Below are 60,948 nucleotides of genomic sequence, written 5' to 3'. Positions count from 1 at the left end.
CTCACTCTGTCACCCTGGCTAGAGTATGGTGGCACGATCTCCGCTCTCTGCAACCTCTGCCTCCCTGGCTCAAGCAACTCTTGTGCCTCAGCCTCCTCAGTAGCTGGGATTACAGACATGTGCCATCATGCCCAGCTAATTTTTTTGTGTTTTTGGTAGAGACGGGCTCTTACCATGTTGCCCAGGCTGGTCTTGAACTCCTGGCCACAAGTGATCCACCTATTTCAGCCTCCCAAAGTGCTGGCATCACAGGAGTGAGCCACCACGCCCAGCCCAATGCTTACTATTTTCAAAACAAAATACAATAGAAAAGGCCGAAAATGAAATAGAAAGGCCCTGCCCTTGGTTTAATGTAAAATATAACTCTGATATCGCAGGAAACAGGCAGACACACTGGAAGGAGACCACATGGCTGTTTTTTAACATTTTAATTTAAACGTGTCAGCATTTGTCCAAATGAGATGATACAGGCTAGAATGCATGGCAGAATTCCAGACTGCACTCACTCCATGAGCCAACTCATCACTGCCTGGGAACATGAATTCTGGTCCTCAGAGAAGCTGACATTTTTTCCCTGAACATTCCTGTGGTCTCCCTCTGAAAGCCAATGACCATCCAACCCTGACTCACCTGAGACTGTAGTCATATGGCTATTTTAAATGAACCCCTGAAATATCCTATGAACATCGCCCTCTGAGACTGAAGATTATTAACCAACCACAAGGAAAGAGAAACAGCCCCTCCATCACATCTTGCACAAAAAAAATGCCACCACTAATGCCATAAATTCAGGTAGGTTCCTCTATCCAAAGGCTAAACTGCTTCAGGTGACCTAAAAAGTGGCCACTCCTCTCCACGTAAACACATCCAGCTGACACAGGCTAGAATCGAGTTCTCCCACAACCTTCCTATCCCATCTCTAATTTACTCTCTGCTTTTCCCTGGGATGTGCATGATAAATAAACCTTCCAAACACTTCAAAATCGCACTTTCCTCTCTTTATTACAACGACGCCCATTTTTAAGGACACTCTCGGTGGCCCCCGACAGCCACCTGTTGAGATACACAGCATACTGTGCCCATTGAATGAAGATACTTCTGACAATGAGGCTTTCTCGTGGAATAAAGTGTCCCATCTCATAAAACTGAGAATTCTCTGGAAAGAGCTGAGTGGAAATGACTTTGAGGAGCGCAGTGATTCACTAAGTTATTAAGAACTGAGGTAGTGAGGGTAGAGACCAAGCCAAGAGCAGTCAAAGGTGGACTGACTGCACCCTGACTTTTGTCATCAAGCAGAGAGCATCTCTAGATCCTGTTATCCTGAGCAAGTTGTTGCTCTAAATCGTTTGGGGACAAGCCCTTGATTCTTCTCAACCAGCAAGTGAATCGGTTTAGATCCCCTAAGCCACCTGCATCCCCCAAGCCACCTACAACCTTTCTTCCCTAAGTCCACAAGTAGAATTTCTGTCAACGCTCTAGGAAGTCCTGTTAGGATTTAAAGCAGAGAGACCACATCCGGGGCGTTTCTCGGATACGCTTCGCCAAGTCCAAATGAGAGTCAAAGTCACCATGTCTGAATGTTTCCTTAGCCCTACAGAAACGGATCTCCTTGGCAAAGCCTCAGAGGTGCTAAATACGTATATTAGTGTTGTTAGCTTAGTAATGGGAGGAAATTTGCAGTGAGGTTTAATTCTAAATAGGGTGGGTCTCATGGCACCTGTACAACACAGCTCCAGCGTACTTCAGAGGTCTTTCGGGCAACAGCAGACACCACCATCAAGGGTCTACTAGAATTTTATTACTGCTCACTTTTGCCAACAGGTTCAAGGGTAGAAGTGACCTCTGAAGAAAGCCCAGAAGGCATTGGTGGAGGGGTTGGGGCGAGGGGCATTAAGGTGGATTTCTATACTCTACGTTTTTTGTGTGAGGCACTCAAATGGATTAAGCATAAATAGAGGCACAAGGTTCAACAGCGTTTTCCTTTGAAAGGACCAGAGGAGATCTCCACGCAAGAGGATCACCCAACAGGACATTGTCTAACTATACACAACGCCCACCAGCTGCCGGATTACTGCAGGAACCGGTCCAGCTTCTCCTGGATGCGGGCAAACGCGTCCTTCCCCATGTAGTCGATACGGCCTTCCTCCCACTTCCTCCTCTCTTCCTCTGGGCTCAATTCCTTCACCTTCTCTTCGATGGAGATCTGGGAAACAGAGACGGCCAGGTCGACCTAGGGAAGATAATCAGTGGGAGATGGTTTTTGCAGCTGTCCGTTATGGAGGGAAAGACTCTGCTAAAACCATCCAGTGTGGGTTCTGCAAAGACGCATCTCAGTTCTCTAAAAGAGACTGCGAATCACTAGCACTTTGTTTTTAACGAGACAGGGTCTCACTCTGTCGTCCAGGCTGGAGTGCAGTGGTGCAGTCATAGCTCACTGCAGCCTCGACCTCCTGGGCTCAAGAGATCCTCCCACCTCTGCCGCCTCAGTAGCTGGGACTACAGTACACATCACCATGCCCAGCTAATTTTTGTATTTTTTGCACAGATGGGGTCTCATTATGTTGCGCAGGGTGGTCTTGAATTCCTGGGCTCAAGCAATCCTCTTGCCTTGGCCTCCCAATGAGCTGGGATTGCAGGCGTGAGCCTGCACACCCAGCAGCACTTTTCTTTTGAGCTAAATACACACTAGCTTTAGTTTAATATGCTTAGAAGATAATTTTTTTGCTTAAGTTTTCTTGAAATTTTTTTTTTTTTTTTTTTTTTTTTTTTGAGACAGAGTCTCGCTCTGTCGCCCAGGCTGGAGTGCAGTGGCCGGATCTCAGCTCACTGCAAGCTCCGCCTCCCGGGTCTACGCCATTCTCCGGCCTCAGCCTCCCGAGTAGCTGGGACTACAGGCACCCGCCACCTCACCTGGCTAGTTTTTTGTATTTTTTTAGTAGAGACGGGGTTTCACCGTATTAGCCAGGCTGGTCTCGATCTCCTGACCTTGTGATCCGCCCGTCTCGGCCTCCCAAAGTGCTGGGATTACAGGCTTGAGCCACCGCGCCCGGCCGTTTTCTTGAAATTTTATAAAATGTAATTGTATGTGTTCTTTTTCCTGAATTGTTTTCATTTCTAGCCACTAAACCATTTTAAACACACACACTACTTAGTACTGTCACCCACCAAAACTTCTGTTTTGTATGACAGTGAATAACCAAACTACGTTAAATGAAAAAAAAAAAAACTCACCTCACGTAAGTAAAGCCTATAATAATTTGGACTGCTTGGCAAAGGAATTTAAATAATAATTCTGATAGTTTTTTCAATGCAGAGTTTCTCCCTTCTTAAGGGACATACGAAAAAATAGATGAATATGCAAGCATGTAACAACACACACACACACACACACACACACACACACACACACACACTTTTGTTTGGCTTTCAGATGAGTCAACAAAAAGAATAAATACGTTTGCTTTAGACACTTCTTACCAAGAACTAGAAAAAGACTTTTAAAAATTTAAAGATGGTAACAATAATAGACACACACATCTATCTATCTATCTATCATCTATCTCATCTACCAACCATTTATTATCTATCATCTGTCTCATCTATCTACCTATGTTCTATCTATCCACTCATCCATCCATCCATCTGTCCATCCATTCTATTTATCAATAAATCATATCATCTATCACTCCATCGTCTATCTACCTATTTATCTATCTGTGATCTCTACCTATGTACTTTCTATCACTCTATCTATCCATCTATGCATCCATCCATCCATCTATCCATTCTATCTATCATCTATCACTCTATCATTTATCTGTTTATCTAAAATCTCTCTCTCTCTCTCTATCACTCTATCATTCATTTATCTATCATCTCTATTTATCTACTACCTATCATTTATCTCTTCTATATCTATGTATCTATTATCTAGATGTGAGGATGAATGGATATATAGATGAGATAGATGACAAATAGAAAACATATAGATAGCTGGGTGTGGTGGTTCACGTCTGTAATCCCAGCACTTTGGGAGGCCGAGGCGGGTGGATCAATTGAGGTCAGGAGTTCGAGACCAACCTGGCCAACATGGTGAAACCCCATCTCTACTAAAAATACAAAAATTAGCCAGGCTTGGTCATGGGCGACTGTAGTCCCCGCTACTCGGGAGGCTGAGTCAGGAGAATCACTTGAACCTGGGAAGCGGAGGTTGCAGTAAGCTGAGATCGCACCACTGCACTCCAGAATGGGCGACAGAGTGAGACTCCATCAAAAAAAAAGAAAAAGAAAAAAAAAGAAAACAGATAAGAGGTAGATAGATAGATACATGATATGTATAGAGATAGATATATAGAAAGATATATTTGAGTTTTTACACCATGAGTATATACTACTTTCTTCTCTAATTACTTGCCACAGTGTTTTTAAAAGGTTTTTACATATAAGATTCTGCCTTCCACACTCATTCCCATATATTTATTTTATTTAAAGACAGCTATCCTGTTGATTAAGGTGATAGCAAGAGTTAACAAATACATTTAAAAGTCCACTTCAGGATACTGCAGCATTTCTCCCCTCTAAGGCACTTGCATTATAGATCTATTCAGTTCCTGAGAATGAAATGTTTCTGGAATTAACAGGACCTACAGCACCCAACCCCATACTAGTTTTCAAGACAAAATAGCACAGTGATTGTGACATTTCTGCTAACAAGAGATGAGTATCCAAGAAAACAACAAGCTGCTCCAATGTGATGAATTAGGGTATTATACAAGATACTAAATAAAGGTCCCCTAGAGGACAGTGTGGACACACAGGAGAAGAAGGTCAAAGTGCCCCAGTTTAGCAAATCAATGACTGAAATTTTCCTCATCTTTATGAGCCAAGCACTAACTAGGGCTTTCCCTAGACCACTCTCCTTTTTAATACCCCTCCTTCCAATTCTGTGAGGCGGGCAGCCCAGCCTCCACCTCATGAGCACTGAAGCAAAGTAGTGAACTCAGGCTGGGCGCGGTGGCTCATGCCTGTAATCCCAGCACTTTGAGAGGCCAAAAAAGGAGGATCACGTGAGGCCAGCTGTTTGAGACCAGCCTGGATAGCATAGTGAAACCCCAACTCTACAAAAAATAAAAATAAAAAATTAGCTGGTTGCAGTGGCCCATGCCTATAGTCCCATTTCCTTGGAAGGCTGAGGCAGGAGGATTGTTTAGCTATGATCATGCCACTGCACTCCAGCCTGGGCTACAGAGCAAGACCCTGTCTCTGAATAATAATAATAATAATTTATAAAAAGAAAAAGTAATGAACTCACCCAGGATCCCAAACCTATCACATGGCTGAGCTGTCCAACGTAGGTCTACCCAACCTCACACTGATGCCCTGTCACCCACTAATAACTACAGATTCAATTCATAGAGCCTCAAATGATGACCACAAGGGTGGAACATGCCGAAGGGATACATTCACATGTTTATAAGAAATCTTGACCTCAACCAATAGCTCTAGAAATTAAGTTCGAAATGCTGCATTTGAACATTAACCAAGTAAGAATGAGGAAAAAAACTTTCACATTTTCTCCAAGGGTGGCTGTCCAGGGAAGGCATTTAGCCAACAAAAACATTTATGATATAGTAGGTCACATTCTAAAGTATGCGTTCAATACCAACTTTCAGTCTAGACCTAAACCTAGCTCTAGAGCTGTATTGATTATTACTTAAAGACCAAATGGCATTATTAGATCATGCTTAAAGAGAAAGAGAAAACGTTAGCAACTGCTTTCATTAAATGCATTCATGGAGAGAATGTAGTTGAAGATGAGAACATCTCTAAGAGGAAGGAACAGAAAGCATGCATCTCTCATTTCACCCCGAAAGAAGAAATCATTTGCATGCCCCATTTGGATTCGAACATTTGCATGCCCCACTCCCTCCAATTTTCAGCTTTTAATCTCTTCATTTCAGAAAATGGATTGCTATGCATTAATTACCATAGTCCCTCAGCTTCCCTCCTGATCACTTTTGCAGAACAGTTTTTAAAGAGAGAAAAGGTGTGATGATCAGACTTGAAGATGGCAAAAGAGAGTCAGCCGATCACCCCAGGCAAACGCCAGAGAGAAGACAGAAGAATCAGAGGCAGGGGAAGAGGAAAGTCGATTCTTATCTTTTGTTAAATGAGGCTGAAAAATTAACAGCTGTTGTGTGCATGCAGTTGACCTCAGTGACGGTAGATGGCCCCCACCGGGAGCCTTGGGCAAGGGGAAGAATTTGGATACCACCTCCAGTGCATCCTGCAGACTGGGGTCCCTGATGGTCTCAGCAGGGAGTTCCTGGCTTGGTTCAAAGGTTTCCTCGGATGGGAGACTTTCGACTTTATTTGCTGGCTGCTAAAACATAACCATTCAATCATTAGTCTGCGGTGGGCTGCAGGGAACTGTAGCTCTAATCTAAATGACGAAGAACTCTTTATCCTGGGGTAAAATAAAATCAAATTATTGGGTTGAGGCCAGGCGTGGTGGCTCATGCCTGTAATCCCAGCATTTTAGAAGGCCAAGGCAGGAGGATTGCCTGAGCCCAGGAGTTCAAGACCAGCCTCAGCAAAATAGCAAGAACCCATCTTTATTATAATTAACTTTTTTTTTTTTTGGATACGGAGTCTCGCTCTGTTGCCCAGGCTGGAGTACAGTGGCGTGATCTCAGCTCACTGCAAGCTCCGCCTCCCGAGTTCATGCCATTCTCCTGCCTCGGCCTCCCGAGTAGCTGGGACTACAGGCGCCTGCCACCACGCTCAGCTAATTTTTTATATTTTTAGTAGAGACGGGGTTTCACTGTGTTAGCCAGGATGGTCTCGATCTCCTGACCTTATGATCCACCCACCTCGGCCTCCCAAAGTGCCGGAATTACAGGCGTGAGCCACCGCACCTGGCCCTATAATTAACTTTTTTAAAAAAATTAATGGGCTGCGCTCGATCTTTTTTTCTGGGAATGCTAAAAATAGCTCACCTTCTCTCCCCTCACTTTTTCTGAGCCATCCACTACGTCTCAGACAAGAGGAGATGCTACAAGTTCTTATGCAATTCCTGAAAGTTAAATTTTCAGAGAGAGATTTGACTTGTTTATACCAAATGCCTACAGAAGCATTTTACTAAGATAGTCTCTCTGAGAGTTTTAAAAAAAAGGGGGGTGTCCATAAAGCCACTTTTCTGATGATATATGGCAATAAAAGCCCAGATTCATAAGGGTAAATTTAGGGACAAAAAGAATTAAAATAAAATCCATAGTCACGGAATACTGGTTTTAGACATGGTGCAAGTCCTATCAAAAGTTTAAAAAAATTAATGGAGACATAGATGACATCTTGATGCTATATCTTTTTCTTACTAATTTTTTTTAAGCAAAGTGGAAGAGAATAACAAAATGACCAAAAAGAAACGCCCACAGTAAGTTCGAAAAGACAGCCAGATTCCTTATCCAGCTGCATAATAGAGAAATAGACTAATTACAACACAACTTATTCCAGGTGGGAGAACCCATTCAAAAAAGAAAATGGGAGGAATTTTTAAAAGCATATGGCCCCCACTGGTATGTAATGGTGATAGACACTGTGAGAAAATAACAAGCAACAAGAGAGCTGGCCATGTGTAGGTCATATAGATGAGGAATACCAAGGTGGTTTCAGTCTCTGTGAAGTCTGCAAGCTGAGGGGAAGGCTGGGACAGTGGGTCACAGGTTATCACGGCAGGAGTCTCAATTTCAGGACAATCTATCATCTGTTATAAAGAAAGAGCAAAGGCAAGTTAAGTCAAACCTTCGTGCAAATAAATGCAACTTAATTGAAAACACCCACTCTATTTTTTTCTGCCTCCATGGTGCAAATACAACTTGATACGGGATAGGTCTGGGGCAAGGTGACACGCTCACCAATACCTGTCTTCGTTTCTTCTTCTTCTTCTCGGGCTAATGTCCAAGTGCATTTTGTGATCTCCTTGCACCTGGACAGGACCATGGAAGTGATTCTCACAAGCAGATTGAGTGAATGCGAGGAGGTGATGTGAGTCACCTCTGGGCTGGGCAATGACAGGAATAAGATATCCCTATCCTCTCTTCTTCCACCAGCCAGGTGAAAAACAAGATCCCTCCACCCTCTCTGAACTGGGCCTCCATAAGAAAATAAAACCAAACACAGAACAAATCAGGTGACTCTTCTCTCAACTCTCCCAAGGATGGTCCATATCTAACACCATTCTAGATGTGGAGGAGATAACTTAATGCATTATGTACAATGGCTGCCATCAGCAACAGTGCCTAATCCTCCCAAGGAGTCTCACTTGAGAAGAGCTGCCCTAGAAGGTGGTGCACAATAGGAGCATCCTGGATCCCTGAAAGACTGCATGGAGTAGAGGATACCTTGGCCACCCCAACTGGCTGTGATACAAATGAGAAATAAACTTTTACATATTTGGGGGCTGTTTGTTATAGCAGCTAGCCTACCTTGACAAATACAGGGTCAAGAAGCAAACCTGTGTCCAAACACTGGGGCCTCCATCAGGTCAGGTCACAAAGCAGTTAGCTTAATGAGTGTGAGCAACAGAGATCACAGAATACTGACATCCTCATTGAAAACACACTGTGGAATTCTTGGGGGTGGATAGGGTTGAGCCTCAACATGAGCCCCTGTTGGCTGCACCAGGCCAACTTAAGAGAATTGTAATCCTTCAAATGCAGACTCCCAGGCCATGGTCCCAGAGATTTTGAGTGATGTCAGCTGGGGTGGAGATCAGTCACTTGGATACTCAGCTCCCAAATTTCTGATCCTAGCATTCCCTTTTAGGAGAATGTCCAGTTCATTCTCCTAATTGAGGCATGAATGTATGCATTTCACAGGTGTTTATGGAGCGGTAGGTAGTGAAGATTAAACAGTGGCCTATACAGATACGATCTGCACCTTCATGAAGCTTACTGTCAAAGAAGACAGAAAATCAACAAATAACAAATATAAAATGGTAAGCCATGAGAAATTCTAGGAAAGAAAATGGTTATCAATTCTAGGAAAGAAAATGTTATCAAGAAACCTCACCTGGTCTAAAGGGGGAGACACTCCTGGAGGAGTAATACCTAAAATGAAGCCTGAAGGACGAGTAGAAGCCAATGATGTAGAATGACTGGAAATGCAGTAAGAAGAAGAACATGCTGAAAAATGCATGTGAAAGCAGATCAGCATGTGCAATGCCCTAAGGCAAAGGAACAGAAGCACAGAAATAGAAAAAAGGTATAAAAACTGGACACCCCCCAAAGTCATTATTAGTGGGATTTAGTGAAACTTTAAGATGTAAAAGAGAACACTGTAATCATGAACGTTTTAAAAAATTTGACCATTTTAACTCATAATCACGAAAGTGCAATTTATTTTATTTATTTATTTATTTATTTATTTATTTATTTATTTATTTACTTTTGAGACAGAGTCACCCAGGCTGGAGTGCAGTGGTGCAATCTCGGCTCACTGCAACCTCTGCCTCCCGGGTTCAAGTGATTATCCTGCCTCAGCCTCCCGAGTAGCTGAGATTACAGGCACGCATCACCAAACCCAGCTAATTTTTTTGTGTATTTTTCATAGAGACGGGGTTTCACCATGTTGGCCAGTCTGGTCTTGAACTCCTGACCTCAAGTGATCTGCCTGCCTCGGCCTCCCAAAGTACTGGGATTACAAGTGAGAGTCACCATGCCCAACCTATGAAAGCGCAATTTAAATAACTCACAGAGGAATAGAGTGGAACAGTAGTTGCCAGGGGCCGGTGTGGGGAGCTTAGAATGAAGATAAGTTAGTGAAGGAATGAATATGAAGTTTTAGTTATACAAGATAAGTAAGTTTTGGGGATCTAACGTACAGCATGGTGACCACAGATCACAATATAGGATTGTATACTTAAAATTTGCTATGAGAGTAGATCTTACATGTTCTCATTACCAAGAACGGCAGCAGGGAGAGGAGGGGGAGGAGGAGGAGGAGGAGGAGGAGGGGGAGGAGGCGGAGGAGGAGAAAACAGCATTTATGTGAGGTGATGAAAATGTTAATTAGCTTGATGCAGTGATTGTTTCACAATGTACACATACAACAAAGCATCAAATTCTACTCCTTAAATACATACCAATTTTCATTTGTCAGTGGTACCTCAATACAGCTGGAGAGAAATTTTTAAAAATTGACATTAAATAAAATATGGGCTTCTTCTTTCAGATCTCAGCTATGTATGTAAAATCCAAACATAAAATTAAGTTCTAAGAATTATGGTGTAATACAAAATTCTAAGTTGTCAAAGACATCAGAAAACCATGATAACAGGACTCCTTTTTTAGTAGATGCTCATGGCTGGGTGCTGAATGACACTCATAAGCTTCTCAGCCATGATTCCTTTTAATCCCCACAGCCCTATGAGGCAGACAGGTTGAGCCTTCCCTCTTACTGCTGCAAAGTTTAATCTGTAGACAGAGATACTGTCCAACATACGAGAGCACACGAGAACACACGAGAGCTAGCAAGTGAGAGAGCGGGATTTGGGTATGTGCCTCTGTGTCTGCCAAGCCTTGCCCTTCGGCTGTATGCAATGTACATGATTTTCCAGGGTCTGCAAAACACCAAAATGGGTCTTGGGAAAAAATGATGAATGCAATAACTGCATTATCATAAACCATATGAATCCCATAAAAATGAATAATTTCTTTCTTCAACCAGGGCTGGTAGAGGGATGTCCTGGATTTGAATACTGACACATCAAGGAAAAGGACCTGGAGAAATGACTCGCTGAGTCATGGGGCTTTCAGTGAGATGTCGCACAGACACTTATTGTGATGGATAAATGAAGCAGCCAGACAGGCAAAGAAGAAGTGCTCAAAACACAACTCCTTAAATTGGATTAGGGAAAATGTCAATCTGTTTCTGTAATCTAATTTCTCCCAACAATAAACATATAAATAAATTCCACGGGGCCGATCATGAAGTATAATCCTTCCTTGGAAGGGATTTAACTCCGGGTTATATGTTTGATTACAAAGGATGAAATAATGATGGACGTTCTCAGCTTGCCTTCTGCAGATGTGTTAATCTTATGAATTCAAACGAGGAAGAGAAGCAGCTCAGCCAGCCCTTGCTAATGTTTCTAATCAAGACCCACGGGCTTACTTAACAATTAATATTAACGACTGAAACATAAACCAACATTTATGAATAAATATGGCCATTATTTTTACTAGTAAAAAGTAGAAACTTCCTCCTTGCGTATCATGCAGAGAGAAATTTTAAGATGAGAATGCAGCAATCTCAAAGTCTGCTCTTAAGAACATTTTTGGCAAGCTTGTGAACGCATGAATATAAAATGTGACTTTTACAAACTGCATTTCTTTTTATCCTTAGGTAATAACTGTTCTACTGATTTAATCCCCTAAAAGCCTGACTGAAGATGGGGTCACCTTGAAAGAAGAGACTCTGAAACTGGAGGCAGGCCAGAGAAGAATTCTCAGCTCATTGGAGAGAGAGGCTGAGATATGCAGAGATGCTTAAAACGAAATGCTCTGTCTGGGAAGATGAAAGCTGAGAGAGGACATCGTAAAGGCAGAGGAGGCAGGGAATAGATAGACAACAGATACACAACGTTCCAGTACACGATCCAAGGAGATAATATTCACAGCAAAAAATGAAGCACTCCTTTGCATTATGGGCTATACATTTGTGAAGGTTATTACTGCCGGAGGTGGTAAATGCTAAAAATACAAATATATATGCATCAGTTCAGGAACTGAAATGAGATTTTTTCCACTTTCAGCAATTGGTGAAGCTGTTGTTTCACAGTAAGTCTTCTGCCAAAAATACCTAAAAAGGCTGCACAAATAATGTATATAGAATTTTTTTTTTTTTTTTTTTTTTTTTTTTTTTTGAGACATAGTCTTGCTCTGTTGCCCAGGCTGGAGTGCAGTGGCGCCACCTCGGCTCACTGCCACATGTCCCTCCTGGGTTCAAGCGATTCTCCTGCCTCGGCTTCCCGAGTAGCTGGGATTACAGGCACATGCCACCACGCCTGGCCAGTTTTCGTATTTTTAGTAGAGATGGGGTCTCACCATGTTGGCCAGGCTGGTCTCGAACTCCTGACCTCAGGTGATCTGCCTGCCTTGGCCTCACAAATTGCTGGCATTACAGGTGTGAGCCACCACACCTGGTCTAGAATTTTGTTTTTTAAGTACATCAGAGAGCTACTAAAGCAGCACAAAATTAAGAGTGAAGATGTCAGAGACAAACAGAAGAGGTAAACATTACATTTGGTACCTTACTTCCACTCAGGGCAAATAAGAGGCTGGGAAGCTGAGAAACTAAGCAGAGTTGCCAGCAGTGCTAGGAGGCTGAGGGGCCCATAACTATCAATAATCAGGACAGACGAGGGACCCCGGTACACACCACAAGCTTTTATTTGTGGCGTCGTTGAGAGGAGAACCAGAAATAGACTGGTCCTCACAAACACTGAAGCCCGATTTCCCTCCAGCTCAGCCCCAGATAGGGTCTGGGCAAACTACGTGAGGGTATGAACAAATCACATCAAATCACATGAATTAAAACAAATCCTCTTTGGGTTATGATAATATGATTCAGAGCTACACATTGTCCTTGCAATTTTTTTTCATTTACCCTGTCTGGTTGTCAATTAAAAAATTAACTATCACACAACAAGAAAAGACCAAATGAGTGAAAATCAAGAGCAAACAAAAGTAAACAACAAAACCAAACCCACCTGAAACCACCCAGATATGTAATTTATCAGACATGGACTATAATTAAATGTGAGAAATACCTTAAATAAAGTGGGGAAAAAGATAAAAATATTCAAGGTAGTATTGAAACTACGTTGATGTTAATTTGATGTTAATTTGAACTAAAAATCTGATGTTAATTTGAACTAAAAACATAATAACTGAAACTAGAATGTGGGTTTAACAACAGATTAGACATAGCCAAAGAGATCAGTTAACTAGAAAATAAGTCAGTAGACTGAAGTATGGGGAGAAAGATTGACAGAAAATGCAGATAACTGTGTCATAGATATACGGGACACAGTCAACAGTTCTACACATGCCAGTAGAGGCAGGGCGTGGTTGCTCATGCCTGTAATGCCAGGACTTTGGGAGGCTGAGGCAGGTGGATCACCTGAGGTCAGGAGTTCGAGACCAGCCTGGCCAACATGCTGAAAACCCGGCTCTATTATAAATACAAAAAATTACCCAGGTGTACTGGCGGGTGCCTGTAGTCCCAGCTACTTGGGAGGCTGAGGCAGGAGAATTGCTTGAACCCAGGAGGTGGAGGCTTCAGTGAGCCGAGATCGCACCAGTGCACTCTAGCCTGGATGACAGAGCGAGTCTCTGTCTCAAAAAATAAATTAATTTAAAAAAAAAAGTAGGGCATACTTCAACAAAAAAGTATATTATAAATAAAATAAGATGTGCTACAAACAAGAGTAAAAAAACTTGATAGCTTAAAAAAAAACTGAAGGACATCTGTGATCTTTTAATTGACTACATTTCCCTACCCCAAATACTGGAAGACAAAACACTGGAGAAGATACTAATTGCAACTTTTTCCTTAATACATTAATGTATGTGGAAAAAATTAATATTCAGCTTTACTTTTAAAAACACAGATCTGGGGCAGGCACGGTGGCTGACGCCTGTAATTTCAACACTTTGGGAGGCCGAGATGAGCAGATCACTAGAGCCCAGGAGTTTAAGACTAGCCTGGGCAACATGGTGAAACCCGTCTCTACAAAAAATACAAACTATCAGCCAGGCGTGGTGGCACCTCTTGTAGTCCCGGCTACCTGGGAGGAGGTGGGAGGATCAGTTGAGTCCAGGAGGTCAAGGCTGCAGTGAGCCCAGATCGTGCCGCTGCACTCCAGCCTGGGCAACAGAGCGAGACCCTGTCTCAAAAACAACAACAACAACAAAACCAAAACACGTCAACCTTGCCATCATTATATATACCAAAGGAGCTACTGGACTAAAGAGCTCCAGACGTACACTCAGCTTTTATGACGTTACTGCGATTTATGAAAATCACCTTTTATTTTTAAATCTGTGTTTCAGCTCCCCTAAATAAAATACCCAGAGTAACTCAGTAAACGGACAGCAGGTGACAGTGATGTTGCACAACTCATTTCAAAGACCACCTGGGGTGCGAATTAATGAAATGGAATTTCTCCTGATATCCACGGAGGATTGGTTCCAGGACCTCCTGGGGATACCAAAATCCACGGATGCTGAAGTGTCTGATACAAGATGGAATTGTGTTTGCACATAACCAATGCACATCCTCCCACAGACTTTAAATCATCTCTAGGTTAATTGCCATACCTATTACAATGCACATGCTGTGTTAATACTTGCTATGTCGTATTGTTTAGGGAATAATAACAAGAGAAAAAAGTCTGTGCATGTTCAGCGCAGATGCAATTTTGTTTTCCCCAATATTTTCGATCCAAGCTTGGTTGAATCCACAGATACGGAACCCATAGATGCGGAGGGTGAGCTATATATCAGATACCGTATAGACAGCATCCCTCCCTTTTTTTTTTAAGATGTTCAGAAATATTTATTGATTTATCCAAAGTCACAAAACTAGTATACAAAACAGCTCAAATTTTCAACTCCTTGTTCAGTGTTATTAAATATTATCTTGGAAAATGTGACAGTAATATAATAATCTCCAATCAATCAACATACCTTTTGTTAAATAGAGTTTTGTTTTGTTTTGTTTTTACTTTAGGTTCCGGGATACATGTGCAGGACGTGCAGGTGTGTTACACAGGTGTACGTGTGCCATGGTGGTTTGCTGCACCCGTCAACCCGTCATCTAGCTTTCAAGCCCCGCATGCATTAGCTATTTGTCCGGACTCTCTCCCTCCCCTCTCTCCCCAGTCCCTTCCCTTTAAAAGCCTGAAGACTTCATTGTTTTTAGAAAAATACCCTCATCAGAAAATATATAGACCATAACAAATGTTTTTAGGTCAATTTCCCCAACCCACTATTCACCTACATTAGGATGGAGAGGTGGGGAGAATGGGGAATGAGATCGAAGGATGAAATTATGTGGACACAGGAACTCCAAAATACCTTTTTTTTTTTTTTTTTTTTTTTTTTTGAGACAGAGTCTCACTCTGTTGCCCAGGCTGGAGCGCACTGGCACGATCTCAGCTCACTGCAACCTCCACCTCTCGGGTTCAAGCAATTTCCGGCTAATTTTTGTATTTTTAATAGAGACGGGGTTTCACCGTATCAGCCAGGCTGGTCTCAAACTCCTGAGCTCAAGTGAACTGCCTGCGTCAGCCTACCAACATGCTAGGATTACAGGTGTGAGCCACCGTGCCCTGCCCAAAATACCTTTTTTGTTAGTATTCTTTTTATTCTGTCAGGGTTTTTTGTATCTGTGTTGCAGTCAGCCAACATAACACTCCCCAGTTATTTAAGGTTATGCTTATATTTCTTTTTCTTTTTTTGAGACTGAGTTTTGCTCTGTTGCCCAGGCTGGAGTGCAGTGGTGTGATCTCAGCTCACTGCAACCTCCGCCTCCCAAGTTGAAGCCATTTTCCTGCTTCGGCCTCCCAAGTAGCTGGGATTACAGGTACACGCCATCACACCCGGCTAATTTTTGTATTTTTAGTAGAGACGGAGTTTCACCGTGTTGGCCAGGCTGGTCTTGAACTCCTGAGCTCAAGTGATCTGCCCGCCTTGGCCTCCCAAAGTGTTGGGATTACAGACGTGAGCCACTGCACCTGGTCTAAATGCATTTTTGACTTAAGATATTTTCAGTTTACGATGGGTTTGTTGGGATGTAAACCAACTGTAAATCGAAGATCATGTGTATTTAAACAGCTTTGGTTTCACCTCCACCTTTTCCTCCCACTCCTGAATCTATTTGAATTTCTCTTCCTTTCTGCTAAACATTTGAGCGGGTCTCGCAGTCTTCTACACACTGGGTCTCCAATGCCTGGGTGTCCCCTCCTTTCCCTAGGACCTACGCAGGCGTCCCTGCTCCTGCTGTAACTAAACATTTCAGTGTCCAAGTCTGAGGCCAGTGTGACCTCTCCCTGCCTCCCCTTCACGCCGTGCCTGGGGCCGCTTGCAGGGCGGACAGATCCCTCCTTCACTTCATCACTTTCCTACGGATCAAATTCCATCTGAGCTGGATCTGTCTGTTTCCGTCTCCCTTGCTGCCCCCTCTGCGATGTGCAAGTGCAGTTTATTCATTTAAGGGCCTGTAGTTGGGTACTGCACTATCATCTTCCATTGATGCTTTTGAAGCCCAAGGGTGGGCATGACGGTGGGCTGGAGGGAGGGTGAGGCTGGGCATAGCCTCTGAGATGGGAGATACAGGCTCTGCAATCACTTTTGAGAACTGCTTAAATACCCTAAACAAAGTACGCTCAGCCCAGCTGAGGGTCATCTCCGCTCACCTTACCCTTGGCCTTGAGCTCATGCTCAGACAGACAGCAGAAGGGCCACCTACTGTCCCCAGCACTACCCGGACAGGGACAGCTTCCACCTGCAAGGGTGATCTTCATCTCCTCCTGGGTCTTGTTCCGGGCCCTGGAAACTGGCGATTCTCCAATTCTTGAGAAATGTTTTCCCGCCCTCCTCCTTTCTGCACTATTGCCCCTTGAGGATGGGGTGGGGATTTGGAGCCATGCCAAAAACGTCCAACGGGCACTGCAATCTCTTGCTGCGGATGAGACCAGCTGATGGTCTTCTCGTGGCTGCTGGCTGTTGAACATACTTTTTTTTTTTATAATTACTTTTTAAAAATTGACACATAATGATTGTACATATTTATGGGGTACACAGGGATGGTTCAATACCTACAAGGTTCAGTGATCCTGTCAGGGTAATTAGCATATCCACCATGTCAAATATGTATCATTTCTTTCTTTTGGGAACATACGACATCCTCCTTCCAGCTATTTGAAACTATAGATTACTGTTGGCTACAGTCATCCTACAGGGCTATAGAATATGACAACATATTCCTCTTGTCTAGCTGTAATTTTGTATCCTTTAACAAATCTCTCCCTATCTTCTCCTTCCCCCACCTTTCCTAGTCTCTAGTACATTCTATTCTACTTTTTACTTCTATTTTTTTTTTTTGAGACAGAGTCTCGTTCTGCTGCCCAGGCTGGAGTGCAGCAGCATGATCTCGGCTCACTGCAGCCTCAACCTCCCAGGTTCAAGCGATCCTCCCACCTCAGCCTTGCGAGTAGCTGGGACCACCGGCAAGTACCACACACTCAGCTAATTTTTGTATTTTTTTGTAGAGACAGGGTTTTGCTATGTTGCTCAGGCTGGTCTCAAACTCCTGATCTCAAGCAATCATCCTGCCTCAGCCTCCCAAAGTGCAGGGATTACAGGAGTGAGCCACTATGCCTGGTCTTACTTTTTACTTCTGTGAGATTAAATGTTTTTAGCTTCCACAGATGAGTGAGAACATGTGGTGTTTAACTCTCTGTTTCTGGCTTATTTCACCTATCATAATGTCCTCTATTTCCATCCATGTTGCCGCAAATGATGAATTTCCTTCTTTTTTATGGCTGAATAGTATTCCATGGTATATCTATACACAGCATTTTCTTTATCCATTCATCCTTTGACAAACAATTGGGTTGAATCTGTATCTTGCCTGTTGTGAATAAACTGCAAAAACATGGACGGGGGGCAGATGTCCCTTCATATACTAATTTCCTTTCCTTTAGATAAATGCCCAGTAGTGTGATGGCCGGATCATGTGGTAGTTCTATTTGTAGTTTTCTGAGGAACCTTCATACTCTTGTCCATCCTGGCTGTGCTTATTTTTAATCCCCATCTACAGTGGAGAAGAGTTTCCCTTTCTCCACATCTTCACCAGCATTGGTTATTTTTTGTCTTTTTGATAATAGACACCACCTAACTGGGGTGAAATGAATGTGCTTTTGTGTCTTTGCTCATCTCCTTGGACATCACGGCAGGATAATCCTCAATTCTGTCATCATGAAGCCCCAATCCCTCCTCAGAAGCCCCCATCCCTCCACGGGAAAGGCTCTCCTTGGTTTGGCTTGACTGGCTCTGATTGAAATGTGGCTCACGGACGGACAAACACGAAGCTACATATCTATTCTTTAAGTTGCCACCTCATTGACAATTACGAATCCCTAGCAAAAGTAGAAGTGACTTATGTCAAGAAAAATCCACGGCAACAATTCCATTGAGATTAATATGAATTGAGCATGATGGGCACTGTTTTAGAGAAAGCAAAGTGCTAAGTGCTCTCACTCTGGAAATGGTCCTGTTTTTGCAGAGACTGGCATGGCTACAACTTGGGCTGGAGCTGGGACTGGAGCGTCCTGACTGTTTTCACTTTTGGAGTCTCTGGAAAACCACTGTTTGCCCTGGGAAGCTTGTTTTCAGGGGCTGTGACAATCCATGGAAATCCCTCAAGGGGCTGAGGGGTAGAGAATACACACTTGCTTCTGAAAGAGGGTGGCTGCCCTTACGAATGAGGCAGTGCCCACCGTGGTTCAGAATAAACTTTTAAGAACGCTTGTAATGGCCAGGTGTGGTAGCTCACCCCTGTAATCCCAGAACTTTGGGAGGCTGAGGCAGGTGGATCACTTGAAGCCAGGAGTTCAAGAACAGCCTGGCCAACATGGTGAAACCTGGTCTTTACTAAAAATACAAAAACTAGCTGGATGTGGTGGCCCATGCTTATCCATCTACTAAGGAAGCTGAGGCAGAAGAATTGCTTGGACTCGGGAGGTGGAGGTTGCAGTGAGCTGCTGAGATCGCGCCATTGCACTTCAGCCTGGGCGATGGAGTGAGACTCCGTCTCAAAACAAACAAAAAGAAAAAAGAAAAAAAGAAGAATGCTTTTAAGATCATTTGCAAAAACACAGTCCTTTAAAATGATCCTTATTCAGAGAAACCTCAGGCCACAGTTTGCAAAACCACTAATGTACAAGATTCAGTGACAGAATAAGATTAAAATTACATAACCGGAAATCAGAAAGATGGTTTGACAACCGTTTTCTGAGGACTCAATAGAGTCTTGTGAAGAAAATAAATCTTGGAACCCCAATATCACTAACCAGGGAAAAGTCCAGCGGGGAGCTGCTTAGGGCCTCTGCCTCCCATTCCTTTCAGTCACCCCTCTGCTCACAGAGATGAATGCATATCTGATTGCCTCCTTTGGAAAGGCCAATCAGAAGCTAAAAAAAAAAAAAAAGCAACCATTTGCCTCTATCTTATGACCTGGAAGCCCCCTCCCCACTTTGAGTTGTCCCACCTTTCCGGACTGAACCAATGTACTTCTTAAACATATCTCATGACTCTCTAAAAGGTATAAAAGCAAGCTGTGCCCCGAGCACCTTGGGCACATGTCGTCAGGACCTCCTGAGGCTGTGTCACGGGTGTGTCCTTAACCTTGGCAAAATACACTTCCTAAATCTTTTTTACGAAGCATTCAATAATATTTCTTTTTTAGGCGAGGAGTTTGAGCATTCAATTGTTTTCAACACACATCAACAGGGGATCAGAGTTCCCCTTTATTGGCATTAAGGTGCTGTAATGCACATAAAAGCAAGAGCCTTGAATGCCACAGCATTCTCGGATACTCTTTGGTTTAGTCTAAACTTGGTTGCCTACTAAACATTTAATGTAAATGCGATTTTTCCTTAGACATTCTGATACGAGCACGGCTCAGCACGATTGCAGCCGTTTTGCACATCATGTAAGAGCTCAACCGATGGAATTCTTCACATTCCAGCAGGAACAAGCAGAGGCCCTTGACTTTACTCACATGAGGGACGTCCTGCGGCCAGACCCAGGCTATGGCGTGCTCAGGGCACACCGCAAGGAATGAAAAACCAGAAAAGCGAATTTTACACCTCCTCAGCCTTCACCATCTGAACCTAAACATCTTTTCAACGTGTTTGGGTCAATGTGAAATCAGCACTCCGACATTATTAATGCATAAAGTTGCCAGAGCATCATTTACGCCATAGTACAGTGAAGCGTGTGGTGTCTTCCGCAGCAATGTGTGCAAAACGCAAAGGTCACTGGTTTATAAGCAACAAGAAACAGCTCTCCCGGAGCTATCTGAAATCCACAGACAAGAATCGCTTTCCTTCAGCCCAGTCCCCAGACCCTTCCCTAAGTATGATCTCAAAATAATTCCGTTGAGAAACTTGTTAGGATGAGTGGTAAAGATTTAAAACAAGAATTTTTTTTTTTTTTTTTTTTAAATTTGAGACAGTGTCTACTCTGTCACCCAGGCTGGAGTGAACCGGTGAGATTATAGCTCACTACAGCCTCAACCTCCAAGGCTCAAGTGTTCCTCCTGCCTCAGCCCCCCAAGTAGCTGGGACTACAGGTGCACACATCCACGCCCAGCTAATTGTTTTACTTTTTTTGTAGAGATGAGGTCTCAGTGTGTTGCCAGCTGGTCTCATACTCCTGGGCTCAAGCAGTCCTCCCACCTCAGCCTTCCAAAGTGTTAGGATTACAGGTGTGAGTCACCATGCCTGGCCCCAAGAAATCTTTAAACACAAGATATTATTCCAAAGTATTCGCCTAGAAATTGGAGCTGGAGAAATGACGGCCTCCATTATTTGTTTTGCAAGGTGTATTTTCATCTTTCTTTGATGGGGACAAAGTGCTGCAGACTCAGCCTCAATAGACACCACTGTGCAGGTCAACATTCATTTGAACACTGAACCCCAGCAGGAATCCATCTTCATTTGAACCACTGTTCAAGTCAGGGGTTCGGCTGAAACCGCTCAGGATGCACGGCCAGGCAGTTGGGTTGAAGGGGCACTGATGGAAGCCTCACTTTTTGAACCTGAACGAGCTCTGGCTCCCCCAGGATCTGTAAACTGCATGAGAGTGAGCATCTGTCTCCATGTGGCATCAGTTTTTTGAAGCTGCTACATAAGAAATGGCCACAAACTGGGTGGTTTATACCAAGGCAGACTGACCATCTGATAGTTCTGGGGGCCAGAAGTCCAGTGGATTAAAATCAAGGTGTCGGCAGGGTTGGTTCCTTCTTGGAGACCTGGAGGAGAATCCATTTCCTGCCTTCTCTGGCTTCTGGAAGCCACCATATTCCCTGGCTCGTGGCCTCCTCTTCCATCTTCAAAGCCAGCAGCCCAGCCTCTTCCAGTCCCCTCTCTCTCTGGCCTCTGCTTCCAGCTTCACACTCCTTCTCTGACCTTCACACGTCTGCCTTCTTCTTTGAAGGGAGGTTTGTGATGACTAAGAGCCCACTCCCATAATCCAAGACCATACCTCCCCATCGCAAGGTCCCTCTTTAATCACAACTGCAAACTCCCTTTTGCCACACAAGGTGACATTCACAGATCCTGGGGACTGGGGCATAGACATCTTTCTGCAGGTGAGCTTGATTCGGCGTGCCATAATGCAAATAAATGCAGGAGCCTTGAATGCCACAGCAAACTAAAGACCAGCCTTCCCCTCCATCTCCCTCCCCAGAGAGCCAGGGAAGCCGGCTCTCTCCGCTCTCACTGCTTGCCAGTGTCTGACTCTCCATCACACCTGTGAGGAACGCAGGTACTTACATCTTCTGAACGGCGTCCTTCAGGTAGGGACAGGGTCTCATCCACCATCTGGGTCGGCTCCGGAAGGCCCTGAGCAGGCTGGTTAGAACCCAGTGGCGAATTTGCACACAGCACGCCGGCACTGGGTGTTGAATTTGCACACGGCTCTCCAACACCAGACACTGAATCTGTACACAGCGCCCCCACATCACTGAGGCAAAGCTGCACAAAAATAGACACATGGAGCGAGTCTTCCCAATGTCTCCTCAATTCACCCGCTGTCCTGGGGGGTGGGGTGGGGCCCTGTGTAGCCAGGGCTCCCAGCTCCCATCCCAATCACTAAATAATTGTCCTAAATGTTTTCTTTCTCAGAACCATTTGACACTAAGCCTTAAAGTTCCCTCCTATGCACTCCAGTACTTAGTAATCCAGTACTCAGCAAAGCGCCCAGCAGGAAACATGTGGCAAGTCAATGTTTGTGAAGTGAATACACATAAACGCCCACTTGCTGCTGTCACTCGCTGAGAGGTATTTTCAGCAGTCCTTAAAAAGTAGCCCCTAGCTCCACCCAAATAACAAAGCATACTAAAAATTACAATAGGATGCTTTTCCATTTCCCAGGCAACGCATGTGCCGACAGCAGACTCTGTTGTATTAGCAAATACTCTAGTTAAAAAAAAAAAAAAAAAAAAAGGCCGGGATGGGTGGTTCACGCCTGTAATCCCAGCACTTTGGGAGGCTGAGGCGGGTGGATCACTTGAGGTCAGGGCTTCAAGACCAGCCTGGCCAACATGGCAAAACCCCGTCTCCACTAAAAGTACAAAAATTAGCCGGGCGTGGTGGTGGGCACCTGTAATCCCAGCTACTCCGGAGGCTGAGGCAGGAGAATCGCTTGAACCCGGGAGGCGAAGGTTGCAGTGAACTGAGATCACGTCACTGCACTCCTGCCTGGGTAACAGAGCAAGACTCTGTCTCAAAAAACAAACAAACAAAACTCTAGTTTTCTTTACGCTAGTAAAAAAAAAAAAATACTCTGGTACTCTAGTACAAATGCATTAGTAAAATTTTAAAAAAAAAAAAAGCTCAAGTTTTTTTTTACTTTAGTGAAAAAAGCCATTAGGAATAAAAAGTTTCCTGAGTCCTAATTGCAAAAGGTCTTCTGCGAGGCAGATGCAGTCCACATTCAACACACTGCAGATACTCCACGATTTAGCACATCTAGGGGCTATCATTATATTTTCTGAAATCAAATTGGTGTCAATCAAAAATTTACAAAATCCTCTTCAGACACGTCCTCCAATTGCTATCTCAAATGATGCTTTCAAGTGGAAAGCGTTGGCCCAAATGACATCGTAATCAGTCATTGTGAACCACCTGTCCATGAGGGTCTCTTACTCTGATGAGGATGGCTAATTTCAATAACCTATTTCTGCACCAGGCCTATAAATCAAAACAAGATATCTACTCATTAGGCATTCTCTATTTTGAGCTAAAACATAAAAATTTTTTTAAAAGGTACTTGCTTCTCAGTATTCTTTTACATGAAATACAGTGCTTAGACAAAAAAGGGGCATTTCAAAAAAACCCACACCGGACCTTGGTGACAAGGATGTTCTCCTTGTCCTCAGCTATGGGTTTTAAGGGAATTCTCCACTTACTGTGTGACCAGGAGATGCGTGTGCTTCCCCCGCTTGGGCACTTTTATAAAGGGGCAACACGTTGTTCTGGTAGATCGTCCACCAGACATGAAGGAACACCGCCTGGTGCTGGCTACTGGACGCTGAGCCCTGCTCCAACACTGAGCCACTCTGTGGATTGTACTTGTAGTTCCAAGGTTTCGTGGACCCCAAAAAATGTACGACCTTTGCACTGGAACCAAATCTGAGAAGAAAACAGAAGGGATTCTGATTTCCACTCTAATGTGATAAAAGACACCCAGAAAGCATCCAACTACCGTGGGGCTCCTCAAAGACAGCCTCTGAAAGACTTGCCCCAATGGGTTTCCATTATTGATTATTATTATTGATGATACTACTACTATCAGCATAGTAATCAATATATAATGAATAATAATACACTACTACTTCCAATGTAGTAATCAATATATGATCAATAATAATAGACTACTACTATCAACATAGTCATCAATATATAATCAATAATAATACACTACTACTATCAATGCATGTAATCAATATGATCATGATCATATGATTACAATATGATCATGATCATATGATTACTATGCATGTAATCAATATATGATCAATAACAATATATTCTTACTATCAATGTAGTAATCATGTAATCAATAATAATATGTTATTATTATCAACATATAATAGTACTCAATATATAATCAATAATAATTACCACTATCAATGTAGTAATCAATATATAGTCAATAATATGCTACTATTAGCATAGTAATCAATATATAATCAATAGTAACATCTACTACTATCAATTCAGTAATCAATATGTGATCAATAACAAAATACTATCACGATAGTAATCAATATATAATCAATAATAATATAGTAGTACTATCAATGCAGTAATCAATATATGAGCAATAATAGCATACCACTACTATCAAGATAGTAATCAATATATCATCAATAATACTACTCCACTACTATCAGCATAGTAGTAGTAGTTTCATTTGCAGTTATTTTGCATAAAGATATACTTTTAAAATCACAGTTTTTGCAGTTATTTTATTTTGTATATATCAAGAAACATAATCGTAATCCATTGAGATTTTTTCCCAAAACAGGAAAAATAAATCAGTTTTTTAAAAACGTGAAGTACAGCAGCCCAAATCATCGTATCCTTAAAATGACAGGGGCAAAAAAAATAGCTGTTACAGTGGATAATGCAAGCAGCAAGGCAATTTGCTTTTTTTCTCTTTTACAGGATTTAAAATTTTCCCCTTGCCAACTTTTTTGTTGTTCATCATCACCATCCTCCAGGAGCCTTTTTAAACATTTTTTTTCTTGGATCACCTCCTCATGAAATATGAATACAAAAGTCACATGACATATCTATGTTCTGTACATTACATTTGTGATTATACATTAAAATATAACAAGATTTCACTCCCAAGAATCAATTTCTCTTCCTTAGGGACACCGTGTCCTGTGTAGAGAATGCAGACTCTACAATTATTGATTCCCAATGTGATTCTCAGATTCTCTATTTTCATTTATAGCCACATCTTCTGGAGCAGTGAATTTCACAGTTTCTGGTCCCCTCACCCTTGAACCTCTTAGGAACTCAAAGAGCTTTGTCCATGTGGATTCTTTCTTTTTTTTTCTCCTGAGCTGAGGCTTGCTCTGTCACTCAGGCTGGAGTGCAGTGGCATGATCTCGGCTCACTGCAAACTCCAGTTTCCAGGCTCAAGTGAGCCTCCCTCCGCAGCCTCCCGAGTAGCAGAGACTAGCGGTGTGCGACACCACGTTCAGCTAATGTCTTGTTTTATTTTTTCGTAGAGACAGGGTTTCGTCATGTTGCACAGGCTGGTCTCAAACTCCTGAGCTCAAGTCATCTGCCTGCCTCGGCCTCCCAAAGGGCTGAAATGACAGGCGTGAGCCACTGTCCCCAGTCATGTCCCTGTGGATTCTCTTTCTCCATATTTACAATAATCGAGATTAAAACTGAGAAATTAGAAAGCATATTTATCAATCCCTTTAAAAAAATCAAACCATTATGCAGTAACATAAATTTCATGATTTTTCATTAAAAAAATCTCTATATTAAAAAAAATCATTGTGAGAAGAGTGCCATCTATTTTCCCAAGAGGCGACAGCTGGTTCCTCCTAGCTCCATCTGTGTTCAGGGTATTACCTCATTGCATGCCATGTAGTGTCTGTAAAATCTCAGCATAGATGCATGAGAAAATGGCAGCAAAAAGGGAAAAAAATCACATCTTCAAATTCTTTTTTTAAAGTAGTTATGACTTTGAAGACACTTGAAAGAGTTGTGGGGTCAGGGTTCCTCGGGCTACACTTTGGGAATCACTGTCGTAGAGCCTTGACTACCTATCATTTACAGCAATCAGCAAGCAGGAGACAAGATACGGGTGTGCGTGTTTCTGTGTGTGTGTATACATATATAACGATGTACAGAGATAGATAGATCTATGTATTAATATACAGAGAGATGTCTAGATCTAGATAGATGGATAGACGCCTAGATAGAGGTCTAGATCTAGATAGATAGATCTATATAGAGAGAGATCTAGATCTAGATACCTATAGAGAGATATATAGATCCATGTATATACATAGATACCTAGCTAGATCTAGATAGATATACAGATATAGATATATAGATCTACGTATATAGATAGATATCTGGATCTAGATTGATAGATATAGATAGATACCTATATGGATGAAGATCTAAATCTAGATAGATATCTAGATACACAGATATCTAGTTCTAGATAGATAGAACTGGTATCTATATAGTGATGTAGATCTAGATAGATATCTAGATCTAGATAGATAGATAGATAGATAGATAGATAGATAGATAGATGTTTATAGATAGATATTCAGATCTGGATAGATACATATGATCGATGATAGATTAGATAGATAGATAGATAGATAGATATCTAGGTCTATATAGATAGATAAATATCTACATAGATATACAGATTAGATAGATCAATATATATAGATAGATATCTAGATCTAGATATAGGTACATATATAGATATAGATAGATAGATCTATATATACAGATACATATCCAGATCTAGATAGATATGGATAGATAGATAGATAGATAGATAGATAGATAGATAGATAGATAACAGATAGATGTCTAGGCCTATATAGATAACTATATAGACAGATACATATCTATATAGACATAGACATCTAGATAGATAGACACATAGACATAGGTATCTATCTATACAGATAAATAGATATTTAGATCTACCTAGAGATAGATAGATAGATAGATGGATGGATGGATGGATAGATAGATGGATGGATGGATGGATGGATGGATGGATGGATAGATAGATAGATAGATAGATAGATAGATAGATAGATAGATAGATGAGTTTTTAAATACGCCAACAGCTGGTATATCTTCCAGGAGGGAAGGTGGATTGGTATCGGCAGATCTGGCAGGATTCGCCAGGGTGGAGAACTTACTGCTTGAAGGCAGGGCTGTAAGTGTACATCGTGTTACTACTCAAGTTATAGATGAATGGCAGGTGCTTGTGGATGTCTGCTGTTGACCAGTTCCTGAAGAAACTATTCAGTAAGCCTTGGTCCGCCCCTACATAATGAGCAAACATAAAAGCAGGTTAGCAAAGTATGGCTTGGTCCACTCCAAGAATGCCAGATGTGCCTGAAGCTCTCAACGTAAACACTTGCCTTCGGGGTTACTAATTCCATTTCTTCCGTCTGTCAACTGAACACATTCTCTTGGTTCTCAGAAAGGACTGATAACCCAAGCCATTGATAAAAATAAGTGCATATTCCCTCCAAAATTCTCCACCAGGAGCCCCCAGAATGAATGCTAAAATTGCATATGGAGTACAAAGCACTCCACTGGTCCCCTAATGAATTCTCCCTGGTAGTGACAATGCTTTTCCCACCATTTTTGCCGGTTTTATTAACTCTTCCCCTTTACCTAGAGGCAATTCTTCACTGGTCCAGTATTTTCTTTTACTTTACAAAACTTCCAGCACATTTCCTCTCTACTGACGCCCATTTGAACAAACACCTGCTTCGGGTTGCCTCATTTTAATTCTCCCTATATTCTACCAGGGCTCAGCCAACTACACTCTGTGCATGTTTTTGTAAATAAAGTTTTATTGGAACACAGCCATGCTCTTTTCTTTTTCTTTGAGACAGGGTCTCACTCTGTCACCCTGACTGGAGTGCAGTGGTGCAATCACAGCTCACTGCAGCCTTGAACTCTTGAGCTCAGGTGCTGCTCCCAACTCAGCCTCCCAGGGAGTGGGGACTACAGGTGCTAGCATCACATCCAGCTTATTTTTGTATTTTTTGTAGAGATGCCATGTTGCCTAGGCTGGTCTTGAACTCCTGGTCTCAAGCCACCTTGAACTCCTGGACTCAAGCAATCTGTCCGCCCTGGCCTCCCAAAGTGCTGGGATTACAGGCACGAGCCACCACGGCCAGCCCATGTTCAATGCCAAGTACAGTCATGCAACACATAAAAGTGCTTCGGTCAAAGACAGACCATACATATGACGGTGGTCCCACAAGATTTTATACTGTATTTTCACTGGACCTTTGTGATGTTTAGATATGTTTAGAACCACAGATACTTCCCATTAGGTTACAATTGCCTACAACATTCAGTGCAGTCACATGCTTATATGGGTTTGTAGCTTAGGAGGAACAGGCTGTACCCTCCAGCCTAGGTATACAGTAGGCTATATCATCCAGGCGTGTGTAGATACAATCTAGGATGTTCACACAATGACAAAATCACCTAACAACACGTTTCTCAGAATGCATCCCTGTCGTTAAATGAGGCGTGACTGTATGGTCCACGGCTGACTTCAGGTCACATCTGCAGAGCTGAGTGTGTGCAACAGAGACCATAAGGCGTGCAACTCTGAAAATAGTTACTATCCGGCCCTTTAGAGAAGGATTTGCTCACCTATTTTATATGACTGGATTGTCGAACCGTTCTTTCTACTCAGCAAGGATATTTCCAATGGTTCTCTCAACTGCATATTTCCTTATGAGCGTCCTGATCTCTTCCTACACCCCTGACTGGCCATATTCTTCAATTCCCACCTCAGTCTTCAAGTGGCCATTCCCAGATATGGGGAAATGGGGTGAGGCTGCGATGCGGGTCTAGGCAGCAGTCCCATTCTCTTCCCCAAGCATCCAGGCTGCCCTGACTTACCGTCAAAGCTGCCGTGTTCCATGGCGTGCTGCAGCAGGAGTTTATGCGTGTGGAGAGAAGGCTGGAAGACAAACACCCCGCTATTGAAGCAATCCGGCCATCCGGGGTCTGGGGCCGCAGAAAACTCTCCCCTGTCGAACAGCTCATCGACATTGGACAGCACCTGGTGAAGCAAAACACGCAGAACCTGCCGCAACGCTTCTTTTACCAATGCTTCTGTTTTTGAGACAGAGTCTTGCTCTGTTGCCCAGGCTGGAGTGCAGTGGTACAGTCTCAGCTCACTGTGGCCTCCGCCTCCCAGGTTCAAGCGATTCCCCCACCTCAGCCTCCTGAGTAGCTGGGATTACAGGCACCTGCTACCATGCCTGGCTAATTTTTGTAATTTTAGTAAAAACGGGGTTTCACCACTTTGGCCAGGCTGGTCTCGAACTCCTGGCCTCAAGTGATCCACCCATCTCAACCTCCCAAAGTGCTGAGATTACAGGCGTGAGTCACTGTGCCCAGCCGCAAGTTTTTTCCCTAATGATTCTATTTTGTGTGTGTAAAATACTGTAGTTATAATTCATTCCTGGGGTAGGAACATGTCTTCCAATCCCCCGTTCTCTTCAGCAGGGTCTAGCACAGTGCTCAGGGGTATGTTACGTCTGATTATAATAGACTGAACATCTGTGTTAGAAATAGAAATGCACATGACCTCACAGGAATCTACCAGTAAGAGTTGACAGCCTGGCCAGCATGGTGAAACCCAGTCTGCACAAAAATACAAAAATTAACTGGGCATGATGGCGGGTGCCTGTAATCGCAGCCACTTGGGAGGCTGAGGTGGGAGAATCACTTGAACCCAGGAGGCAGAGGTTGCAGTGAGCCGAGATCATGCCGTTTGCACTCCAGCTTGGGTGACAGAGTGAATGTGTTGCAAAAAAAAAAAAAAAAAAAAAAAGTTGCCAGCCTGCTTCAGGACAGAGATGTGGTGTTGGAGGGTTTCCTATCAAGCAGAGAGTCTTCACTCACCAGAGTGTCTGCATCCAGGAAGACACACTTGCTGTAGTGAGTGAGAGTCCAACAGTGAAGCTTGGTGAGGGTGAGCCCGAGCTCAGGTCTCTTCAGAAAGGCCAGGTGGATGTAGTCTGCACTATCGATTAGATTCACTTCAATGACTTCATCGAACACCTTCGACAGGATGACCCTGGAACAGACATGTGCCAAATAGTAGGACAGTAGGTTAATATTTAGCATAGAACCACCTCCTCCTTCAAAAGGGTGCTGTTTTGCTGCTCACAAACATGGAACGCAGAGAGAATCCCCACGGCCCTCACTGCAGTCTCCATGTTCAGAGCACATTTCCACGGATGCCTTAGAGCTGTGCACACCGTCCATTTGTGCCCAAAAGCCTACGCATGCTTGAATGCAAATGTCAATGGTAGCAAACCCCACCGTACCGGAAGAATTAATATATTACTTTAGTAATGTACCTGAGCTAAATGACTGAAGCTTTAGGGATGCATAGAAACCACCACAATTTGTATGACATTTTGAAGTGAATTAAGTATCTTTGAACATGCTTCTTCGATAGCCAGTGTTATATTTTTCAATCAACACAAAGCACAATGATTACTCTAAGTTCAATATTTTCATATTCATATATTTAAAGTCATGCAAGGCCGGGCGCAGTGGCTCACGCCTGTAATCCCAGCACTTTGGGAGGCTGAGGTGGCCGAATCACTTGAGGTCAGGAGTTTGAGATCAGCCTGGCCAGCACGGTGAAACCCCTTCTCTACTAAAAATACAAAAATTAGCCAGGTGTGGTGGCGCCTGTAGTCCCAGCTACTCGGGAGGCTGAGGCAGGAGAATCGCTTGACCCCAGGAGGCAGAGGTTGCAGTGAGCTGAGATCGCGCCACTGCACTCCAGCCTGGGTGACAGAGCAAGACTCTATCTCAAAAAAAAACAAAAAACAAAAACAAACAAACAAAAAACTTAAATTAGCCAGGCGTGGTGGTGGACACCTGTAATTCCTGCTACTCAGGATGCTGAGGCAGGAGAATCGCTTGAACCCAGGGGGCAGAGGTTGCAGGAGGCTGAGATGGCACCACTGCACTCCAGCCTGGGCGACAGAGTGAGACTCTGTCTCAAAACACAAACAAAAAAATAAAGTCATGCAAGCGCAACTTCCCTGTCAAAATTACCAGCTGCCAAATTTATACCTGTTTTTTCAGCTGTACCTTTTGGTGTGTAGAATTTCTAAATTTCTGTGAAGTAGATTTTGTAGAATGTAATGTGTTCACTGCCTTTGTGAAGCGATATATAATTGCATAATTTCTGTGTGTAAACTGAATGCTTGGGCTTTCAATATGGTGTTCATATAAAGCAATAAATGTTAATGTTATGAAAAAGAAATGCATGCATACTTGAAAAATGTGACAAATTGAACAGAACTGTCTTAAGATGCACGCACTTGGGCCATCTCTTAGGAAGACAGCTTCCCCCTGTAAACTGCAGAGGCAGAGAAATGTAAATGCTGAGCTGTCTAACTAACAGAGGTCCATAACTATCTCTATCAATTTTTACTTTCTATATTCAAAACTTACATTGTTAGTTGCACACAAGTTTGAGACTCGAAGCTTGAAAGACTGTACATTTTATCAAAGTGAAATTTGCTCTGTTCCATTTATTTATTTATTTTTGCTTAAATCCCACTTCATCATAGTCTAGAACATATTGGGATGACAGAAAAATTAAGCAAGTGCTAGAAAAAGGATGGGGGCATGTTGAAAGAATACAGGGGGCCAGCTAGGAGAAGCACCCAATTACCAAAGCTGAAATAATGTAATCAATAACAAAAAACAACAAGCCCAAAATATGAAATAAATATTCATGAGCCTACACTAATATAAGCTTTCTTTTGATACAGGGTCTCACTCTGTCACCCAGGCTAGAGTTCAGTGGTGCAATCATAGCTCACTGCAGCCTCCAACTCCTGGGCTCAAGTGGTCCTCCCACCTCAGCCTCCCAAGTAACCGGGACTACATGTGTACGCCACCATGCCCGGCTAATTTTTGTATTTTTTGGTAGAAATGGGGTTTCACAATGTTTACGAAGCTTGTCTCAAACTTCTGGGCTCAAGCAATCTGCCTGCCTCAGTCTCCCAAAGTGCTGGGAGTACAGGCATGAGCCACCACGCCTGACCTAATATAACTATTGAATAAACAAATATGTGAGAAAGAAGGGGCAGGTTGAATTTACAACATAATTCCAAGTAATTGAAATAGAAGGAATGAGGGAAGTAGAAAATAGAAAATCACGATTAGGCAAACACTATAGTAACAACTATCGCAGACAAGACTCACTGATTTTTAGAGAAGAAACAGGCTGTTTGTGTAATGTCTATCCCAAGATATTTATCCATTACTAAAAGAAAAAAATAATAATTTTACAGTGGAGAACTCCAACAGACACCACTTAATCCAGGTGATCAAATTTAACATCACCAGGACAGGACATAAAGACATCATGCACTCTGTAACATGACATACTGAAAACTTACATCAATTCTGATGATTTTTTTGCCAAAAATGCACAACCTCAATCTAATCTTGAGAAAACACTGGACAAAACCAAACTGAAGGCTGGGTACAGTGACTCACGCTTGTAATCCCAGCACTTTGGGAGGCCGAGGCGGGTGGATCACCTGACGTCAGGAGTTCGAGACCAGCCTGGCCAACAAGGTGAAACCCCATCTCTACTAAAAATACAAAAACTAGCCAGGTGCGGTGGTGGGCACCTGTAATCCCAGCTACTCTGGAGGCTGAGGCATGAGAATTACTTGAACCTGGGAAGCAGAGGTTGCAGTGAGCTGAGATCGCGCCACTGCATTCCAGCCTGGGGGATAGAGTGAGACTCTGTCTCAAAAAAAAAAAAAAAAAAAAAAAAAGAAGAGCAATCTGTAAAACAATTGACCATTACTTAGATTGGATAGTGGAACAGAATGATATCAAATGTATCCATTTATTTTCAACATTTTGTTTGTTTTTAATTAAGCTGCCTCCTGCACTACTATATGTCTGGATTTTATGTTTATTTTCCCATTCAGAAAGTCTACCTTTTTTAAAAGGAACTTTAATCCATTCATGTTTATTATGATCACTGTTATATTTGGATTGAGTCCTGCAGTTTCGTTTCATATTATTTTCCCTTTTTTACATATATCAGACTTTTCTACTTCTTCAGTGTAATTCTTTCCCACCCACCTCTGATTGCATGAATCAGGTTTTCTTCAATCCATGCATTTCCCATTAAGGCTCTGAAACTTGTACAAATCTTTTCTAGTTTTCTGGTGGTAACCACCCTTCAACTGTCAGCACACATATTTAAGCTTATATTTTCTATGACATATAAAGGTAGTCATTACCTATGTCTTCTTCCCAGAAGAAACAAAAACATGAACATATGCTCATTCTCTCCTTCTGCTCTGCTCTTTCAATTACCTCCCATGTGAAATGTTAATTTCAGATTATTTTCACAACTATGCACTAACACATTCAGACTTAACTCTGTTTTATACATTTATGTATTCAGCACTGCTTCCTGTGTGCTCTCTTCTATTTTTTTATTATTATTATTATTATTATTATTATTATTATTATTTTGAGATAGGGTCTTGCTCTGTCACCCAGGCTGGAGTGCAGTAGTGTAATCACAGCTCACTGCAGCTTCAGTCTCCTGGGCTCAAGTGATCCTCCCACCTCAGCCTCCTGAGTAGCTGGGACTTCAGGCATGCGCCACTGCACTCAGCAATTTAAAATAATTTTTCAGTAGAGATGAGACCTCACTATGTTGTCCAGGTTGGTCTTGAACTCTTGGACTCAAGCGATCCTCCCACCTCAGCCTCTCAAAATGCTGTGGTTACAGGCATGAGCCACTGTGCTTGGCTACTCTCGCCTTTCTTGGATTACATTCCATTTTGCTGGAGTCAATCAACTAACTTTTTCCTCAAAGGTCTTTGAGGGATAACATTTTTAACGTTTGCAAATTTGAAAAGTCTTTGTTTTGCTTTCAAATTACAGTACTAAAGCTGAATACAGAACTTTCATTTCAAAGTTATCTTGCACCAGAATTTTGAGCCATCAATTATCTCAACCAAATTGATACAGAAAGGCATTTAGGATTTTTCTTCATTTTTGCTGTTCTGAAATTTTACCACTTTGTGTCTACATTTGAGCTTTCTTCATCCACTCTGCTCAATAACCGGAACACTCTCAATCTAAACTTTTTCTCAGAGCTGAAATATAATAGGAGTTACTTCTCTCCCTTCCTCCCTCCCTTCCTTCCTTCCTTCCTTCTTTCCTTCCTTCCTTTCTTTCCTTCCTTCCTTTCTCTTTCTTTCTTTCTCTCTCTCTCTCTTTCTCTCTTTCTTTCTTTCCTCTCCTATTTGACAGATATTGAAGCTCTCGGACCTTTTCTATCGTTTAGCATTTCTCTTGGACTCGACATTTATTTGTAAGATTTCACTGCTCTGTATTCAAGGTAACTATTTCTCTGAAAAAGTACCCTTCCTTCAGCAAATCTCCCTCTGCTTTTGACCCGGTTATTTATGGAATTTATGGCATCTTCGCCGCAGTTGCATAAAGATCCGGGCCATGGGGAGGGCAAGAGAAACAGCACTCCACCTCGCTACAAATGGCACTGCCATTTATGTCCTTACATCCTTTTGTTCGGCTCTGTTCATTTTCCTAAAATAAACTCCTGGAAGCCGAATTATGTTTCATGAATACCATTAGTTTAAAGCTATAAACGCAGGCTCCTGGCATGATTTCCCTACAAGATCACTCCACAACACGCTTGTACCACACAGCCTGGGTGAGGGACGATCTCCCACCACCCACACTCCTGGTCATTTATGGTCATTGCTCACTGCTCATCTTCTAGTGCCCTGAGCACCGCCGAGCGCCATCCCTCAGTTCTCCCCATGACTATGAAATATATAATAAAAGGGCCTACAAAACCTCAACCCAACCTGCAGCACTGAACCTTCCCACGATTTCTGCCATGTTGCTTCTGAATATTTTAAAGTTCCTCTTGAGTAGACCTTAAGTCTACCTTGATACAGGTAGGCAATAAGTAATAATGACATGATGGAAGATGTAGTATCCATCCCCTCAAGCATGTATACTTTGTGTTACAAGCAATTCAATTATACTCTTTAACAGCATTTTTCTATCCCCCTGCCCCCGCCGGCTTTTAGAATAAAACAGGGAACCCACTGGATGTGCTATATACCTTTCCACTCACTGGTGCATTCATTTTTGAACCTTAATATAGTCAGGCTTTTTTTTCTTTCCTTCTTTTTTGACAGAGTCTCGCTGCCACCAGGCTGGAGTGCAGTGGCACGATCTGGGCTCACTGCAACCTCCGCCTCCCAGGTTCAAGCAATTCTCCTGCCTCAGCCTTCCGAGTAGCTGGAATTACAGGCACCACCACGCCCAGCTAATGTTTTTTGTATTTTTAGTAAAGACGGGGTTTCACCATATTGGTCAGGCTGGTCTCGAACTCCTGACCTCAAGTGATCTGCCCACCTCGGCCTCCCAAAGTGCTGGGATTTGAGGTGTGAGGCACCACACCCAGCCGGTTGTTCATGATAATACCTATTTTTGTATTTGTCTGTCTATCTTTGCTTCTGGCGTGCTAGAGATGAGCCAGTGCAAACCCCTCAAGTGTTTTAAGAGTTCTTCGTATGTGATGGACAGTAAGAACCCCTCCGTTATAATATTGTCAATGTGTCCCTCAGGTTGTTTTAATCTTCCACTTTAACACATAGTATCTCTGACACAGCAACTCTGGTGTCCTCTTCCATCTTGTGTAATTTACAACAGCATTTCCAGCTTTCAGATGAATGAGACATCCACCTGCATCAATATGTGGAGATATTTTTAGTTGTCACAACTGCCAACTTCTGTCGGCATCTGGTGGGCGGAGCCCAGGGGCACTGCTCAACACCCTACAGTGCACAGGACGCCCCACCACATGGAACCCTCCAGTCCCAGATAGCAGCAGTACTGAGAAACTTCCATCTATTTTCTTATAAGATTTCTCTATGTTTTAAATGTTTACCTCTATATTTATAATCTATGTGGATTTTTTTTTTTTTTTTTGACAGAGTCTTGCTCTGTCACCCAGGCTGGAACACAGTGGCGCCATCTCGGCTTATTGCAACCTTAACCTCCCGGACTCACATGATTCTCCTGTCTCAGCCTCCCAAGTAGCTGGGATTACAGATGCCTGTCACCACACCCAGCTAATTTTTTCTTTTCTTTTTTTTTTTTTTTTGGTATTTTTAGTAGAGATGGGGCTTCACCATGTTGACCAGGCTGGTCTCGAACTCCTGACCTCAAGTGATCCACCTGCTTCAGCCTCCCAAAGGGTTGGGATGACAGGCATGAGCCACCGTGGCCAGCCTGGAATTCATTTTGTTATATGCTTAGCTTTTATTTTAAAAGGATCTTATCATTGATTTTCTCTAACATATTAATGTGATGAATGACATTAACAGATTTTAAAATAATAACCTATCTTTGCTTTCTTAGGGCAAGCACTATTTATTTCTTTACTACAGGGCTAGAGTTGCCTTATTAACATCCTGCATTTGAGGGCTTTCTCAATTCATATGTAAACACAATCAAGCCTATAAATCAAGTTTGGGTGTCAAGATTATAACAGTTTCTTAAAATAAGTGAACATATTCATCTTTTGCTAGGTTCGGTGATAGCTTATGTAGCAGGGAAATTAATTCATCATGAGCAATTTAACAGAACTTCCCTTAATATTGCCCAAACCAGGGCCTTTCTACAAGATAAGCCTTTGGTAACATTTTCAGTTTTTCTCATAGTTATTGTCAAACAGAAGGTTTCTATTCCTCCTGATGACAACAACCAACATCTTACTGATTCCCTGAGAAGGATCAAGCCCTTCTTCAATACTCCCAACGTTATTACCATAAGGGTTCTATATTGTATTCGATATTAAAACTGCCTCCAAATGACTTCTTTCTAATTTCAATTTTGCACATTTATGTTTTCTCAAATAAAAGATTCATTTTTATTTGTTATTTTTATTTTTAGAGAGAAGAGCTCACTCTGTTGCCCAGTCTGGAGTGCAGTGGTGCAATCACGGCTCACTACAGCCTCGAACCTCTAGGCTCAAACAATCCTCCCACCTCAGCTTCCTGAGTAGCTGGGACTACAGGTGCGCACCACCACACCTGGCTAACTCTTTTTATTTTCTGTAGAGATAGAGTCTTGCTATGTTGCCCAGACTGTCTCAAACTCCTGGCCTCAGGCAATCCTTCCACCTTGGCCTCCCTGAAGATTTGTTAATCTAATCCCTGAATTTGTTTCTTGTTCCCAATGATTAGTTTTATCGTTTTATCTTTATGAATTTTTTAATGCTGTTTGCTTTTTTTAATTATTATTTTAAAAATATTTGGGGCTGGGCACGGTGAGTCACATCTGTAATCCCAGCACTTTGGGAGGCCGAGGCGGGTGGATCACTTGAGGTCAGGAGTTTGAGACCAGCCTGGTCAATGTGGTGAAACCTTGTGTCTACTAAAAATACAAAAATTAGCCAGGCGTGATGTTGGATGCCTGTAATCCCAGCTACTCAGAACACTGAGGTTGGAGAATCACTGGAACCTGGGAGGTGGAGGTTGCACTGAGCCAAGATCGCACCATTGCACTCCCACCTGGACGACAGAGTGAGACTCTGTCTCAAAAAATTTAAATAAATAAATAAATAAATAAATAAATTTATATATATATACACACACACACACACATATGTATGTATATATTTTACATTTAAATCAGTGAAATTATCCAGTTCATATGTATATATGAAATATATATATTTGAAATTATCCAGTTCAAATATATATGTATATATATATTTTTAAATTTAAATCAGCGATGAGATTATCCAGTTCAAATATATTTATATGTATATACATATATATTTGAACATGTATACATACATGTATATGCATGCACGTATAAATATATACATGTATATATACATACATACACGTGTATGTATATGCATATACACATGTATGCATATAAACATATATACACACACGTATGTATATAAACATATATCTATTTGAAGTGGCTAATGTCTTCACTGATTTGAATTTTCTTTCTTGTACCACTGTAGTTGCTCTCTTTGCTTTGTATAGGAAGCACTCACATTGCAGTGATTTTCTGAAATAGTACATAATTCAAGCTTTCATTTGTACCTGGATTGAGTTATTTAGGAGAGTACTCCTAGTTTAAAACGTCTGAGGACACATTGGTTGGTTTTTTCTTTGTTTGTTCTCTTTTTAGTTTAGCTATTAATGTCTGGATTTATTATTTCATTGTCAAAGAATATGACATTCAATTCCTGCTACATCTGCCATATTAAATGCCTCCTCGTCCCATTCATATAAAATCAGTTTTTCTAAGTGGTCCATGGCTGATGAAAGAAAAAGATTATTGCTTACATAATGTATGACATTTAAGAGAAGCCTTATGCTTTATTCATTAGAGGCATTTATTTACGTATTTTCTTTATTTGAGAATTAAAGACAAAGGGAATTATAAAAGGAAATTATAAAAAAAAGACTCCTTGGCCAGGTGCTGTGGCTCATGCCTGTAATCCCAGCACTTTGGGAGGCCAAGCCAGGTGGACTGAGTGAGTCCACGAGTTCAAGATCAGCGAGGCAACGTGGAAAAACTGTGTCTCTACCAAAAATACAAAAAATAAAAATAAAAATAGCCGAGCATGGGGGCACATACTTGTGGTCCCAGCTACTTAGAAGGCTGAGGAGGGAAGATCGCTTGAGCCCGGGAGGGAGAGGTTGCGGTGAGCCGAGATGGTACCACTGCACTCCAGCCTGGGTGACAGAGCGAGACCCTGTCTCAAAAACAAATAAACAAATTGAGTTTTCAATTTCCATGATTGGGAGAATGAACTGTAACCAAACCCAGCATTGTTTTTTAAAGTATTGTGAAGCCGATCACACACCTATTTTCACATGATTCAAAGGTTCGTTACAAATGTCAGATGCCCATCATGATTGCCGGCCATCCAGGCCTGTGAAGAAGGGCGGTTAGTCGTCAGAATAACTCCTAGGACCTCTGGGGGGGAGGTGACCCTCCTTCTATAGGACCCAGCTGGGCACAAGCCGCATCTCTGAGCCTTACCTGAGCAGGCTGGACACCTGAGGAGTGATCAACACCACCAGCTTCCTCGTCAGCCTGTGTCTCCTCAGTGACTGCCCCAGGACCAGGGCGCCCTGGCAGTAGATGTCATTGGTGGCCAGTGTGACAAAAGCCTGATCAGTCACTGTGAAAATCAACAAAAAACACCAGAGTTACACTCCTGAGGGACAGCAGGGGTGATGGGGCCATAGTCACCTCCTCTCCTCTCCCACGAATCATGGCTTGAGCCAGACGTGATGGCTCACACCTGTCATCCCGGCAGTTTGGGAGGCTGAGGCCGGTGAATTGCTCGACCTCAGGAGTTCGAGACCAGCCTGGGCAACATGGTGAAACTCTGTCTCTGTGAAAAATACAAAAATTAGCTGGACGTGGTGGCATTCCTGTAGTTACAGCTACTCGGGAGGCTGAGGTGGGAGGATACTTGAGCCTGGGAGTTTGAGGCTGCAGTGAGCCATGATTGCACCACTGTACTCCAGCCTGGGTGACAGAGTGAGACCCTGTCTCAAAAAAAAAAAAAAAAGAAAATCAGGATTTGCAGTGAATATTCAGTATTCTAATTCACATACATGCTTCCTTTCATTCTAAACAAAACAAACCACAGGAGGAGTAGGAAGGACAAAGTCAACCCAACTGCTATGCCCATTTCCTGACGCTGCAATGCCATGGAAACTCATAGCTACTATCCCTTATTTTATGTTGTGTTTGACTCTTGAAAACTCACCCAAAGTGTTTAGATCTTAGGTGAAAACAAAAGGTAAAAAGTGGAAGTGATGGTTTGATGACCTGAGTTACAGCAAAGATGTAAAATCCAACTCACTCAAAAGAACTGTGCTCTAGGCTAGGTGCAGTGGCTCATGCCTGTAATCCCAGTGCTAGGGCCAAAGAAGGGGGATCATTTGAGCCCGGGAGTTTGAAACCAGCCTGGGAAACACAGCAAGACCTCATCTCTACTGAAAAAAAAAAAAAAAATTAGCCAGGCGAGGTGGTGCACGCCTGTAGTCCTAGCTACTTGGGAGGCTGAGGCAGGAGGATTGCTTGAGTACAGGAGGTCAAGGCTGCAAAGAGCCATGATCACACCACTGAACTCCAACCTGGACAACAGAGTGAGTCCCTGTCAAAAAAAAAAAAAAAAGAAAGAAAGAAAGAAGGAAAGGAAAGAGAAAGGAAAGAGAAAGGAAAGAGGAAAGAGAAAGGAAAGAGAAAGGAAAGAGAAAGGAAAGAGAAAGGAAAGAGAAAGGAAAGAGAAAGGAAAGAGAAAGGAAAGAGAAAGGAAAGAGAAAGGAAAGAGAAAGGAAAGAGAAAGGAAAGGAAAGGAAAGGAAAGGAAAGGAAAGGAAAGGAAAGGATCGTGCTTCATAAAGCAGCACCCAAACATGTTATTTAAATTCTGGACAGACCATTTCTTACAAAGACTTCAAGTTCAACTCAGGGATGTATGAGGCGGTAGAGACAACAAAAGGAAAAGTATGTTGTTCACTTGGCAGAATGTGCTCAGTTTCCTAATGCCTCAATATGAGAGGACGGAACTCTCACAGCAGGTATAATTTATGACAGTTTTAAGTCTCTGTGGGCAAGACTGATGTGAACTTTGGTAATGACTTTTAAACCACTTCATTCTTGGGCACGCAGGCCCCTGTTGCCAGGGGAAAGACAACAGTCAGGAGGGCAGCCAGCAACGCCGAGAAGTCCCATGCAGTGTGCAGCCCAGTGTACTGTCTATGGAAATTAAAATGCTCAGCACGTAGGCAACCATGGCGCCTTCCCCAGAAGCAGCACTCCAAGCAAAGTCAACCCACAATTCGCACTAAATATAACAAACACAAGTGTCCCAGACGTGTGGCCCAGGGCTGCCTCCTTGACCTTTACATTCCAATGGGGTAAATTCCAAAATGCGCCTGTTACAGCTGCTTCTGTTGACTCCTCCTCCCCACCCTTGCACGAAGAAAGAGCGAGAATTCCTGGCATCTCCATTGGGAGTGAGAATTACAGACAGCAAACTTTACAACTTAATTCTGTATAACAAAAGATACCTGTCATCAGTCCATGTCTATCCATCTATCCATCATCCATCCATCCATCCATCCACCCATCTGTCCATCCATCCATTCATCTATTTATCTATCATCTGTCTATCCATCCATCCATCATCTATCTATCATTGGATAATATCTATATTATCTATCTACCTATCTATCATCTATCTATCCATCCATTCATCTATCCATCTACCTATCATCTACCAATTATCTGCACATCTATTATTTATTATCTATCTTACTATAATCTATTTCTAGCTACCCATCCATCCATCTATCTGTCATATATCCATCCATTATCTATGTGTCTATCTATCTATCCTTATGTATCTATCATCTATATATCCATCCATCTATAATCTATCTATCCATCTATCCATCCATCCATCCATCCATCCATCCATCATCTACCATTTCTCTGTACATCTATTTATTATCTATCTTACTATAATCTATCTATCCACCCTTCCATCTATCTATCTATCTCTATCATCTATTCATCTATCTATCTATCCTTCCATCCATCCATCTATCATCTCTCTATCCATCTACCTATCATCTATCCATCCATCCATCCATCCACCTATCTACCAATCCTCTTCACATCTATTATTTATTATCTATCTTACTACCATGTATCTCTATTATCTATCTAGCTAATTCATCTATCTCTATCATCTATTTGTCATATATCATCTATATCTATTTATCTATCATCTATATATCTATCATCTGTCTATCATCCATCTATCTGTCTCCATCATCTCTCTACCTATCATCTTTCTATTATCCATCCGTCTATCCATACCTATCATCTACCTATCATGTATGTGTCCTCTCTGTATCTACTTATTTATATCTATCAATCTTTCAATCATCTACCTGTCTAGCTACAGTCTATAGATTATAAATTATCTCTACCACATTATCTATAATCTATAGTTTTCTTAGTTACTAGCTTTAAAATAATAATGGTGATTACTACTCCTTTAGACATTTCCAAAGGCCTGAGCTCTGATCAAAATTACTTCCCAAGAACAGGCGTAGCGGTCATGGACCTGTTCAGCTGTCTGTAAGGCTCTTTTGTCTCTAAGCAGAGGAGAGAGATGGGAGAGGAAGCAGGCATTCTGGACTGGCATCTGCAAAGCCCAGAGCTGGCCAAGGTAAAGGGGACTGTGTGAGCTTCACCCACAGACCTCGAAAATCATACAATGCCCAAAACAGAGCCAGAGATCCAATCCCCTACCCCGTCCTCACCCCAAGATATGGGGTTTCTCTGATCCATATCTTGAAAGAGTGTGGAGGCAGAAAGAATTACCAAGTAGAACCCCCAGTGTTGAGCCCTAAGTGTGAACATAATTTCTAAGCAGCATAATGAGTATCCCCACACCTAAACATACGACCTGTTTAGAGCTTCACCTTTCCATGCAAACTCTCAAAAAATTAATGGGACTCGCATTTAGTCCATGCGCAATGTTGTGCAACCACTACCTCCAGGCAATCCGAGGACATTTTCATCACTCCAAAAGGAGGCCCTGTACCCATTACACAGTCACTCCCCATTCCCTCTTCCCAGCCCTGGCAACCATGAGTCTGCTTTCTATCTCTATCTTCCTATTTGGGATATTTCCTATAAATGGAATCAAACACTATGTAACCTTTTGAAAATGGAATAATTTTATATTTCCTTTTTATTTATCACGGTAAATTTCACATGACATAAAATTCGCGGTTGTAAAGAACACAATTCATCACAATGTTGTACACCCACCACCTCTATCTAATCTCAAAAGAGACCCCGCACTCATTAAGGAGTATCTCCCCATTCTCCCTTCCCTAGCTCTTGACAACCACCAATTCACTTTTTATCTCTGTAGATTTGCCTGTTCTGCATATTTCATGTAAACGGAATCAAGCACCATATGGCCTTTTGTGTCTGACTTCTTTCCATCAGCATGATGTTTTCAAGGTCCATCCGTTTTCATCAATTCAACCACATAATTAAAAGTGTAAACCGGGAATCTTCCAAGCAAAGACGGTGGATGGGGAGCTCCTAGTTTCTCTTTCCTTCCTTCTGAGATAAAAGGAGAACAAACTAAAAAGTGTGCTAAGGAAGGCAAGTATGAACCCCAAACCAACAAGCAGACAGGAGAAAACTGTCAGCCAATAAGAGAAACTGGAGAAGTCACTGAAATTCTGCAGAATTCTCAGAAGCCAAATATACCCATCACCAGGGGCAAAATCAGATAATAGGATCTACTCTAAAGGAAACAAGAAGCCCAAGAAAAAAATAAGTACCACCACACAGAAGCGGAATTCCTAACCTCTCACATAACCTTGACAAATTCAGACAAGTTGGCAACCCTTGCAAGTGGGCACAGCTCAACTGACATTCCTCATTTTTATACATGTAGATATAATTACCAGGTGTTTGAAAAACACCTTCACCACAAAAGACAGAACTGAAAAGTTATGGGGTAGAGTGGGAAGAACCCCAGAAATACCAGACAGTTCATGGAATAGAAATTCAAGGAACAGACAGGCAGACATAAAAATTCTGACTGTGCTAATTAATCTTTCAAAAGATTAGGGGGAGAGGGATACATCTATAAACCAAGAATCAAATGCTATAGAAAAGATCACTGCGGCCGGGCATGGTGGCTCATGCCTGTAATCCTAGCACTTTGGGAGGCTGAGGCGGGTGGATCACAAGGTCAGGAGTTTGAGACCAGCCTGACCAACATGGTGAAATCCTGTCTCTACTAAAAACACAAAAATTAGCCAGGCATGGTGGCGGGCACCTGTAATCCCAGCTACTCAGGAGGCTGAGGCAGGAGAATCTCTTGAACCCAGGAGGCGGAGCTTGCAGTGAGCCGAGATCACGCCACTGCACTCCAGCCTGGGAGACAGAGCAAGACTCTGTCTCAAAAAAAAAAGATCACTTCAAGGATAAGAAATAGTTATTAGAAGTTAAAAATGTGATCTGCGGCCGGGCGTGGTGGCTCAAGCCTGTAATCCCAGCACTTTGGGAGGCCGAGACGGGCGGATCACGAGGTCAGGAGATCGAGACCATCCTGGCGAACACGGTGAAACCCCGTCTCTACTAAAAAAATACAAAAAACTAGCCGGGCGAGGTGGCGGGCGCCTGTAGTCCCAGCTACACAGGAGGCTGAGGCAGGAGAATGGCGTAAACCCGGGAGGCGGAGCTTGCAGTGAGCTGAGATCCGGCCACTGTGCTCCAGCCCCGGCGACAGAGCGAGACTCCGTCTCAAAAAAAAAAAAAAAATGTGATCTGCTGAAATGAAAACAGAATAACAGAAGGTTTGGAAAATGTCATTGAGGAAATCTCAGAAAGTAGAATAAAGAGACAAATGGAAAATTTCAGAAAGCTAGAAGCCTACAGGACTGATTCAAAAGGTTCACCAACATGAATTTCAGATTAAGAGAAGAGAAAAAAAATAGAGAGAAGAAAAGATTTCAAAGAAATTAAACAGGAAATGTTCTCAATAGCAGAAAGTCTTCAGATTTAAAAAGCCCAGAGAGTACGCAGCAAAAGAGAAAGAAAAAGAAAAAAGAAAGAAAGAGAGAAAGGAAGGGAGGGAGGGAGGGAGGGAGGGAGGAAGGAAGGAAGGAAGGAAGGAAGGAAGGAAGGAAGGAAGGAAGGGAGGGAGGGAGGGAGGGAGGGAGGGAGGGAAGGAGGGGAGAGGGAGAGAGAGTGAGAAAGAAAGAAAATCAGCAGTCCTTATCCTGACAATATGTTTCTAAAATTTAAAAGCACCAAGGATAAGGAGAGCATCATGAAAATGCCAAGAAAATGAAAGTAAAATAAAAATATAGGTCAATCCTATGAAGGATGAGGCTGAGACTTCTTATCGTGAATAGTGGACACTAAAACAAAGCACCATATCTAACCTCTGAGTACAATGGTCCTCAACCTAAAATTGTATACCCAGACCAAATAGCTAAATTTCTATACCCAGGCCAATTAGCACATCTGCTGCACAGTTATCTACCATGTACCATTTCTCAGGCAGGTATTTGAGTATGCGTTTCATACTAAGAATGGATTTGTATTCATTTAATTTAAAAATATATTTTTTGCACATGCCTGTAGTCCCAGCTACTTGGGAAGCTGAGACGGCAGGATTGTTTGACCCAGAAGTTGGAGGCTGCGGTGAGATATAATTGTGCCACTGCACTCCAGCTTGGGTGACAGAGCAGAGCCCTGTCTTTGAAAATAAAATGTGTGTGTATGTGTGTGTGGGTATGTGTGGGTGGGTGTGTATTTAATTGCAAAGCAGATGGTAAAGTAAAAAATAAGATAAATCAAATCATATATATTATGAAAAGAATCATCAGCAAAATAATGTCAAACTGAAAACAAAGTGCCATTTACAATTTTTGGCCTTTCATTGGCGATATTAAGATTTCTTTGTAATCTTCAATGTATAGATTATTGAAATCCGAGGAACCATGTTTAAGGACCATGTGAATTAAAGAACAGAAAGGAAAAGGAGTGCATCATTAGGAACTACAATGACAAAGGTAAGAGAACTCCCGGGAGGGGCTGTTGTTTTGAGATTTCCTCCTGAGCTGACTGTTCTGTCCATCTTCGAGATGCTTAGAGGGATTGGTTCCCCTCTGAACTTCACCACCGAATCTGAGAATGAGGGCTAAATTACACTCCAAAGGCCAGGCTTTGGGATTTTCCTCCAGAAACAGATGACTGAGGTTAGACCTTGCTATTTAGATGCTTGGTCCTGCAAGAACGAGCTTTGCAGAGTATTTGCCGTGCCAACTCCCATACCCCAGTAAGGAAGAGTCCAGTGTCTCCAATCCCACGTACTGACCTGTGCTCTTAAGGAGTGGAGAGGAAGAACAGAGAATGTATAAAATGAAACTTGGCATCGTCTGACCTGGGTCATGAGCTCCACCAGGTAGATTCAGATCCCTATTGCCCACGTCCTAGGTCTCCCCAAGAGCCCCAGAAGCCTCGTCTGTGCAGGGCATTTATGACATGAATTCTGTGGTAAGGAGAAGTCCACTTGCCTCCAATCCCACATTCTACTCTTGCATAATTAACCTGAGATCTTAACAGAGAGGCACAACAGAAAGTGTTGGGATTCTTGGTTATGTTGTGCTGGTGGTGCTTTTTGAGACAAGATCTCCCTCTGTTGCCCAGGCTGGAGTGCAGTGGTATGATTTCAGCTCACTGCAGCCTCGACTTCCTGGGAGCAAGCAATCCTCCCACCTCAGCCTCCTGAGTAGCTGGGACCACAAGTGCACACCACTACATCCAGCTATTTTTTATATTTTTTGTAGAGACAGGTTATGTTGCCCAGGCTGGTCTCGAACTCCTGGGCTCAGGCGATCTAACCACCTCAGCCTCCCAAAGTGCTGGGTGTGCCTCTGTGCTTGGCCTTTTCTTTTTTTTTTTTTTTTTTTTTTTTTTTGACAGGATCTTGCTCTATCTGTCACCCAGGCTGGAGTGCAGCAGCAGCATCACAGCTCACTAAAGCCTGGAACTCCTGGGCTCAAGCAATCCTCCTACCTCGGCCTCCTGAGTAGCTGGGGCTACAGATGCTCACCACCACACCTGGTTAATTTATTTTTAATTTTTCTGTAGAGATGGGGTCTCTTGCTCTGTCACCCAGGCTGGTCTCAAACTCCTGGCCTCAAGCAATCCTCCTGTCCTGGCCTCCCAAAGTGCCAGGATTACAGGTGTGAGCCAGCCACCATACCAGACTAGAAAACATTTAAAATGGGTCTCTATATCAACCACCCTGAGCCACAACTTCCCTCCTTTGCATTCTCTGCTCCACCCTGTACATTCTGGTCCCTGTTATCTGTCTCCTCTGCCCTTAAAAACCACATTTTCTACCCCCAACACACAGTGAAAGTCATCAGCTGCCCTGGAAGCCAACCCAACACCAACGGTTTTCTCATTGTCTGCAAATGTAAGCCAGGCCCAGACTGCTGGTCATCGCATCCCCCACACTCAGTCCCCACGTCCAGCTCAACCCCTCTGGGTCTTCAAGCACATTCTATGATATGTGCTACTACCATGGGGCTACTACCACTCCCTTAACTCGCCTGGAACTCGCTTTCCTTCCAGGCGCACGGTGGCCGTGGGAAAGACCACTCATCCCTCGGAGATCTTCCTGCAAACTCTGCTCCCCAAGATGACCCTTCTCATCACAGTCCCTCACCTCCCATGACACACGACCCTTCGTCTCTTGTGCCATCTGACCTGCTGTGCTCATTTTGCTTACTGGTGGGCTCATCGCTGACTCCTTTCCCTAGCAAACCCACGAATGAGTTTCCTGGGGCTGCTGTGAGAAAGTACCACACACTGGGAGACTTGAAGAACATATATTTCCTCTCTTACAGCTCTGGAGGCCAGGATTCTAAAATCAAACTCCAGAGAAGGCTCCTTCCTGCCTCTTCTAGCTCCTGGTGGCTCCAGATGTCCCTGGGCTTGTGGCCACACCACTCCAACCTCTGCCTCCATCTCCACATGACCTCCTCTGTGTCCGTGTCTCCTCTATCTCTCAGAAGGACACCTGTCATTGAATTTAGGGCCCACCCAAATATTCCAGGATAATCTCATCTTGAGATGCTTAACTAATTACATCCACAAAGACCCTATTTCCAAATAAGGTCTGTAAATCTAAACTAAAATTCTAGGCCTCACAACTACCTAAATGGCCAAGGGCATTCCAAAGTTAACCTGAAAAACGAGTTCAGGCCATAACGAGGAGAGAGTCAGACGTGCCTCATCATACCCTCCTCCATTTTGGAGTTCAGGAAAAGCTGACAACCATAAACATCAACACAGACCTCAAGTCTGATAAGAAACGTTTACAATCTATTCTCTCTGAAGCCTGCTACCTGGAGCTTCATCTGCGTGATAAAACCTTGGTCTCCACAACCTCTTATCATAACCCAGACATTCTCTTCTACTGATAATAACTCTCTCGACTAATCAGAACATTTAAAAATCTACCTATGACCTGGCACCACCCCCTGCAATCCCCTTGCTTCAAGTAGTCCCACCCTTTCAGATCAAAGCAATGTATATCTTACATGTATTGACTGATGTCTCATGTCTCTCTGAAATGTGTGAAAGCAAGCTGTACCCCGACCACCTTTGGCCCATGTTGTCAGGACCTCCTGAGGCTGTGTCATGGGCATGTCCTTAACCTTGGCAAAATAAACTTTCTTAATTGATCGAGACCTGTCTCAGATACTTTTGGGTTCACAGGTCCCATTCACAGCTTCTGGGGGGACATGAGTTTTATGGGGGACATTGCTTACCCCAGTCCACAGTACTGTGCCATAAGCTGCCCACACAAGGGCAACTGCTTAGAGAAAGAGTGAAGGATTGAAGCTGGAGGCAGAAGACAAAGAAGGTGAAGGGGCAGAAGATGTCTATGTGGACCTAATGACCTGCTCTCAGTGCATTACACGTTCATTGTGGATTCACTTCCCAGGCAATTCCTATGCATGAGAATCTGTTGGATGCTGGGCCCAGCAGCTGACAAGGTACAAGCTCTGTCTTCAGACACCCACGGCTCCATGAGACACATCAGCCCTAAGAAATGGGTGTTTCAATACCACAAGGGAAGCCCTATGGCTGGCAGCAGTTTTTCAAAGGGCACCATCTAAGCTCAGGGATAAATGACCAGGAAGAACTTATCCATCAAGAAATCAATGGATCAATAAACAAGAATGTATATGGCTCCCATCCATCCAGGAGTGTCTAGATGGGGCATGCCTATGCACTGTCATTAATTCCCTTTCCAACACAGAAATGTGCTTCCAAAACAAGTAAACCTGGGCTTCATCAATCAATTAAATGTCTGAGATCACCTCTGACTCCAACACCCACAAAAGCCCTCAAAATAGCTACTGTCTCCTGCCTCCAATAGGAGACTGAATTAAAAATAATAAGGCGAAGAAGAAAACGGCAGAAAAAGTCCATGAGCCAAGGCCAGAGGTGGAGATGATAGGTTGCCTGCTGCATTCCTGGAGTACGAATCCTCACAGCATAGCAACAGCAGCTGGAGAACAAGGATCCACAGAAAGAGAAGAGGTCAGAGGGCCCAAATCACAAGGTCATATGCAGCCTCTTCTATTATCCTGAGGCTTATGAGGAGCTATCTGAGGGTTCCAAGACCTGTAAGAAGGTCTCCTCTCCATGGCCAGGGAGGGCCCTCTGGCTGTCTAGAGAAAAAGATGATGCAAGTGAATTGGCCCAAAGCAAGGTGCCGAAGACAACACAGAGAAATGGCGAAGTGACCAGTGATTGATCGCCACCTGTGCTGGTTTTATAGTTCTTCATGAGGGCATCAGTGACAACTAAGAGAATTGGCAAAGTGATCAATGACTGATAACCACATGCACTGGTTTTTACTCCTTCATGAGGATCTCAGTGACAACTAAAAGAAATGACAGAGTGATCAATGATTGATAACCGTGTGCGCTGCCTTTTTATCTGTTCATCAGGACGTGAGTGACAACTAAGCGAACTGGCAAAGTAATCAATGATTGAGAACCATGTGCGCTGGTTTTTTATCTCTTCATGAGGATCTCAGCGACAACTAAGAGAAATGGCAGAGTGATCATTGATTGATAACCACGTGCGCTGGCTTTATAGCTCTTCATGGGGACCTCAGGGAAAACATTACGATTAATGAGTATTATAGACAGATGATAACCCATCCTGAAACGCCTAGGATGAAACCCTAACCCACAGGACCTCTGAATGTGTCTGTATTTGAAGATGGGGTCTTTAAAGAGGTGATTACGGTAAAATGAGGTCACTAGGGTGGGCCCTGATCCAGTAGCACTGCTGGCCTCATAACAAGAGGAGATGAGGATACAGACACACACAGAGGGATGACCTTGTGAGGATATAGAGAAAGACAACATCTACAAGCCAAGGAGAGAGGCGCCAGGAGGAACCAGCCCTGCCCACGCCCTGATCCCAGATTTCCAGCCTCCAGGACGGTGGGAGAGTAAATGTCTGTTGTTTAAGCCGCCCAGTCTGTGGGACTTTGTTATGGCAACCCCAGCAGAAAAACACAGTATTATTCAAATATATGAGTTATCCTATTATGGGCTGAATTGTGCACCTCCAAAATTCATATATGAATGTCATAACCTCCAGGACCTCGGAATGTGACTGTATTTGGAGATGGGGTCTTCAAAGAAGAGATTAAGACAAAATTAGGTCGCTAGGGTGGGCGCTGATCCAATAGGATTGGTGTCCTTATAAGAAGAGGAGATTAGGCCAAGCACAGTGGCTCACGCCTGTAATCCAAGCACTTTGGGAGGCCAAAGTAGGTGGATCACCTGAGGTAGGAGTTCGAAACCAGCCTGACCAACATGGAGAAAACCCATCTGTACTAAAAATACAAAAATGAACCGGGCATGGTGGTGGGCGCCTGTAATCCCAGCTACTTGGGAGGCTAAGGCAGGAGAATCGCTTGAACCCAAGAGGCAGAAGTTGCAGTGAGCCAAGATTGTACCATTGCACTCCAGCCTGGGCAACAAGAGCAAAACTCCATCTCAAAAAAAAAAGAGATTAGGACACAGACACATACAGAGGGAAGATCCTGTGAGGACCAAGCCCAGGAGAGAGGCCTCAGGAGGAACCAGCCCTGCCCACACCTACCTTGATCTCAAACCCAAAAGAGAATGCAGACAGGGCCACATTTAGAGTGAGAGTCTTATGGAACTACTGGATACCCTGTTTCTCTCTTTGGTTTAGAGTGGTGGGAATTCTGACCACAGTCACACAATGACAAGACAACACCAGTTGGCACAAGAGCTCTCTCCAGCAACAAGGAATCCGAGACTCAGACTTTTGCTTTGGAGCAAAAATGTGCACCTCCTGAAGGTTAGCCGCTTCCCATCCAGGACACTGTAAAACCCATCTAAAGTGCAAAGACAGACCAGCGGATTGAAATAGAACAGAAGATGAAACATTGATTGACAGGTGCTTAGCTTCCACATCGCCTTGCCTTGAAGAAACAACTGGTGATCAAGTCCTGGTGCGGCGCCAGAGAACATCCACAATTATCCAATGCTACTGCATTCAAAGAGGGAGTCTCCACTCCACGTGCCTCTGCGGCGGACACTTTCAGCAACAGCACGGAGGGGAAAAACAGCAAGAAAACCTGTCACTGCACTACAGCCCACAAAAAGGAGACACTGTCACAAAATCAGGTCCAGCCTGGAGATTGTAGTGGCTGAGAATTTTATGAATCTGTGACAACAGTTTCTTTCTACCCCTTGCTTGCCCCCCTCCACTCAAGGAATCTTCTGATCACCCCTCAAAATAACCTTAGCAGCTTCCTTCTCAGCCCTTTTCTACTCAAAGGTGGTTTTTGTTTTCTGCAAAGAGTCGAGTCTTCTCTTCTGGCACGAGGCTGACCAAGATGTATGCGAATGTCTGTCTTGAATGCTGCTATTATACAGACCCTAGCAGGCTTGGGGAAACGTGTGGCTTTCACTTCAGAGAGCTCCAAACGCGTCCCGAGAACAGAGAATCTTTTCTACCATTCCTTGGAACGGACGCTTCCAGTACACCTCGTGAAAACATCCTTAAGATTCCTGCCCCGACAATTTTCCTCTCTAAGTCCAGAGTGGGAAAAAACAGGATAAAAGCATCTCTGTGATTTACCAAATCTCTCCTCTGAATAAAAAAGTAATCTGTTTTGTTTGTGTGTTTTAAATTGCACTCATGGCCAGGCGCAGTGGCTCGTGCCTGTAAACCCAGCACTTTGAGAGGCTAAAGGAGGAGGACTGCTTGAGCCTAGAAGTTCAAGACCAGCCTGGGCAACATAGCAAGACCCTGTCTCTACAAAATTTTAAAAAGTATACATTTTAAAAAAAATACATAAAATGCACTCATGAATGATCCAGTGTGATCTGGTACAAGAAGGAGGTGTCTTGATGATTTAATGATAAAAAATAGAAGCAGTATCTTTCTTATGGGATGAGGTTACACCTTATGTTCACATATCTAGGCCTCTTAAGTCAACTGGTCTATCTGATGTCCACAAAACCCAAGGGCTGGGAGATGGGGCTCACCGGTCCTTGGGGGGCAGGCCTTTCCTGCCATTCCTGCCAGCCAGCCCTTTGCCTGCAGGAGGATTAACCTGGATTCTTATTTTGTTGTTGTTGTTGTTTTTTAGACACGGGGTCCCACTCTGTCACCCAGGCTGGAGTGCAGTGGTGCAATCATAGCTCACTGCCACCTGGAACTCCTGGGCTCAGGACCCTCCCACCTCAGCTTCCCTAGTAGCTGGGACTACAGGCAGTTGCCTCAACGCCCAGCTAAATTTTAAATTTTTTTTCCTAGAGATGTGGTCTCCCTATGTTGCCCAGGATGGTCTCCAACTCCTGGCCTCAAGCAGTCCTCCTGCCTCAGCTTCCCAAAGTGCTGCGATTACAGGCCTGAGCCACCAAGCTGGGCCATCCCTGCATCTGTACTGGAAACAGAAATTAAACCGGTGGTCTGAACTCTCAGAACTCAAGGCAGCCTCTTCCCAGAGCTTTAGGGCCGTTTCAGGAGAACAGACTTCTTCCCATCGGCCTTCCAGGCAGTGACAGTCTCAGGCAGTTCAATGCTATTCCCAAGAAACAAGCCCATTGAAACTTTCAGGACTGCATTTTACAAAAGGAAACTGGTGAAATCCCAAGGCCCCCTTCACTTACTGTAAATCACCCCCTCCCAGCAGCTGAGGCTGATGTCTCCAGCAGCCTCGGACTGGCCATTCCCTCCAGCCCCAGAGAGAGACCTGGGCGAGGCAGTGAGGGGGAGACTCGGAGTTTGGGGCAATCCTGCGGTCAACGTGGGGTTCTCCCCAGTGCAGACCAATCTCTCTCCCAAGCCAGTAAGAATAGGCAGGCTGAACTGAAGGAGCCTGAGCTACTCACCCGACATGGTCCGCGGCGCAGCGCGCAGAGGGCGCGGACCGGCAGAACTGCGCCCGGGAGCAGTGGGTGGACTTCCTCGCCACGAACGAACTCTCGGAGCAGAGGCGCCGTCTCCAGGAATCCGCGTCGATTTCCAGGCCTGGGGGCGACAGCGTGGCAGTCTCGACACCCTCAGCTGCAGGCCCCGCCGGTGTCACCCCCGGCCTCCTACCCACTCCATGTCACCTGCGCCCCACGGGGCCCCGGCCTCCCACGATGCCCCCGCGACCCCCACGCCCCGCACTTCCTCCTTGGCGCTCCAGGTGAGTTTCCTGCCCTCTGGTCAAGGGCCCCTTGACCCCCTGTCCTCCTCGCAGTCACCTGCGACCCCGCTGCCTCTTAACACCCATGCGCCCAGCAACGACACCGTCCCTGGGACACCACCCGACCTCAGCGGTGTCAGCAGCTGCCCGCCGCCCCACGCACCTGCTTGGAGTTCTGGGCACCCTCATCCCCCACTCCAGCTGGCGCCCCCTGGTCACCCCTCTCCACTCCCCGGCCCACCCCTGCGCTCCCGGACCCTAGTATCTGCACCTCTTCCGAGCTTGGGCTGCCTCTGCCCGCGCACCCTGGCCAGGTGCCCCCTCACCCGTCACCCCAGTGCCGCCCCCGCCCACCCCTGCGCCTCTCGCCGCTGCTCCTCCCCGTCCCGGCCTGCAGCCCATCCTCCCCAAGCGCCCCCGAGGCCCCTCCACGCCCTGCACCTCTCCCTTACCGCGCGCTCCCGCAGCCTCTGCCTTGGGTCCGCGTCCCCCACCCCAAGCCTCCCAGCCCTAAGCCCCCGCCCCCGTCTGTCCTCCATACTGGGGCAGCCTCCCGTCTCCCCACGCCCCGCCGCGCCCTGGACGGCCTGTATTCCCCAGTACTCGGTGCCCCGGCTCGGCGCACTCACCCCTAAATGCCCCTGGCCTACCCCCGCGCCCCGCACCCCTCCCCTCCTTCGCGCTTGGCCAACCTCTGACCTCCAGCCCCCCGCGCCCCTCGCCCCTCCTCTGCACTCCAGGCCGGCGCCCCTCCCCCAGCCCCCAGCCCCGGCCTCTGGGTTCCGCCCCCGCCCCACTGTACACCACCCACCCGCCAGACCTCCTAGGCGTTCGGGCAGTCTCTGCGCTCCCCGGCCCCCCGCCGCGCCCGGGCCTCCTCCACTGCCCACGGTCCCCTTCACCCCACTACAGCCCGTCGCACCTCTTCCGCGCTCTGCCTGCCTCGGCCCAGGGCCGGCGCTGGAGGCCCCGAGGGCAGCGATTGGCCTCTGTCCCGAAGCCCGGCCCCGCCTCCGCCCAGCCCCCGCGGGCGCGGGTCCTCTCCTCCGCCCTGCAGCCCCTGCCGGCAAGCCCGCGCGCCGCCTGGTGCCCAGCCCCGGCTGCCGGGGAGAGAGACCCGGGAACTGCCAGGGGCTGTGATCCACGCCCGCGCCCCGCCTCTCGCCCGCCGCGGCCCCCTCGGCAGTCGGCGGTTTCTAGGTTTGGACATTTAACCTTTAATCAGCCGGCCCCAAAGTAAATGTTTACGATGACTTAAGGCCCCGGGCCCAAGGCCAGCGCGCAGCCAGAGTGGAGGCCGCTCTGGAAGCCTCCCAGAGGGAGAAGGCAGGGCTCATACGCGATCTTGTTGAATGCATAAAAAATGCACGTGCGCATACTTGCACGCATAAATGAATGAATGAATGAGTGCACGAAAGAGAGAATAAATGAGTGTTTCAGATCTCAGCTGTTGAATGCATAGCGAGCGAGTGACTGGCTGTACGCATGTCGTGAGTGCATGTATGCGTGAGTGCATGTATGCGTGAGTACATGTGAGGCGTGAATGAACAAACAACTACTCATGAATGAGCGTGCCAGGAAATGGATGAACCAGTGAATCAATGTTTGTGCCAAGGAGGGAATGAATGCATTCACACGTGAATGCACGAGTTGAAGGCATGAATGAGCCAATGCATGTGTGAATGAATTTAGAGATATATGCATGAATGGAGGTGTGACTGTGTGGAAAAACCAGGTGAATGCATGCATGCATGAATGAAGGCATGAATCTATGAATGAGTGAATGAATGAGTTGAATGCATGAATGATTGAGTGAACAAGTGAATTCATGCATGCATAGTGCATGAATGAGTGGAAGGTGAATTCATGCCTGCATGAGTGAGTGCATGAATGAGTGAACAAGTGAATTCATACGTGATTGAGCGCATGAATGACTTAAGAAGTGAATTCATGCATGTATAAGTGCATGTATGAGTGAGTAAACAAGTGAATTCGTGTATGCATGAGTGCATGAATGAGTGAGCAGGTGAGTTCATGCCTGCATGAGTGAGTGAGTGAATTCATGCATGCAGGATTGAATGAGCACATGAAGGCATGCATTTATACAGGAATGAATGTGTGTGTGTGAGTGAATGAACAGAATACATGACAAGTGTGAATATGTGGATGAATGAATGAGTGAATAAATATGTATGAGTACACGAATGAGCTGAACAAACTAGCATGTGTGTTAATGCACGCACATGAGTGAAGATTGCAAACACTTCATGAATTAATGTATTATGTATGAGTGAACGAATGAATTGAATGCATGGACAAGTTAAGAGATGAATGAATGAATAAGTGAAAGTGTGCATGCATGTATGAGTGAATTCAGTGAATGAATCAATGAATGTGTGAATGCATGCATGTATGAATACATGAGTTGAATGAGGGATGATTGTGTGAGTGCATGCATGTATGAGTGCATGAGTTGAATGAATAAGTGTGTGAATGCATGCATGTATGAGTTGAATGAGTGAATGAATGCGTGAATGCATGCATGTATGAGTTGAATGAGTGAATGAATGCGTGAATACATGCATGTATGAGTTGAGTGAGTGAATGAATGCGTGAATGCATGCATGTATGAATACATGAGTTGAATGAGGGATGATTGTGTGAGTGCATGCATGTATGAGTGCATGAGTTGAATGAATAAGTGTGTGAATGCATGCATGTATGAGTTGAATGAGTGAATGAATGCGTGAATGCATGCATGGATGAGTGCATGAGTTGAATGAATAAGTGTGTGAATGCATGCATGTATGAGTTGAATGAGTGAATGAATGTGTGAATGCATGCATGTATGAGTGCATGAGTTGAATGAGTGAACTTACTTGGAGAAGAAAAGCCTTCACGTGACCATCAGAAAGCGACGGCAAAGGAACCCAGATTCTTGCCGAAACTGTCAATGGCGATCAATGCAAGCTACAGTCAGGACTTCCTGATCTAGATTAATACCTAGGATGATCGATGGTCTGTGGATACCAGGCACTGTGCTGAGGGCTGTTCCTGCATCAGCTCAGCCTTGGGGACAGGTATCGGTGGTGTTTTTAGCTCTACTTCATAGATGGACCCAGAGCTGTAAATAAACAGTGGAGGCTGTCTCTGACCTCCATCCAGCAGGCTGCATGCAAGGATTTTCCTCGCGGCTACTGGGGCTTTGTGAGATATCTGCAGGCATAGTAAGCATCAAGAGGGCACCTTTATTTATTTTTTATGTTATTACAACATTTTTTTCTGCATTCGTTTGTATTAAACAGGTTTACATATCAAATTTTACTGATTTATTTTATTTGTGTAAATGTATGGGGTAAAGTGCAATTTTGTTACATAGATAGACTGAGTTGTGGTGAAGTCTGGGTTTCCAGGGTAAGCATCACCTGAATAGTGTACATGGTACCTATTAAGTAATTTCTCATTCTCCACCATCCTCCCACTCTCTCACCCTTCTGTATCTCCAACGTCTATTAATCCACTCGCTATGTCCATGTGGACATATTATTTAGCTCCCACTTAGAGTGAGAACATGTGGTAATTGACGTTCTTTTTCTCAGTATGATAATGACTTAAGATAATGGCCTCCAGTTTCATCCATGTTGCTGCAAAAGATCGAATTTCATTCTTTTGCATGGCTGAATACGGTTCCATTGTACACATAAATCACATTTTCTGTATCCAATCACCTGTTGATGAGCACCTGGGTTGACTCCATATCTTTGCTATTGTGCATGGTGTGTCTTTTTGACATAATGACTTGTTTTCCTTTGGGTGAATACCCAGTAGTGGAACTGTTAGATCAACTGGTAGGTAAAATTTTAGTTCTTTGAGAAATCTCTGTACCATTTTCCATAGGGGGTCCACTTTTAAATCTGTCCAGCCTCCGAGTCATTGGGGAAATCCTTAGGAGCCGAGAAGTGCCCCGGCGGAGCCCCCTTTGCCAGTACGACCTCAGTTTTCTATCCTCTGGATGCCAGCCCCGAAGAAGAGAAATGCCAGGATGAAGCTGGCTCCTCCAAGGAAGTCTCAGTTCTTGTGCAAGGAAGGGGAGACTTTCCCAGCTTCTATGCTTTCTCCTTGTTGGCTCCAATAGTTGCCAGATGTCTGCACAGCCTCGTGCTGCCAACTCGTTCCATGGGGCCTGTGTTGGCTTCTCATTGCTCCAGCAGGGAAACCGTGGAGTGCTGTGATCTTGCTCTGGGTAAGGGAGGATCCTCCTACGGGAAAGGGTCTTACGAGTGTTCTAATGAGAGGTGCATTTACAAATGACTCAGACAGCTCCTGCCTCCTGGACTGTTCAGAATGATGTGATTGTCAACCTGATCCCTTTCCCAACGTTGGATGGAAGTTACTCCTGGAGTTTTTCACCAAGGCGTTTGTGGCATTCAGGGCGGGATTCTCGGTGGTGGGCCCGTCCTGTGCACTGTGGGGTATTGAGCAGTGTCCCTGGGCTCCATCTGCCAGATGCCATTAGCACACTTTCCAGTAATGACAATTAAAACTGACCTCAAACATTGCACAGTGTCCCCTGGTGGGGGCAGGGGCAGAATCAGTCTGCGACTGTGAGTCACTGTTTAGATAAATGATAAATAAATAGATAGATAATGGATAGATAAATAGATCAGTAGACACATGATAGATGATACATAGGTAGATGATAGATGAGATAGGATGGATGGACAGATAGATGATAGATAGGATGGAGAAATAGGTGATAAATAGATGATAGATATACAGATACATAGACACATAGATGGAGATAGATGATAAACAGATAGATAAGAGATTGATGATGATGATGATGATGATAGATACATAGATAGGAAGACAGATATTAGATAAATGACGGATAATAGATAAATAATGATGATAGATGGATGATGGATGGCTAGATGTATAGACAGGTAATAGAGAAATGATACATAGGTAATAGATAAATGATGATGATAGATGAATGGGTGGATAGATGGATACATAGATAGACAATAGATAGAGTCTTTCTCAACTTTATCACTATTAATATTTAAGTTGAATGACTGTCTGTTGGGGGCGTCCTGTGCCCTGCAGGGTGTTGAGCAGCGTCCCTGGGCCCCACCCACCAAGTGTCAGGGGCACTGCGCTTCTCTCTGGAACAGCGGTCCCCAAAATAGAATCTCAGGCTGCGTTTTGCTGAGAACCCTCACCCCATCTTTTGATTTTGAATTCGGGGTGAGATGTGCAGGCTCAGTCCTGGTCCGGCAGCATCAGCATCACCTGGGAAACTGTGTCATGCACATTCTTAGGCATCTGAACTCTGAAATCAGAACCCTGCGTCCCAGGGCTTCCCCCGACCCAGCTACGTGAACCAGGCCTCCAGGAGTTCCTAACGCACAGCCAGGCTTGAGACGCACAGCCAGGCTTGAGACGCACTGCTTGCAGTTCCGAGATTTGAGGGCGCTGGGGAGGGTAGCTGGAGACAGGAGGGCTGGAGAGGGGGGAGCATGGATTTGGTAGAGATAGAAAAGGGCTGAAACAGCCAGAGAGAAAAAGACATTGGCGCAACTGCAGGGATGTTTAAACAACATGTTTCGGGCATGCAGGAGGCCTCTGTCTCCCAACACAAACAAGCATAGGTGTTGCACCATTCTCTGTCCCATAAATCACCCCACCCTCGTCACCCGCCTGTTTCTCCCGTTCCACTGAGAACTGGTGCTCTGAAAGCAGAGTATAAGGCACTAAGTCACAAGGCAACGCTCATGATCCCCGGGCAAAAGGGTAGCTCCGTTTTTAAACCCGGAGGAGGCATCTTCCCCTGGGGGTTGCCGGGCTTCTGTTCCTGTGTGTGTTGGTCTCCAGGAAGCCACGGAGAGCTTGGCAGCAGGGGAGTTTTGTCGTGGGTGCATTCGGAGTAAACCTTTCTCTCCTCCCTGTTGCTGGGAACAGGTGTGTGCCAGTTTTCCTAGGGAGGCATTAGAAGAAAACGTCAAGACATTTATATGCCCAGGACAATTTTATTGGAGAGTTAGTTACAAGACCTTCTTAAAGTTACATGCGTGCTGGGAAAGGAAGGATTGAAACCCAGCAGGCAGCTGGGCATGGTGGCTCATGCCTGCCATCCCAGCACTTTGGGAGGTAAAGGCAGGAGGATTACGTGAGCTCAGGAGTTCAAGAACAGCCTGGCCAATACAGTGAGATCCCTCCGACTTTACAAAAACTTTTTTAAAAAATTAGCCGAGAGTGTTGGTACACGCCTGTAGTCCCAGCTACTCAGAAGACTAAGATGGGAGGATTGCTTGAGCCTGTGAGTTCAAGGCTGCAGTAAGCCATGATCGGCACTCCTGCCTGGGTGACAGAGCAAGACTCTGTCTCAAACAACAACAACAAAAATCAAACTCAGAAGGAACAAAACAGATGTTTGTGCCAAGCTATTTGATTGCACAACATGATTGTAACAAAGTTTCTAAGAACTGAAGACAAGTACAGAATGAGAGAACACATTTGCGATACACAGAACATGCATCTACATGTATGTGTGTGGGTCACAATTGCAATTACATCTCAATATTTTATATTTTGGTAAAGATTAACATAATAATATATAATATATAAAGAACTACATTGGCAAACAACTTGACACAAAATAAGCAAATGATGGGCAGCACGTGCTACTGGCTTCCCAGTCAACCATCATTTTTCCTTATTGTTGGCAGAGCCTGTATTTTTTCCCAGGGTTCCTTCATGCTTTCTCATGCTTTTTTATTTTTCTTTTCCTTTTTTATTTTATTATTATTATTTTTTTTTTTTGAGAGGGAGTCTCACTCTGTCGACCAGGCTGGAGTGAAATGGCATGATCTTGGCTCACTGCAACCTCCACTTCCTGGGTTCAAGCGATTCTCCTGCCTCAGCCTCCCAAGTAGCTGGGATTACAGGTGCCCACCACCATGCCTGGCTAATTTTGTATTTTTAGTAGAGACAGGGTTTCACCATGTTGGCCAGGTTGGTCTTGAACTCCTGACCTTAGGTGGTCCTCCTGAGTCAGCCTCCCAAAGTGTTGGAATTACAGGTGTGAGCCGCCATGCCTGGCTACACCTGATTACTTTTAGTTAGGGGCTGTGTGTAAATCAGGGATGAGGAATTGGGGGTGAGCCCTGAAAGGATGTCTTTGCTCTTAAAAGAGAAAATCTGGGAGGAAATGATCTTAATTGGGCTTACATATATTAGTGGATAAGGCTGTGATGGCTGGAGGTACAGCAGCCATCTTCTGCCATGAGTGAAATGGGCTGATGACTCATGAAACACAGGACTGCAAGACACAGAGAACCTGGCTACTGGAGGACATTGTTAAGCCCTCAAATTGACCCAGCCCAGAGGTCCTGAATCTAAGTACATCTTGTTACGGATGCTGTCTCTATTGCCTCAACCATTTTGAGTTGGCAGAGAGAAAAGGATTGAGGCAGTCAGATAGGGAGGGAGATTTATAAAACTGCAGAGATTTCAGGGGAAAAGTGCCATCACTTATAAAATCAAGCAGAAATTGTGAAACGTGTTGGTCACAGGATTCCTTTGCCCTCTTTTTTTGTTTTGTTTTGAGACAGAGTCTCACTCTGTCTTGCCCAGACTAGAGTGTAGTGGCACGATCTCAGCTCACTGCAGCCTCCACCTCCCAGGTTCAAGCAATTCTCCTATCTTAGCCTCCCGAGTAGCTGGGACTACAGGCATGTGCCACCACACATGGCTAATTTTTGTATTTTTAGTAGAGACAGGGTTTCACCATGTTGGCCAGGCTGGTCTCAAACTCCTGACCTCAGGTGACCCACCTGCCTCAGCCTCCCAAAGTGCTGGGATTACAGGCATGAGCCATCGTGCCCTGC

At 44.1% G+C, this 60,948-nt stretch overlaps 1 protein-coding gene across 12 annotated transcripts; it reads right to left on the bottom strand.

The window, feature by feature from the left end:
- Positions 1-409: 409 nt before the first annotated feature.
- LOC126946412 (glycogenin-2) lies at positions 410-54,034 on the bottom strand. 12 transcript variants are annotated; one of them, XM_050776663.1, is made up of 12 exons: positions 53,979-54,008; positions 52,755-52,893; positions 39,018-39,110; positions 38,753-38,894; positions 29,531-29,705; positions 28,520-28,682; positions 26,785-26,911; positions 23,266-23,488; positions 21,629-21,829; positions 7,661-7,765; positions 6,275-6,382; positions 410-2,230 (listed from the first exon to the last, which is right to left on the bottom strand). In XM_050776663.1, exons 2-12 carry the CDS (start codon positions 52,759-52,761, stop codon positions 2,069-2,071), a joined length of 1,506 nt encoding a protein of 501 aa, XP_050632620.1. In that variant the 5' UTR covers positions 52,762-52,893; positions 53,979-54,008; the 3' UTR covers positions 410-2,068. The 12 variants fall into 12 exon arrangements, 10 of the variants coding, with proteins under 10 accessions (XP_050632620.1, XP_050632621.1, XP_050632618.1 ...); XM_050776664.1 differs by having other exon boundaries at positions 6,275-6,379; XR_007722655.1 differs by lacking the exon at positions 410-2,230 and adding an exon at positions 6,999-7,075 and having other exon boundaries at positions 6,312-6,379.
- Positions 54,035-60,948: the final 6,914 nt, after the last annotated feature.

This window comes from Macaca thibetana, chromosome X (assembly GCF_024542745.1).
Source record: "Macaca thibetana thibetana isolate TM-01 chromosome X, ASM2454274v1, whole genome shotgun sequence".
Lineage (NCBI taxonomy): Eukaryota > Metazoa > Chordata > Mammalia > Primates > Cercopithecidae > Macaca > Macaca thibetana.
This window is presented reverse-complemented; position numbering and strand designations above follow the sequence as displayed.

What these genes read in the sequence shown, in the direction of transcription:
- LOC126946412 (XM_050776656.1), bottom strand. An exon ending in TACAGCCCTGCCTTCAAGCA is followed by an intron (nt 23,489 to 26,784) that starts GTAAGTTCTCCA and finishes TTTTCTTCTCAG; the next exon opens with ATTTGGTTCCAGTGCAAAGG. An exon ending in CAGAGACTGAAACCACCTTG is followed by an intron (nt 6,383 to 7,660) that starts GTATTCCTCATC and finishes GTTATGTTTTAG; the next exon opens with CAGCCAGCAAATAAAGTCGA.